General features: G+C 34.5%; 1 protein-coding gene across 2 annotated transcripts; it reads left to right on the top strand.

Annotated features, from left to right (window-relative positions):
- Positions 1 to 56,949: 56,949 nt before the first annotated feature.
- On the top strand, positions 56,950 to 64,536 carry LOC131029298 (transcription factor MYB124). Of its 2 annotated transcripts, none has more exons than XM_057959735.2 (12): positions 56,950 to 57,313; positions 58,188 to 58,234; positions 60,556 to 60,612; positions 60,724 to 60,796; positions 61,080 to 61,135; positions 61,382 to 61,549; positions 61,644 to 61,909; positions 62,063 to 62,202; positions 62,683 to 62,843; positions 62,921 to 63,156; positions 63,275 to 63,411; positions 63,725 to 64,536. In XM_057959735.2, exons 1-12 carry the CDS (start codon positions 57,218 to 57,220, stop codon positions 63,842 to 63,844), a joined length of 1,557 nt encoding a protein of 518 aa, XP_057815718.2. In that variant the 5' UTR covers positions 56,950 to 57,217; the 3' UTR covers positions 63,845 to 64,536. The 2 variants fall into 2 exon arrangements, with proteins under 2 accessions (XP_057815718.2, XP_057815717.2); XM_057959734.2 differs by having other exon boundaries at positions 56,990 to 57,313; positions 62,057 to 62,202.
- Positions 64,537 to 72,089: the final 7,553 nt, after the last annotated feature.

The following is a 72,089-nucleotide window of genomic DNA, read 5'->3' as shown; positions in this document are numbered from 1 at the left end:
CACCTTTTTCTCTTCACTTCTAATGGTAATTTCTCTTTTAACTCATCCTTGCATGAAATCTTAACCATCTGATTGAGTTGATCTTGTTCGTTCAATGTGATTTCAAAGTCTATAAATTGGGCTCTTGTCTCCTCATTTTGGAGATCTTAGGAGTTTACATTTATGCTATCATTCTCTTGAGTTCATATAATTTCAAATATTCAAGTATTCTTGCCTATCACGCTTTTTTCCCTTGCTTCATATGAGTTGCACAATGGATTGAGCCAACATACCAACATAATTAGAGAAGAAAGAAGAATCAACAAGGCCTTCATGAAAGGAGCTTAGATGGTTTGATTGTTTATTTATTTTATTTATGCTTCATTTGATGACCTTGTTGTGAATGTGCCTGACTTTACATGGTTTTGCGTATTTTCTTTCTTACAACAACATTATAATACTCACACCAACACTTTCATTTGGCTTTGCATACTCCATTATCCACCATTTTCTTCACCACAATGATATCTTGAAGTTTCATTATCATCATACAAAGAACACCACTGTCACTTTACGAGACCTTCTCTACTTCTTTATTGCACTTGTAGACTACTCAGCTTCAGTGCTTGACGAGTGGTAACTCTCTAAGGGTTACTAGGCATATTGTCTTCTTATTTTTATAGCATATTATATACTTCATTATATGTCTTTATCTATATCTTTGTCTTGGCTATTTGTGCAGGTGGCAACACCAAAGAAAGGGTTTGAATAAGGAAAACCCCTATACAACTACCCACATATTTCTTTGGTCTTCCACGTGTAGGTGCTATTTGGAGAAGGTTTGTGAGTTCAAGTAGAATTTTTAGCGACCTCTAACATTTTTAAAAAAATTTAGTTTGATTTATAAACTTTCATTGTAGTCATTTTAGTTTATCGTTCAATTATATTTTGCAATTCCTTGAGCGTAGGATGTTGTACAAGTTCCTTTTTTTTTTTTTGGCAAACTTTGTTTTATGTCCATATGGGATACTGACACATTTCACTATTATCCACGCACCATGGAAATGTCTTGGATAGAGAGATAGATGAATTGTCTAGGAGACCTTTGTGATCTATCCCTCTAATTTTTGAAGTTTTGAGAACTCAAATAAATTATATACACATTGAAAAACACATAATTAATAAGAAGATGAAATCAAAGATTTTAGTTATCTTTGGACTTATTTGAGTGGAGGGTTATAATTTGATCTCTTGAAGGATTTGATTATCCTTCGTAGTGGTTCATTTTTCATACTCTACATTTTGGTCAACTCTATGTGAACTCACCTTTAGTTTAAAACTTTGTAATATAGACAACCTTTTTGAATAGAAACAAGTTTGTTTTTTTTTTTTCTCAAATCCTCTTCTCTTTCTCTCTAAGGTTTTCATGACCGTGCATTGTGATATCCTTCCGTAAATTTCATGACCCAGTTTACAAGTTCTGGGAATGTAGTTATAAGAAGCATGAGAAATATAAACTTACCTCAAACTAGATACAATATTGCTAGAACCCTAATGCTATTTTCTAGAGACCCTTACTCTCCCAACTTCCATTTTACTTTCACAAATTATTCAAATTAAAATTCTCAATTGAATTCCTAGATAAATTTTCCTCTTGGGTATCCTCCTCATGTGGACCATGAGGCTACACTTAGGGTACCCTTTGAGTAGGTGAAGCACTTGGAAGAGAACATGAGGTAATTTGAAAACTTCCTTAATCATGATAACTTGTTCACTTAGGTAGCCCCTATTGTCTATAATTTGAGAGACTTGCTTTATCTCAAATCACAAGGGCCTTGAGTTGCTTTTTAGATTAAACAACATAGTTGAGACACATGTGCCTACATACACATTTGTTCTATCTTGACCTTAAGATGCTCATTCAAACCTCACTAGCACCCAATTGATTATTTTGATACCTAAAATATTTGCACACATGGTGGAGTCCAATCTTATTTGGAATCCTGTATCTTTTGTTGATGATACAAACATTGTGTCTATGAATCCTATTATACCTAAATTAATGTCTTAGAATCCTTTAGGGTATTCCATCCCTAGTTCAATTGATCCCAAAAATACCACTTCCACAGTCAATGCTTCCACAACTCAAAATTTTGTTTCAATGGCTAATCCACCTCCACCTCCCCTACCATTTAATCCCATACTAAACACCATATTGCCAACCATGGGTCAAATGTAGTCCTAGCTTACCTTCTTGACCAATGCTACTACATAATCCACATTGACACATTATTACTATTAGAGCCCTCGTTCATTGACTATCCTAAATACACATATGCCCCAAGGGATCAAAATTCTAAAATTCAAATAAATACAATGGTAAGGGATATCATTAGGCACATGCTAATTCTTTCACTTCACTTTTCTATGACTTCTTGCATTAGGATCATCTATTGGAAAACATGTTTCCATGTTCCCTTAAGGAGATCACCTTGGAACAGTTCTACTTGCTGCCTAAAAACTCCATATTCTCTTTTTGAAAAGCTTATGAAATAGTTCTTACACTAATTTCAGGCAAACATTGGATCCAAGGTCACCATTGTTGAGCTTGTCCATTGTAAGAAACAACCTAATAAAAATTTAATTGATTTCATCTCTCATTATAATTCAACACCTTTGCAAATTCCATATGCACTATCTAATAATGACATACAGAGGATGTTCATGGGAAATATGTAGTCAATATTAAGGGAGCAAGTTCTTTTTATGATAAATCCTTTTTTTTACATTTGTGAACAGTTTTGCAAGAGTAATCAGTAAAAATTGACACAATACGAGGCTTCTACCTTGTCCTCATGTCTTAGTAATTATGGAGTTGCTTCTTCTTCAAGGGGTCAAGCTTTAATAAGGAAATGTAGAATGTAGTTATAATTCTTGAAGCAACTGATAAAGGCACAATTGGCTCTCAATAAAATTGGATCTTTACAAAGTTATATGATTCCTACTTGAGTGTGATCTAGAAACTATTGAAGAATAATCCGATCACCATCCCAAAAATTAGACTGCTTCTTGATAACAAGTCATACACTAGTTGGTATGATGCATCTAAACTATGTTAATAATATTGGGTGCCCCAACATTGATATCGAGCACTATGTGCATCTCGGTCATGTGATCCAAGACCACATAGATAGAGGTACCATCAAACTTGGTGAAGGAAACACAATTTAAGTAAATCTAGTGCTAATCCCAACAATCAACTACAGATCTATGTAGATCCTTTTTTGCCACATTCTTCTAACTTCATTGTCACTTCTACTTCTCCACCTAGTGGTTTTGAGTCTGTGAACATGGTGACCATTACACCCATCTCCTCTTTGAGTTAGAAGGTTAAGATGCTTGATATATCTTCACACCTAATGACTTGTTATCCCATGGAGAGCATACTCCTTTGTACATCCCTTCTCAGGTTAATGATAAATGTTGTTACGAACATTATGGTTGACCCCGTTTGTAGATTCAATGTTATAATAGAGGAATCTCTTTTCATCAATGGTCTATGAAAGGAAAGTTATGACGAGTTAAAGGGAAAAAAATGTACTCATGATGACATTTACCTACCTCCTTTGAGATCTATTTATTTGTCAGTCCTTTTGGGACTTAAGGTTGTATCTACAAAATTTGTCAGAATTCTAAAATCCAACTTATTTATAGTGAAACTAGGCATTTCCTAACTAGTTTCCATGGATGCTATTGCTTCTATAGTCCACAAGTGTTTGAAATTTCCCCATGATTGCATTTTTAAAACTATCCAAGATATTATATACAAGCCACTTATGTCACATGGGGCTTTTCTCTTGACCACTTTCACCCTACTATAGTGGGACCCATGCTACATTGTGACAATCCAATTATATAAAGAACATTACAAGTATAAGACAAGGGAATCAACACCTGATTTGGTCCTACCTTCTCTTCCTTCTTCTAGAGCTCCTTCTTGGTTTACTCCTACACAACAACATGCCTATTACTTTGCTCCTTAGAATGGGAGGAAGTGACCATGTAAGATGTGCCCAAGAAAAAGGACATGCATCAACAAAATTTTGATATGGAATATGCCCATTTGAATCTAGAATATTCTCAGTATGTTTGTAGACAATACAAATGTTTGTGTGTTGTGTTCCTGTCTAACCAAGTTAATCCCAAATTGAAGTTAGGGGTGGTTAGCACTACTTCATATTTAAGATTCGTGATGTTATAATGATAAAATATTGATCATGAATTTGTCATAAATGCACTGGGCTCAATGTGAATGTGTCATAAATTCACTAGGTGCAATTTGCAATACTACAAGAATATACAATCACTACCTTAAATTGACTCTAGAAAGATGTAGGAATTGCCATATGATTGTCAACAATGAATTTGTATTTGTAATTATTATAACTATGGAAGGAGACCTTTTAAAGAGGTTGTATCCAAATGCATCTATTTAAATAAAGATAATTCAAAGTTACGCTTCATTCAATTTAAACTTCTTACATACACCAGAGTGGAAGGGTGCACCATATCTCCTAAAAAGTTACCAAAGGATTCTTCAAACATGGTGAAAACACTTGAACTATGTAGATAGGTAGGAGATGCTCATAAATTGATTTTTAATAAGTATAAACATTCTTGTCAGTTCCCAATCAGAGTTGGGGCACATGCATCCCTAGATATGAAGGCCTCTAAAAGTATAGAGCAAAAAAAGCTAGAATATTCAATGGACCTTCTAAAAATGGATGGGGCTAAATTTTATCCTATTGGAAAAATTAGTCCAATCATTGGAGCTTATTCTAGGCATGAGCCACAAGTAGAATACCATTGGGATGAATGTGTAGATGATTATGATGTGATGGTTTGATATTATTGTAGAATGGACTTGAAGCTATCCAATTTGACTCTAGGAATATGGATTACCAAACAGGATAAGGCCCAATATAGTGAGAGTAAGATGGATCCTATGTTCAATTAAATTTTTTTTTATAGTATTCCTATCTTCAATGTAGACCTTTCTATTCAAGAGGTAGATGACATTGATAGTAGGGAAAGTTATGTAGTCAAATGGATGTAGGAATGGATCAACAATCCTTACCCTATGGATATTGTACCACAAGTGGAAGGCCAACCTTTGCAACAACAAGTAATAACTATAGAAGAAGAAGGCATCCACTTTTGTAGAGCTATCTACCACCAATCCAATGGGGCATGCAAGAAAAGTCACTGAAAGGGTCCCTATAAATGTACAAAGGGTAGCATGAGAAAAGGGTGAAGGATCCCAAAGGGTTTCCTCTACAGGTAAGGAGAAACTTGCCACCCTTTCCACTACTACTAGTACTACCAGTATAACCCCCATTGTTCACCAAGGGCCTGGTTCATCCAAAGCTAAGGATAAGGGTAAGAAATTGCCCTTGGAAATACCTATAAAATATTGAAAAAGGACCCTAAACTAATAGTGATTGAATATTCAAAAGGAGAAGAAGATGTTGAAGAGACATGAATCTGCAGGTTGAAGAGGACTAGGTTAGAGATTCTTGTTGAACAAGAAAGGAGTGTTCTTCCTCCAACTACACAAAGTGAACAATCAATTGATCCTCCTGAACCACTAGCTATGAAAAAAGAATATACTTTTGTCCCTTCTTCTATAGAAGTGGAACTAGAGAAGGAGACAATTCAAAAATAAAGTTTGGTAACAACTAATTTGGATGAGGATGTTGATAAAGATACCAATAATGTCGAGGTTGGATCATCTAACGTTGAAGAGGGAAAGGTTGAAGAAAAGAGAAGATAAAAAAAGAAGATCTTCCCCAACATAATTTCAAGAAGAATAAATAGGGGAAGAGGGGAATAAAGAACATGATGCAACCAAAGAGAGTGAATTCATGGAGAAGGTGTTGATGAAGAGAAGAATGAAGAAGGAGATTAGCATTAGAATTAAGAAATTTCAGGCCATCAAGAGTATCAACCTCCAGGAAGTCATCAAGAGGAGGAAATTGACTAAGAACATGAGTATGACAAATAAATAAATATTAAGGAAGGAAATGTACATAATGAATAAAATCAAGAAAAAAGGACATAAGATGTGCCTTAGACTCACATGGAGCATCATATAGCTTGGAGAAGAAGAATATATAGAGAAGAAGAACATAGAGAAGAAGAACATAGAGATGAAGAGCATGGAGAAGAAATGTTCAAGAAACATGATGATATGGTCTTAGGAACATCAAGAACTTCAGTAGGAGTTTCTCATGGACAAACACCTAGTTGATTGACTCAAACAGTCCAAAAGAGAAAAGGGAGATATAAGGTATTGAAAGAAGAGGACTTTTTTATCCTAGAATGAACATTTAAAACTTTTAAGACAAATAAAAAGGTGAGGAAAATATTGGTGATAACGATTGATTCTCATGGCCACCAAAGAGCTTAGATAGTCACACCCCTTATAGTTAAGCCCAAAGATGAGATGCAAGTAAAAGGCTGCCAACTACAAGAAATTGACTTTGGATTTGAAACTTAGGAAGGTGAAAATCACTCATAACGACAAGCAGTGATGACTATATTATGAAGAATATAAAAGAATGAGAATGCCAAAGAGGAACAAAGAGCATAAATTGAAGAGCTAATGAAATGCAACAACCACCTCTTGGGTCATCTAGACTCTGTCACACCTTCTACAAGCCTACAAGATACATTAACCCCAGAGGCCAAGTTCCATGGAAAATATAGTTTTGTAACAACAACACTAGTGTGTAGTAAATATATTGAAACCATGGGTGAAGAGACCATAATTAAAGTCCTTAAGATTTATCATTTAATCATTGACCATTTGAACACCTTGTACCATATGTTGAGTAGAAAAGGTGAAGGAATAGGTATAGAGAAAAATATCCAAATGTGGGAGGATTATCTTCCTATACTAGGTATAATCAAGAATACTAGTATTGATCAACTACTCTAGAAAGCAGTGATGGATGAATCAAACATAAGGATACCCAAGGAATAGTTGAAAGTCATATGAATGGTAATCACAAAACACAAGAAGGTGAAAGAAAGAATCATTGAAAAATATGAGGCCATCAATACATTGTTCTAGAGGGTAGAAGAATTTATGTCCTCACTCTCTTGCACATTTTGGGAGTCCAAGCTAAAAAGGATTGAAACCCATATCATTATAAAACAATTCAAGGATAGCCTACATGGAGAATGTACCAAATAGAGCATCGATAAAATGATGATGATCAAACAAGGAACAAGAAATATGTAGGCAGAGTTGCCCTAGTTCAAAGATATGAGAATAAAATTGAGGAAACTTGGGAAGACTCAAGCTATAAAACTAAAATATACTAAGACTCTAGACTTGGAAGATTTAAATGGAGTAGTTACAACATTCAACCAAGCATTCACAAAAGTTGTAGGTCAGTTGTGATTGCTATTTTCCTTGTTTTTATGGTTTTCAAAAAAGTTTTGCAGATCGATTTAAGCATTTTGGAAGAGTACAAGTGGTCACAACACACTTAGATTTTGTTCATGCAACTAAAATAAGTGGCCATTTGGGGTCAATGAAAAGCTCATCCATGCTAGTTTTGTGTCTCCAGACATCAAAATCCAACCACAAGAAACTTCAGTTGTTGGGTGTGAAATAAGGGTTGAAATATGTCATGTTTTCCCTCCAAACTTCACGCAACAAATACTCACACCTCAATTCCAGTTTAGAATACAAAAATAGGGCCACATTTTGCTCCTTGGTGTGAGTAAACATCAACAACTCTCATGCACATGGTGCGACTTTAGTTAGTTTTAGTAAGACAATGGATGTATTGTAGTCTCTCGTAGTTATCTTTCTAGCTATCTAAGTAGATTTCCAATAATCATGCTAGTAAACCCTAGCCACAAGTTGGCCAATTTGAAATGTAAAATATATTTAAACTTATCATTTTTGCATCATTAAGGGTTTGAAAAACTCATGTGAAATTACTATAGTCAAATTGTATTTTAAGTTTAAGTGAAATTCTCTATTGAACATTTCTTGAATCTTGAACAAAAATAAGATTCAAAATATTTTGTTGTTTGCATTTGTGATTTTCCAAAAAAAATCTTATTGTGGTATTGATGATTTCATATTTATCTTGCTCAAACTGATAACTTAGTTGGTGTAGGCACATATATTTATCCATACCTGACCACACTTGACCATATCCCATTCTAGCCAATTAAATAAATATTTATTATTTATATAATTAATCCTTTATCTTTACCCTTCACTCTTAATTAAATAAATTTAATTTATATTTATTTAATTAAGTTTAACCTTCACCTTCAATTAACTAATTTTTTATTTATTTAATTAAGTCTAACCTTATCCTACAAATCCTCCTACTAAATTAATTTATTAATACCTACTTAATTAATTGATTTAAGCTAATTAACCCTTATTACCATTTTCCCTATTATTAAATTCCACCTCACCCTCAATCCTTGTCCACTCAATCCTAGTCCTTGAATCCATTTACATGGATCAAGATATAATCTTATCATCATGTGACAAGTGTCCCTACCCTCCTCTTGCTCACACATGTGTGAGCGTGAAAGGTCACATCATAGCCACCCTACCTCTTACACATGTCATAGACATGTCACTTTCACTAACCCTCTACCTTTTACACATGTGACTATCACAAGTCAACCTATCTCTTACACATGTCATATAGATGTCCCTTTCATAATTTTCCTTTTGGTGATTGCACTATATATGCAAGATTGTGAATTTCTAATTTATGCATATGTGGTTTATCTAATTCAACCTAATCATCTAATACAATAAGTAAATGTGTCAATTATAAATTTCTAAGTAGTTCAAAGTTCATTTCATTTTACTTCTTGTAACACTCTTCTATTTTTCTATTTCTTTCATGATCAATGCTAGAGTAGGCTATTAGAATATAAGCATTTTACTTTGAGATTTGGCTTTGTAGATATTTAATTGAAAACTCCAAAAAATAACTATTTGTTGGAGAGAAAGACTTGAAATTGAGATTCTAGATTCAACCGAACGTTAAAGAGATACCAACAAATGCCCCTTGCTAAACAATCACATCGTTCCAATTCACTTGTTCCACACAACTAAGACCTACCCTCAAGTAACCTCGGAGGGAGCTTTTACTTTTCAAGAGAGGATATTTGTCTTCAAATCCCCTCTCGTTGTTCATGTTAACACCGTAGTCAACACATAGGGTGGTATCCTTAAATTCAATCCTAGACATGCAACTCTAGACTTTTGGTGCCTAAACTAACAAGTAATGATCATATTCTAGGAAATTTGTCTTGATGAGTTAGAAAATCTAAATTTAAACTAGGGAGAACTAGAGTGCAAGAATAATTATGTCCAAAGAACCAAATCCAAGGAGGTAAAAGTCATACGAAAATGAATCGATATGATCATATGTGACATATTTTCGATTAGAGTGAACATGAGTGCTAATATCATGAATTTACAATATCTACACAAACTAGATTAAAATAAAAGGTTAAAGAAGCATGATATACACTTTTATCGCTTGCAATATGTAAGATAACTTTAGAAGCTTGAATGTTGGTTTCAACATATATTTGAAGAGGATGTAATTTTAGATTAAATAAAATTATGTATTTCTATTTGAGTCTCACTACCACTCTTATGCACAACTGTGATTCTCTAATTTGGACTTAGTATCTATTTTTATAGCACTAAAAGTTTCAATTTTGGTTCTCTTATGATCCTAGAAGTCCTTAGTGATTTAGTTTGAATAATGTATTTTAGATTATCAATTATATCAATTTCAATCGTTTTAGTCAACCTTTTTGGTCATATAAATAGGTTAAAATGGTTCTCATGAAATGACATGAAGCTTATTGTTGCTAATATTAGCCAAATTATACTTATGCAATATATTAAAAAAAAAACTTTTAAGTTGGTGACACTCAAGGCTCAAACATACACATCATGTTTATTATCTCCTACAAGTTGTTGTATTGTTTACTACGGGATCACTTAGAGCTCCCATCACAACTTGACATATCTAACATGAGTTTTGTAGTGGTTGTCGTGCAATTTCTTCGATTAAAAATTTCTCTATATTAAAAATTACGATTAAGGTAGGTGGTTAATCCACTATCAATAATTTTTCTCTTACAAATAACAAATATAATTTTTATTTGTTTGTTTAAGGTTTGCACCCCTGCTTGATCTGTTTAAAATTGATAGTCTTTTGGCTATGTAAAGGATCAGCGCCCTAATTAACGCTACTTTATTAATCAAAAACATTATCACTTTTATATATATTATAAAAGAATTTAACATATCCAAATAAATTTTAATTCAAAATACTCTCTATATGAGATTGCATAATCTAATAGAGTTTTCAAATTAAAAAGAAAAAGAAAAAAAGAGTATCTAAGTAATGATGAACAAAGGGATCATATTATTTAGAGAGAGAAAATTCATAACTAAAATCCATTTATCAAGTGAAGAAGCCCCACCATTTTTAAAGTCAATACGAAAGGAGAATTGCATCCTCTGAATGTAGACATTTTCCTCCATTTTACTTTCATAATATACAACACTTTTGTCTTTATCACTTTTTCATAATTTGAACAATTGGAAAAGAAAAACATTTGAATACTAAGCCCCACAAATCCAATAGAAAATAGTCATATTTCTAAAGCAAAGATTAAACTTTATATAAAGCAAACCTAAACACTTTACTATTTGAAACAAAAATTAAAATAAAGTATTTTCGTATCCAAAGCGAGTAATTTATTCATATTAAATAAGCCTTTAGGGCGATTCTTTAAAAATATTGTAGCTTATGGGAGTTAAATTTGGTCACCCCAAGAGATAATATTTATAAATGAAACATGAGATTTTGTTAAAAATAGAAGAATACTCATGAGAATAATAGTAGGTGCACTATCCAAAAAAATAAAATAAGAGTAATAGTAGGTGCACAAAAAAAAAAAAATTTGTGAATTTTGAAAGAATATTAATTTATATTTTATTTTTTTAAAAATGACATTTTTTCATTAATTGTATTATCATAATGAATCTTTTTTCAAAATTAAATTAGTTTAAATTAATTATAATATCAAATAAATTTTTAATTATGGGTCCACTAATATTGGTATAGTTCGTCAATAAGGTCCTCTCATATATTTTTTTATCTTTTTGAAATGTTGGCATGGAGTGCCAAGGGTAGTAGCCACTAGTAAGGTCAAGAGGGGCATGCCCCACACCACCAAACACAAATCTGCTATCAAGAAGGTGTTGGAGCACACGTAAACTAAACATTTTAAAAATCAATATTAACTAAATTTTTTTTAGGATAGATTACATTAACCTTGCTTTTCTATGTCATTCTCATGAGTTTATATATTCCTTGAAAAGTGTTCTACATGACATTAGAGTCAAAATATTTAATATTATTTTCTATGACAAAATGTAATTGCATTCCATAAAGGTGGACATATGTTGGTGGCGGTTACAAAGCACAATGGAGTAATATTTTTCTCAGACATCCACTTTGGGAGTGCGAGCATCTTGTTTTGCATGCCAATATTATTGATGATGGTGTTAGAATAGACAACTCTAAGTGATACGAAAATCAATATCTCCTCTTGAAAAGCAAGGATATTACTCCAAGTTTCCATTATTACTAGGGCTTGACTGTGTTGAAATAACTCAGTGGTTGACAAGGATGTTTCATCAAGGGCCTTTACTAGTAGACACAGGTGTAGATTGGAAATTAATGAATCCTAAGCTTCTTTCTCCTTTGAATACATCAAAATGTAGGATTTATGAATGAAAATTTCTAATATGCATACATTTTCATAAAGCAGATCTGGAAATCAAAATGCTTATTTGAAACAAATCAATATTACATTAACTAGACATTCCAACTAAACACATATTAGAAATTTTCAATGATTAAGAAAGTGTGAGGTGTACTGGGTTTTTTGAGAGCTTCCAAAGAGATATGTAGGCTAGAGAGCACCTACATAGAAGATAGTATGGAAGTACACAAATGAAATCATATTTATAGTAGACATTGAATTTATTTGTAAACAGATGGTAGAGAAAATGATGTGAGTACCACAACTTCTTTATAAGACAACTATAGAGTTGATTGAAGTGCATTCTAAGGTATTCTAAAAATCAAATTCGTCATAGTTATGGTTAAAATTTAAAGTATTCACATAGAAAATTAATAGTGTAAAACCATGGAACTTAGGATTTTGTTTCTAGTTTTCAAATATGTAATTTATTCTAATAACTAGACGGTAAAATTTGGTTTTATATAAGATATAAAAAAATGACTTTTTAAAAAAGTATGTTGAAGGTCAAAACATGCACATGTATAGCCAAAAAAAAAGTATTAAATGAAAGTATTTTTATTTTATTTTTTGTGCATGATACTAATGCTTGGTCAAAATATTTTTTATAAATTTTTTTTTTTTAATTTATTTTCTAAATCCCTTAGGTATAACAAACATAATTTTACCTAAAATAATAGTAATATGAATTTTTTAATCATATAGAGAAAGATGTCTAGATTGGTCAAACATATTGTGTGTTCTTACTCCCGATGTAACTTGTTACTCCTAGTGTAATGTGTTAGTGTTAGGACCAAGCCAACTACACATTTGATTTAATAATTTTATCCTTGGTGGACTTGCGAACATTGTAATTTTGTTTTAGTTTGATATGAATATGTAAATAATATTGGAATGCATATATAATGTCAACCTATTTCATTCCAATAGTGTAGTTGACTAAGTAATCGAATAAAAGTTGAATTTTATGAAGAGAAGGTGGTGAATATATGTTTCAAAGTGTGTAAACTAAGATGCATATTGTGAGCATGTTCTAAAGAATATTAGATAAAATTGTTGGTGTACAAATTATGTCTCATAATTACACTTTACTTAAGTTAACATAAGATAATGCATTCATTGTAGTTTGCATATGGGTCACTTAGGGACTTGCATATCTAGGGAAGATGGTTGTAGGAGAAAGTCCACCTTTTGTGGTGTTATCTTGTTATCACATTCCACCTTCAATGGGTGATCCACCTTTAGTGGAATTTATGTTGTTTCTCCTACCTACCCCTACCTACCCTTTCATCTCATTGGGCCACATGTTATGATTGTGTGCTCTCATTTACCTATAGCCTTGCCCTTATAAGTAGGCTCGTGTACATTATACTCAGTTGGGCATTTTGTATCTTGAAGAGAATACATTTTGTTCTTTCCTATTTTGTTCCTCTTGCTTTTGTGCTATTCGTTGGCCTCTAGATCTTGGGTTGCTATAGGAAAATTCTTACATGGTATCAAAGCCAATAGGGTGTCATGGATAGTCATTGGAGAGATCTTGGTGTAGTTTGAAGTTGACTAGACATCACCATTGTGTTTGAGAGGTTGTTTCCATGAATTATAACCACAAATTTGCCCATGTTCGAGTAAATTGTTTTTGTAGTAAGAAAATTTTAGTTGGAGGGCCTTTAGGCACCCTCCCCAGCTACATTTTGATGAATTTTTTTTTTGTCATTCATTATTTATACACTTTCTTAATGAAATATAGACAATTATATTTTGTAAGGACTTTAGTGACTCCACAGTCTGTGATTTTAGAGGTGGTCTACATGTTTGGTCGGAGCATTATTATATTGGTAGTGAATTTCATTCCAGATTTGACAAAGTGTTGCTACTTTCCTTGCAATTTTGCTGCGGTTTCACACCCGTCATGACTTTCATAGCATATATACACATGGTGATACGCATTAGCAAATCCATACAAGCCTAGTCATCAAGTCCATGCAAAGGGTATTTTTTTGCTATGATGGCCATTTGACCATCAAATTTAGCACAGTGCTCTAATAAAATCAATAGACTTTCAAAAAATTTGCCCCCCTCACAATTTGCATTTCTAAATTTGTAATTCAACTTCAGATGCCCATATCTTGCTCATTTTGTGTCCTTTTTTCAAGCAATTTTTATTTACTTGGGCTAACTTTTCATGCTCTCCATAATGATGTATTTGGTTTCTGATTTTGGTAAATGGAGTTTTTATAATTTTCAGTTCTTCATGACTATATCTGTCCAATCCCCATTTTTGCAAATTTGGAGGCTTTATTTAGGCTCATATGGACTCCTTTTTAGGTGCCATTTTTTTTAAAAGTCCATGTTTTTTTGTCTAATTCACATATATGCTATCAGTTTGTAGTGATTGTGAGTAGGAATTGTACTTTTAACATATGGTCATTTTTGGCCTATTTTGGTACTTTTAATGCTCGGATCTCATTTTGGTCTTTTGCATCAATCATTTTAGTCTACTATAGCCTAATTTGGATAGTTGTAAACTTTGCAATCAAAAGTCCACCTTGCCTTGTTTTGCAAGTGGTCATTGTAATTGCACAAGTATAAAGTGTCAAATCATCATTTTTATTTTTATTTTATTTTTTGGGGGGGTTCTTTGATTAAGTGAATTTGGGGGGTGTCTTGTGTGATTGTGCCTCTTTCTATATTGTACTCTTTCATTTTGATGTTATGGTTTCTCCTAAGTTTCCTCTTTTAACTCCACATAACTATGCTTCTTGAAAAAATGATGCTTGGAGTAGGTTAATGGAAAAAGGATTAACTCATTACATTGATAGAACTATTATGACACCAACTAATCCTAATGCTCAAATGAAATGGCTCACTAAAAATATTATGGGTCTTGGAACTTTGAGGAAATCTGCATCAAAAGATCTCATCTTTTCACATTGAGAAGTGTAAAATAGTTAAAGATGCTTTAGACATCTTTGGTAAATTGTAAGGCCAAATTGATGAGATTAGGGGCTATCAACTTGACAATGATATCACAATGTTGGATCCCAAGAATTTTGATACAATCCAAGACTGTGTCAGTAAAGAAAATTATTTAAAAGCACAACTTAAGGATTGTGGCATTGATAAGAAGGATGCTCAGTCAGTCTACAATTTGTTGGGAAAGCTTCCATTAGAATATGCAACATTTGTTTCTAGCTTCCAAACCTATTGCTTGACAGTGAGTACTTCTTTCACTATGCCACCATTTTATGCATTCATAGAAATGTTTATGTTAGAGAAAGAAAAGTTGATAAGCATGGGGATTCTCAAGTCTTCAAAGTCCAAAGCTTTGGTGGCCAATCAAGGGAATCAAGAGAATCAAGGAAAGGGTTCCAACAAGATGCAAATGCAATTTAAGCCAAAGCCACAACAAGATAAAGCACAATATTTCTCACCTCAACAAAAGGATTCTACATCCTTAGCTAAGGGGAAATCATATAAGGAGAAGATTTATTGTGCATATTGCAAGAAGATAAGGCATGATGAACAACATTGTTACAAGAAGGATATTGATGAATTGAAACATATTCTTGAGAAGAATATAATCAGTTTGCCTTCTAGAATGTCTACTTCATCTTCTTCTTCCAAAGAAAAGGAATTTGATAAAGGAAAGGGTCACACTTGTGGGACAAGTAAAGGATAAGCTCTTTGTGCTTCTACAAGTCATGATTTAGGGAGATGGTTTCTAGATTCAGGAGCTTCTCATCATATGGCATCTTCATAATCTATGTTCTCTTCATTTGAGCCTTGCAACACACCACTAGTTTTTATGGGGAATCATACATATATGAATATGCTTGGAAAAGGATCTATTTCTATTGGGGATAACAACTTCAATGATGTGTTGTGTGTACCTTACTTGACAAACAATCTTCTTTACATCTATGAAATCACTCATGGGGAAACAAGGAAGACTATGGAGTTCACACCTGATTCAAATATCATCAAAGACTTGGAGACTAGAGCTATTATTTCTACTACGGTGGTGGATCAAGCATCTTAGTTGTACTCCTTTTCAAGTTTTGTTCCTATTGATGTGTTTGATTCTTCAGATGATGATCACACTTATTGTGTTGATTTTGATAGCGAGGAGAACTTTGGTTACTTGAACTTGGGTGTTCTCACATGTGTAGTTCTTGATCCTTGCATTTCATCTCCTCCTATTGATATCACATCTACTATTGCACATGATGATGTAGATATTGTTATAATTTTGGCTTCTTGTGATTCACTGTAGCAAGATATACCTTGTCTTCCAGATACAGTTCCTTGGGATGACTACTTGACAAACATTACAACTTTGTTTGTGGATTCCTACATTGCAAATTTGAGAGACATCATTGATGATATTCATCTTCTCTTTGTTGAAGATGATCCTTCTTCAGTTTTTTGCAAGGAAATGCTCTGACCCTCTTGTTCATTCTCTCGAGTTTGATGTGATTGTGGATCCTTATGTACAACATTTGGAGGAGGCCTCTTTATCTTTAAAGGAGACTTTTAAGTATTTGGATCATGTTTTTCATTCATTTTCATTAGATCCCCGATTGTTTTTTATAGTATTGTGATCTAATACACCTGATTTGGAAGGGGCAACTTTCAACATTGACATGGGCATACTTGAGCAATTTTCAAAGACTCCATACATCTTGAGTTTTCTTCCTACATATTCCTTTTAAGATTAGGGAGACTTCATGGGTATAGATTTGCTTTTGTTTCTTCCTAAGGGGAAAAATATTTTTTGACAATCATGGAGAAAATTCTTCATTTAGTTTTGAGCTTCTACCACTGGTGTACATTCTACATTAAGGGGGGGCTACATGGTCTCTCTTCTTCTCTCTTATGGGGGGGCATTTTCCTCACATCAGATTTTATCCTTCTCGTTCTTCTTTGAGAGTTCTTTTGTATTTTCATCTCTCTTTTGGGGGTATTATTCCCATGTGGTTTTCTCCCTTTCTCCATGTGTGAGAGATTATATTGCATTTGTACATGGGTACTTAACATGGCCTCATAGCTAAGACCCATCTTGCATTGTTAACTTGAGTCTACATTTCCCTATGTTGCACTTAAGAGGGGGTGTTGGTGTAGGTTAAGTCTCATAATTACACTTTACTTAAGTTGACTTGGGATAATGCATTCATTGTAGTTTTCATATGAGACACTTAGGAAATTGCACATCTAGGAAATATGGTTGTAGGATAAATTCCACCTTTTGTGGTGTTATCTTGTTATCATATTCCACTTTAGGTGGGCAATCCATCTTTAGTGAAATTATCTATTATTTCTCCTACCTACCTGTAGCCTTGCCTTTATAAGCAGGCTCATCTACATTGTACTCAATTGGGCATTTTGCATCTTGATGAGAATATAGTTTGTTCTTGTCTATTTTGTTCTCTCTTTATTTTATGCTATTCATTGACCTCCAAATCTTGGGTTACTATAGGAAAAATTTTACACAGATAGATGATGAAGTTTGAGTTTGGAAGGTCCATATGAGATATCTTTTGTATTTCTTATGTATTCTCTATAATGGAGGTCGGTGCGTCATAATCTGAGTTGGCACTTAGTTCTTTGGATCAGGGGATTGATATCTCCTTCTTAGGCTGAAATTCATGTGGGTTGATGCCCACAAAATCATTATAAGTTCTTTATTATTTTATGAGCATAGATTTGGATAGTAGATCCAATCAATTTTTCTCTTTGTGGTTTTTCCCTTCTGGATTTCCATGTAAATTCGATGTTCTCTTGTGGATGTGTGGATATGTTGATCTCTTGCATAATTACTTTTGAATAAATTTATGCAATAATAGTATTAATGGTACAAGTAGGTTTTGGAGTTAAATTTTTTATATATTAATTCACACCCCCCACCCAGTATATTTTTGTATCTAATAAGGCAATCATAAAAAAATGGTGCTAAACTTATTTTATAATAGGTTATTAGATATTTGAGTATAAACACATGTGAAAGCATTTGTATTTTGTCATTTTTAGGTAATTTTCCTTTTTTATTCTTCTTTCTATGGTGACCCTTTTTTTATATTGAATAAAGAAAAAATTGATTGAAAAAATATTTTTTTGTTCATTCGCAACATGCTTTTTATGCTAGGACAAGCTAGAGAATTTTCAAGTTGAAATGTTACATCTATGTGTAGGCATTAGCATGTGATAGGGTTTTTGAAACTAAGTATTCTATCTATTTAGGTGAAACTATGAGTTTGAGTAGGTAGTCAAAATGCAATCATTGTGAGGAATTTTTCATCTACTATGGTGAATTCACAACCATGTTGATCATAATATTTCTTCTTTGTTGGAAGAAAAAAACCACTCTTATTCGTCATGTCCAATGATATTACAATTTCTTAAATTTTCTTCTAAGTCTATTTTCTTAGTTTATTTAGCTTCTAGATGTTTGTAATATTATTTTATAAACCATTGGGAATTTTCTAATCTAATTTATGGCTATGTTATATTAGAGAGATGTAAGTGAAGTATTATAGGGAATTCTCTATTAGTTAAGACGATAATTTTTAGCACTAGCAAGAGAAGGGATACTAAGAGCTATTTTATGTCATTAGGATTTTATCTACTCATTTAGGCATCTATCCTGTTGGTGTAAATTTTGTCTCATAATTACACTTTACTTAAGTTTACTTAGGATAATGAATTAATTGTAGTTTGCATATGAGACACTTAGGGAAGTGTGCATCTAGGGAAGATGGGTGTAGCAGAAATTCCACCTTTTGTGGTGTTATCTTGTTGTCACGTTCCACCTTCAATGGGTGATCCATCTTTAGTATAATATTCTATTATTTATCCTACCAACCCCTACATTGGGCCACATGTCATGATTGTGTGCTCTCATTTCCCTATAGCCTTGCCTTTATAAGCAGACTCATGTACATTGCACTTAGTTGGGAATTTTGCATCTTGATAGGAAAATAGTTTATTCTTGTCACATTTATTATTTCTTATGTGCTATTCATTTGGACTCTAGATCTTGGGTTTTTATAGCCAAATTCTTACACGGTATCGAGGCCTATATGGTTCCATTGATAGTCATTGGAGAGATCTTGATATGTGCAAAGGACGAGATCTTGGAATATTTTTGGTGCAACACATTCCTAGAACTTCCTAGGCCAAATCCAAATCCACCATTGTGTCCAGAAGGTCATTCCCATGAATTTTGACTAAAAATATGCCTATATTCGGATAAAATTGTTTTTGTAGCAAAAAAAAATTTAGTCAAAGGGCCGTTAGGCCTCTCCCTAACAACAGATTACAAAAAAAAAATTCTGTCATTATTTCTGCAAATTTGTCAAATCTGGGTAAAATTCTATTATTTTGGAAAAATATTATTATTCTCAGCAATTTATTGTATCTAGGCAAAAATTTATAATCTCGAATCCTTAAAGTTGATATCATCGATCCGATTGACTGGTTCATTTTCTAGTAAGTCCCTTTTGTCAGATTTGACGTCTTTTGCAGGGTACTTGTATGGTCTAAAGGCCCATGTTTTACTTTAGTGATCAATTTTTTCTTGTCCCTTCAATTTTTTGCCAGATCGACCCACCTGCATGATTCATTTTACTAGCAATCCTTGATTGTCTCGTTGCATTGAACAAGTGGGTTTATTTGGTTGACCAATATCCTCAAGCTAGCACATCTATTATGCTTAGTGTATATATCCAGTCAGTGGCTATGTTTTTATGCTCATACTTGCTTTTGTTGGGAAAGTTATTTGCATTGGCACATATTTCATCGACTGGTTTTTTATCCAGGGTCGTTCGCTTGTCGAGGAAGTCATTTTGCACGATATCATTTATTTCATCGATGGCTCATTCTTTGTTGGCGCTCTGTATTTGGTTGTGGGTTTGTGGATCTCCAATGTGAGTAGACAACTATAATGCGGTCATTCACCATGCACTAATCAAGTGTTCTTGCTGCTGATCGAAGGTCGTTTATAGTTGTGTGAACCATATTCACTGAGTATATTTAAGGGTCCACGTTTTTTTTGTGATTGTGCATTCTTTGTGTATATCGTCCAGATCCAGATGTGTTGAGGGTTCGTGCTTCATTGTGGCTAGTGTTTGCTATGTTTCAAGGACAATCTTACTAGCAACTTGGATAGTGTGATTGGTTGGAGCCCGCATCTTTGTTGGCAGCAACTTGTGAAGCATTTATCGGCCCTTTGCCTCATGAGGTTTCAGATGTGCATTGGCCCGTGCTTCCATTTGGCTTAGCAGAGTTTTTGATTTCATAGTCTGGCTTTGAAAGCTCACAACATGCTTATTTTAAGGTCTTTTTCAAACAATTTTTCTTATTTGGGCTAATTTTTCATGCTCTTCATAGTGGTGTAGTTGGTTTCTTATTTTCGTGGATAGATTTTTCATAATTTTTAGTTCTTCATGACTGTACCTGTCCAATCTTCGTTTTTGCAACTTCAGAGGCTTTGTTCGGGCTCATATGGACTCTTTTTCAGGTGCCATTTTTTTTTAAAGTGTATTATTTTTTGTTTACTTCACATATATGCTATAAGTTTGTAGTGATTGTGAGTAGAAAGATTACTTTCAATATATGGTCTTTTTTGGCCCATTTTGACACTTGTACTGCTTGGATCTCATTTTGGTCTTTTGCATTAGTCATTTGAGTCTGCTATAGCTTGCTTTGCTAGTTGTAAACATTGAAATCAAAAGTCCACCTTGTCTTATTTTGCAAGTGGCCATTGTAATCGCACTAAGTATAAAGTGTCAAATAATCAATTTTTATTTTTTTTGGTGGGGGGGGGCTGAGAGAGGGAATTCAAGAGGGGTGTCTTGTATGATTGCACCTCTCTTTATCTTGTGCTCTTTCATTTTGCTGCTATGGGTTCTGCATAACTATGCTTCTTGGAAAATTGATGTTTGGAGTAATTTAATAGAAAAAAGGATTAACTCACTATATTGATGGAACTATTATGGCACCATCTGATTCTAAAGTTGATCCTAATGATCACATGGATTGGCTCACTAAAAACATTATGGCTCTTGTAACTTTGAGGAGGTATATATCAAAGGATCTCATCTTTCACATTGAAAAGAGTAAAATAGTTAAATATGTATGGGATATCTTGGGTAAATTCTATGACCAAATTGATGAGATTAGGGACTATTAGCTTGATAATGATCTCACTATGATGGATCCCAAGAATTTTGATACAATCCAAGACTATGTCACTAAGGAAAATGAGCTAAGAATGTAGCTTAAGGATTGTGGAATTGACAAGAAGGATGCACATTTGTTCTACAATTTATTGGGAAAGCTTCCATCAGAATATGCAACATTTGTTTCTAGCTTCCAAACCCATTGCTTGACAATGGGTAGTTATTTCACTATTCCCTTATTTGATGCATTCACAAAAATATTGATGCTAGAGCTCAGTCAAAGTTGATGAGCATGGAGATTCTAAATCCTTCAAAGTCCAAGGCTTTTGTGGCCAATCAAAGGAATCAAGGGAATCAATGAAAGGGTTCCAACAAGAAGCAAAATCAATCTAAGTCAAAGACACAACAGGAAAAAGCACAATTATCCTCTCCACAACAAGAAATTTTTTTATCCTCTTCCAAGAAGGGAAATACGCGTAAGAAGGAGTGGCCAACTTGTTCATATTGCAAGAAATTCGGTCATGATGAGCATTATTGCCACTCAAAACAAATAGATGAGCTAACAAACATCATCAAGAAGAACAAAATCGATTTTTCATCTACTTACAAGAAGAAGGACTTCCTCACAGTCAAAAGGAAAGGGACAAGCTCTTTGTGCTACTACAAGTCATGATTCAGGGAGATGGTTTCTAGATTCAAGAGCTTATCATCATATGGCATCTTTGTAGTCTATGTTCTCTTCTTTTGAGACTTGCAACATGCCACCGATTTTGATGGGCAATCACCTATATGAATTTTATTGGGAAAGGATCTATTGCTATTGGAGATAAGACTTTCAATGATATGTTGTGTTTACCTCACTTGACAAAAAATCTTCTTTCCATCTATCAAATCACTCATGGGGCAACAAGGAAGATTGTGGAGTTCACACCTAATTCACCTATCATCAAAGACTTGGAGACTAGAGCTATTATTACTACTGGGGTGGTAGATCATGCATCTCAGTTGTACTCCTTTGCATATTTTGTTCCTACTGATTAGTTTAATTCTTTAGATAATGATCACACTTGTTGTGTAGATTCCAATATCAAGGAGAACTTTGGTTACTTGAACTTGGGTGTTCTCACATGTGATCTAGTTCTTGATCCTTGCATTTCATCTCCTCCTATTGATATCACATCTACTATTGCACCTGGTGATACTTATGTTGCTACAGTTTTGGCTTCTTGTGATTCAGTGTAGCAGGGTATACATTGTCTTCCGGATACAGTTCCTTGGGATGAATACTTGACAAACATTTCATGTTTGTTTGTGGAGTCGTACATTACAAATTTGGGAGACATCATTGATGATATTCATCTTCTCTTTGATGAAGATGATCCGTCTTTAGTTGTAGTGAGGGAGCACTTTGACTCTCTTGTTCATTCACTACATGATCACTATTTAGAGGTTGATTTGATTGTGGATACTTATATACAACCTTTGGAGGATGTCTCTTTATCTTTACAGGAGACACTTGAGTCTTTGGATCATATTTTACATTTTTCTTCACTAGATCTTGGATTGTCTTTTTCAACAATGTGGCCTATTACACCTAATTTGGAAAGGGAAACTTTCAACATCAACATGGGGACACTCGAGCAATTTTTACAGACTCCATACATCTTGAGTTTTCTTCCTACATTTTCCTTTCATGATTGGGGAGACTTCATAGATACACCTTTGGTTTTGTTTCTTCCTAAGGGGAGGAACATTGTTTGATGATCGTGGATCAACTTCTCTGTTCATTTTTGAGCTTCTACCATTGGTGCACATTCTACATTAAGGGGAGGCTACTTGATCTCTCTTCTTCTCTCTTATGAGGGGACATTTTCCTCGCATGGGGTTTTGTCCTTCTCATTCTTCTTTGAGATTTCTTTTGTGTTTTCATCTATCTTATAGGGGGGAGTTTTTTCCCATTGGTTTTTTCTCTCTTTCTCTGTTTGTGAGAGATTGCATTGCATTTGTACATGAGTACCTAACATGGCCTCATAGCTGGGACCCATCTTGCATTGTTAGCTTGAGTCTACATTCCCCTAAGTTGTACTTAAAGGGGTTGTTGGTGTAAATTGTTTCTCATAATTACACTTTACTTGAGTTGACTTAGGATAATGCATTTGTTATAGTTTTCATACGAGACACTTAGGGAAGTGTGCATCTAGAGAAGATGGGTGTAGGAGAAATTCCACCTTTTGGTGTTGTTATCTTGTTATCACATTCCACCTTCAGTGGTTCATCAACATTTAGTGGAAAATTCTATTATTTATCCTACCTACCCCTACCTAGCCTTGTATCTCATTGGGCCACATGTCATGATTGTGTCCCCTCATTTCCCTATAGACTTGCCTTTATAAGCAGGCTCATGTACATTGTACTTAGTTGGCCATTTTGCATCTTGATAGGAAAACAATTTATTCTTGTCACATTTATTCTCTCTTATGTGTTATTCATTTGGCCTCTATATATTGGATTGCTATATGAAAACCCTTACATATCTAATATTCCTAAGGTTTTTATTCCATTTTGATATTGTTTTGATGCACTATGTGTGTGCATTCTTATATTTGTTGTTTTTACTCATGACAAATTCCTCCTAGATAATCATATATAATTAACAATTTGTTTCCATTGTCCTTTCTTAGCATATTTGTTTATTTTATCTTATATCTCTCTTTTGTAAGGAAAATGGTGTCTCAGCCTTGTGCTTATAAAAGGTTACCATGATAAATAAGTGTGGTGGATTACAAGGGAGGTACCCCTTACAAGATTGGTGAGGGATCCCTCCCCCCCCTTCCCCCAACAGGGGGTCTAGAGGCCACATGCCTCAGTGAAGGTTTGAGGGTAATGCCCTTGAAAGCCATATTTTATGTATAAATTTATCATTGTAAATCTTGACTATATGTCGTTAGGTCACAAATTTGATGGTGGATTTTATTTGTGATTTTCTTTCCCTATAAGGCAACTCTATTTTATTAGAGCATTGTATTATGATTGGTTATTATGATGTATTATGAGAATTTGATAGATTTTGAGTTTCCTTTGAAACTTTGATTAGTGATAAAACTATGATAAGCTCTAAGTACAAGTATATTGTAATCTATTGTTTATTTCTAAATAAAATATTAGGTAGATTTTGAAGTGTGAGGATTTTCTCCTAAAATGGTTTTCCCATATAAATAATTGTGTTGTTGTGTGCATGGTATTTATATTTATGTCTACTAAGTTTGTGTAATTGTTGTAAAGATATGAAAAGTTTTTGCATTTCCATCCTCTCAAGATTAGTATGGGAAGTTGTTTTTTTACCTTAACTTCCTTAGAAGTGGTATCAAATCCTAATCACCTTTGGTTTCAATCATATATTGTTGTGCTTTTTCAACTAATCTAGATTTGAGTGAGAGATTATGTAGAAGATACTTTGTGATCTCGTTGCAAGAATTTTCAAATGGCAAGTTCATCAAGGAGAATAGAGGTGGAGAATTTTTTTGGAAATAATTTTGAGATGTAGAACCTAAAGATGGAGGATCTTCTAATAGATTAATATCTATGTGATTATATTGATTAGAATGTTTTTAGGCCCATAGATCCTGCTTTGGTTGCTCAATATTATGTCATGGATCATAAAGCCAACAATCTAATTAGATTGTGCTTGGCAGACTAAGTTTTTAATCAATGTCCATGAAGAGTCCTCTACAAAGAAGTTATGAAGGAAACTAGGTGAGATGTATAAATCTAAATCTTTAGTAAATATTATTTTCTTGAGGAAGAAATTATATGCCTTGAGAATGGAAGAGGGTTGATGAATTGCATACCACTTAAAAGCATTCAATATGTTGGTAGCTGAATTGGCATCAATCAATTTTAAAATGGATGAGGGGAAGAAATGTCATATCTATTGATTTGTTCTTTGCTTGATTTATGTGATTCTCTAGTTATGGATATTAGTAGCACTTATATTCTTTTTTCTTTGCTTAATATTATGTCATATCTCTTATTTTTAAGATTGAAGATGTGGTGGGTTCCTTAGTTTCTAAAGAGATGAGGAGGAAGGTAGCCATTATTTTCAAGGAGGCCCTAAATGTTCATGGAAGACCTAAGGAAAGAGGCAAGAATAATGAGAACGTTATAAATCCAAGTCCAAGGAGAGATCCAAACCTCCTAGAAAGTATAGAGTTATTTTCTAGAATTGCAATAAGCTTAAACACTTCCTTAAGAAGTGCAAACAAGAAAAGAAGAAGAAGAAGAAGAAGAAATTTGATTTGGATTCAAAGTTGAAGAAGGAATATGGTTATGTATAAATTGTATCTTTGGCCACTCATGCAAGTAATGATATATGGTTAATTAACTTAGGTGCATTTCTCATATGACCTCAAATAGAGATTGGTTTTTTAAATATGATTAATTTGTTTGAGGTAAGGTGTACTTGGGTGATGATTCACATTTAAATATTATTGGACATGGTAAATTTATAATTGGGTTTCTTGAAGGTAGAATAAAAAGTACTAGTGGTGTGTAACATATCCTTGGTTTGGCACACAATTTGTTATTTATGAGAAAACTAATAGATGCAATTGTGCAAGAAGTCTTTTTAGATGTAGGTTGCAAAATGATTAGAGGTGTTATGCAAATTTCTAGAGGTATTAGATTTGGCACATTGTATAAGTTGGATGCATACATTGTTGAGCGTAATAGCCTTTTTTTTTAAAGAAAATTTATGGCTACTTAGTTGGAAGAGGTGAAGGTTTCACCTTCACCAAATGGTCATGAATTTTGGGTATCCAAGGGTTCTCTTTATTTTAAATTAAATCTACCTATAGATAAGACTATGTTATGGCACTAGAGACTTAGCCACATTGGAGAAAAGTATCTAAAGACCTTGAAAAATTAAAACCTCATTGAAGTTTTGAGTTATTGTAATCTTGATTTTGATTTTTGTGATAATTATATGTGCGGAAAATAAAACTACATTCAAATTTACTTAAGCTCTCATAAATTTGTGGTGTGTTGGATCATCTTCATTCTAATGTGTTTGGTCCTAGAGATGTTCCTTCCATTGGAAAATACATGTATTATGTTTCATTTGTTGATGATTATAAAATAATGACACATGCATATTTTATAAAGAGTAAATATGATGTTTTTAGTTGATTTAAGGAATTTAAAATAATGGTTTTATTGTAATGAAAATAAAATAAAATGTTTGGGGACTGATAATGGTGGTATTTTTGTCTCTAATGAATTTGATAGATTATGTAAATATTGTGGCATTCATAGACAAAAGACAACCCCATATTCTCCACAACATAATGGAGTTGCAAAAAGAATGAATATGACATTGATGGAGAAGGCTATGAGTATGTTGAGTGGTGCTAGTCTAGAACAAAAGCTTTAGGTTGAATTTATTTCCACTACTTGCTACTTGATTAACAAGTCTCCTACATCAACTCTTGTTGATAAATTGTCTATGAAGGAATGGACGAGTCACAAGCCTTCATTGAGACATCTTAGACTTTTTTTTGTTATGAGCCATATGAACATGTGCTAAAGGAGAAGTGAATTTTTTTTAGAACAAGGATGTGAGATTTATCTTCACTAGGTTCAATTATGGTGTTAAAATATACAATCATTAGGATCCTATTGCATAGAAAGTAATATATAGTATAAGTGTTATATTTTAAGAGAAACTATTCCATATTCTCTTATATTATGGGAAGAACAAACCAAAGAAGGAGATTTTATTCAAATTCCTTCTACACTTAAAAGGGTTGAAGTGAGGCCCTTAGATAGACAAGAATTTGATGACAACTCATCTAGCTCTAAATCTTTAGAAGAGGAGGAAGAACCTCTAACTCATCTCATTTGAAGCTCTATGAGGCATAGACATCCACCTAAAAGGTATTCACTTGATAATTGGAGATGTATTTTCTCATTGAATACTAACATGGATGAACCTAGATTTGTAAAAGAGACATTAGGTATGAATGATGCAAAATATTGAAAAAAAATTATGAATGAAGAAACAATAGCTTTGAAAAAGAATGACACATGGAATCTTCTACTATTTTATTAAGAACAAAAACTTGTTGGTTGCTAATGAGTGTTCAGAAAAGAGATTGGTACAAATGGAGGCATTGAGAAGTATAAAGATAGATTGATTTCAAAAGACTACTTTCAAGTTGAGGGTATCGATTATGGTGAGAAAGTTTTCTCTTGGTGAAAAATGACATCCATTAAATTTTTGCTTTTTACTACTACTACTACTGCTACTTATGATCTAGAAGTTGAACCTGACGTGAACATTGATTTACTTCATGGTGATTTAGAGAAGGATATTTATGTGACACAACCAAAGAACTACATGGTAAAAGGTAAAAGTAATTTAATTTGTAAATTGGAGAAGTCTTTATATAGTCTCAAACAGAGTCCTAGGATGTGGTACTATAATTTTAAAATTATGTGTTAGAGTTTTGGATTTGAGCATTCTAAATCAGATCATTGTGTTTACGATAAATCTAATGCTAATAATTTCATATATATTGCATTACATTTTGATGCTATGTTATTTATTAGTAAAGGGATAGGTATGATTTCAAAAATAAAGTCTCATCTTGCAATTAAAGTTGAAATGAAAGTTATTGGTGCAACTAAACACAATCTTGGGATGGAAATTAGAAGAGATGGAGTGGACGGAAAGTTATGGCTATGCCAAAATAAGTATGTGAATTCATTTTTACAAAGGTTTAACATATTACGATTGTGTGTTGTTTTTGAACTATCTGTACTCTAGAGAGATATGGCATAGATGGTGGGAGGCATGGCAACATACTTTTATTCATGCTTCTTCCTTGGTTGAATTTCGAGAGAGCATGGGTAGACCTCCAATGAAGACCTCATTCCTTTAGGTGGCTTGGGTTATTGGTCTTCCTCTCATTACTTGAAATATTTGGCTAGAAAGAAACCACAAGATCTTTCAGGATTCCAAACCGGTGAGTTTTCGCTTATGGAAGAAGATTGTTAGCAAGCTTCAAGAGACTATTTATGCAAAGTGTGATCTATTTGAGATTGTTGATCGTGATGATTATGCTATCAATTGTAAAGAATTTGAATTTGGGGATCAATAGTTTGGGTGGTACTGTTGGCAAATGATCTTGACAAACCAAACAAAGGATTAAGACAAAAGGGAGGTGGACGACTCCTCTTTTTGGTGTTTTGAAGATTATTATAGATGGTTCTTCTCGTGGGAATCTAGAGAATTTTTGGATTGGTGTTATTGGAAGAAGTAGTGATGTGTATATTGTTTTCTTCTTCTCTATTTATATGGGGCAGCATTCTAATAATTTGATGGAAGTTCTTGCTATTAAGGTTGTTGTTAAGAGAGGATGTTCTCTTGATTGAAAGCAGATAATTTGTGAGTCGGTTTCTCAAATTATGGTTGATATGTTGAATAAGTAAAGATTGGATGATCTCGGTTGGTAATTAGCCTTAGTGGTCAAACATATCTTGAATGTGTAGGTTCAAATGAGTTATATACTTCAAATTGTCCTACATGTCTATCAATGATCGAAGGCATGAGTAGAGAACCTTACTAGAGAGAAATTGAGAGTTTTATGTTTGCTATGCTCTATAGTATACCAAACATTTCTCAAGTAGTGGGATTTCTTTCCAGATATATGTTTGAACCTAGCATATTTCATTAGGATGCAGTTAAAGGAGTCTTCATATATTTGAAGGTAAATCAAAATATTCTTTGTTTATCTTGGTAATTTGATAGGAGATAAGATTTCACTTAATATTATGGTTATGAGGATTCAAAATGGGTAGACGATGTTGACAAAAAAAGATCCACCTACTCTTATGTGTTTACTTTATTTGGTGGTGCTATCAATTGGATGAGTAAGCAACATGCTATGGTTGCTTTATCCAATACTAAAGTTGAGTGTATGTCAACTACTCATGCTTGTAAAGAGTTCATTTGGCTTATGAGATTTTGTTTATATATTAAAAGAAAACAAGGTTTATTGATAGTTTATTATGATAGTAAGAGTGTGATCTACCTAGCTAAGAACCCATCATTTCATGCTTAGACCAAGCACAATGATGTTTAGTATCATTTTTCAAATATATGATAAAAAATGGTAGGGTAAATATGGTTAAGGTAGAGATTTTGATGAGTGTTTCAGATTATTTATTTAAGGTTTTGAGCATAGAGAAGTTCAAATGTTGTTTAGTCTATGAGCCTCTTGACCCATGACAATTAAAACATGATGTTGGTACTGTAGACACCTAAAATTGTCATGTCTAATTAAATAAATATCTTTATTTAATTAATTATTTTAGCCTAATTCTTCTATTAATTAAATAAATCTTTATTTATTTAATTAATTCATTTATCCTCTTCTAGCCTTATCTCTCATTTAAATAAATACATTTATTTATTTAAATTACCCTTTTTCCTAAATTAAATAAATATCTTATTTATTTAATTGATCCCACTTTCTCTATTAATTAAATAAATCTTTATTTATTTAATTAATTCATTAGCCTTTTCTACCCATGACACATGTCATCCATCTCTTAATTCATACACTACCTACCCTCTCATTATTTTATTATTTCTTTTACTTACCCTCTAATCATAGCCGACCTCTTTTTACACCTCTCAATCTTATCCCTCCATTTCTTATAGTGTCTTCTATATAAAGAGATGCTTCCTTCATTATCAAACCCTAACTAACTCACTATGCATTCAACCCCAACTACGCTTTCGAACTTGCATATACAATCAAGCCTACTTGCAACCACATTTCCGTTCTTTGTTGAGATCTTGTGCACATATAAAATCTGAGAGCAAATATATCAAGCAAGATCAATGGAGATAGGAAGAATGGAGATCCAAACCCTATTGGACATGTGATGGTATAATCTTTGTGATTTCGTTTGATTTGCATTGTCTTAGGTAATCTTCATATGTTATGGTGGATCTTTGTTGTTGTTAGGCTAGGGTTTTGTGGTTGAATTCATTTAGTCTTTCATCATTGTTGTTATCCATTTTCACCATATATATTTTGGCACGCCCAGTGGGACTCTTGTCCCTTTTGCATTTTAACATCTTTTGTTGCAGATTTTGTTTTGAAGTTGCAGATCTGACATTTCCGACAATATTTTGATATTTTCGCATCTGCGCACTTTCGGATCACGTTTTTGATTTTTTGCCACGTTTGCGACATCGGGAACCATGTCTGCGTCTTCGACAATATTTTATTTTATTTTGCAGATTTTGAGAAACGCATCTGTGTTTCGTAGTCGCGTCTTTGAAGTCTTCAGGCACATCTGTGTTAGGGAAACGTGTCTGCGTTTGGGAGTCGCATCTATGTCAGATCTAGGCGTGTCTATGTGTTCTCGCAGCGTCTATGTCTGTGACAACTGCGTTTGTGTTCGGTTGTTGCATTTTTGGCTTCATTGATTCAGTTTTTCGTCATTCGGATTTCAGATCTGGTTTATTTTGAGCTAACATTTTCAAATCTAGCTAACGAAATTTGTGCAGCTTGTCTTGAAAACAAAATCGTTTTGTTGAAGGCCCCTATTTCACAAAGTCTTTTGGATTTAAAATTTACCTAACTTGTGTGCTTGTAGGAAGGGGTGATTATTTCAAACAATCCAAACTACTAATAGATCTTTGTTGCAGGACCTTAGCAAGGATTTTTGATATTCATTGTGTGCCTTGTTTTCATAGATTAGCAAACACTTCAATTGGTGCACTAAAATTGAACCATTATCTTTTGTGTCTTGAGCAATAGGCTCTTTTTGTTTAATCTTTAGAGGGCATGTATCCCCGTGTGGTCATTAGGACTACTAGTGAGGAGAGAACGACCCAAGTGGTAGCAAAAGAAAAGCCATCTTCTTCCAAACCACTATAAATAATTGTATTCATGGTGAAAACTATGGATAATGTGTGCTGATTAGTTCATACCGAAACTATGTCTCCCCATAAACTCATTTGATCAAATTTATTTGATCATTTGTAGGGCGTAACCCCTACCGACTGGGAGCCTTCTGTATTTACAGAGCTGAAAGGGTCGCATGCATGGCCACATGAGCGGATGCCCTTACTAGCACCTTTTTATTTTAGAAGCCAAAATCCTTCTAGTTGTTGGGGCAGGAGGTCGGACCTTTGGTAGTGGCCCACACACATACGGTTCTTAGTAGAGATACAAAGTTCGCCACGAGGAGTTTTCATGGGGATTGATGCTTGGCTGCCCCGAGAAGTGAGTGCCGAGGGTGGAGCCAGTGGGGTCAAGCATCTAAGTATCTGCTCTGAATAGCGTAGCCTCGGGGGAAACTCCATGTGGGATCAAAAACTATTGTCTTGGCCAGCTGTAAGAATTGTGCTTGACTTATTTTGAACAATCAAACATTCAAGACCAAACACCAAAACATTGTGTCTTTTGTGTCTTCAAGTGTATGTAAAACAATTTTACATCAAACAACACACTTGTCTTTGAGTCATTTTGGAGTCTAAACACTTGCAAACATTGAGTCCTCATCAACATTGTGTCCTCTTGTCACGAAAAATAGTCAGACATTCAGATTTGGTCACAACAAGCAACCTCACAGATTGGAAAAATTACACAAAGTTTGCAGAAACATGTCTGTGTTTGATAGAATAACGTCTCTGTCATCTAACCGCGTCTGTGAAGGGCAGAAACGCATCTTTGTCTTTTGAGTAACATTGTAGCATCTCAGAAACGCATCTGTGTCTGGTAGAACCACGCTTGTGTCATTTAAGCGCGTCTGTGTCTGACAGAATAGCGTCTGTGTCCTTTAAGCGCGTCTGTGAAGTATACAAGCACGTCTGTGTTCGGGATTGAAAACTTTCATAATTCAGCAAACAAAAACAGTTAGTTTCAGACTTATTGAGCTTCATAGGTTATCTCTCTGGGTTTTCCATCTAGCATTCAACCTGTCTTTGGGTCTCACAAAGTCCATCATTGCTTTACACCTTACATTACATTCACATTTGTCTAAACTTGAGTCAAAAGGTCACTTGCTTGTCCTTATTTTGCTTTGTCAACACACTACATACAACAACATTTTGCTAAGTGGTCCCTCATCAAGGTCTATCACCTTTGGGTCCCATTTGGTTTTACTTAGAGTCAAGGTCAACTTACCTCATCAAGAGAAACTATCATCTCTTTGGAAGCCACACCTACTCTACTACATACATACTTGGTCTTACACTTTGGACATTGCAAATACACCTCAGATTCATTTACATTCCATCCAACTCTTGGTCTTCCATACTCTTTCCATTTTCATCTAGTCTCACACATCTTGGTCAATACCTAGTTCATGGTTGAAACTCATTCCCAAAAATCTAGGAGAGAAGCTAAGGAGGCTCAAGAGTCCGCAAACATGAGTTCCTGTGAGTATGACAATGATATCTTTTTCAATTCTGATCATAGTACATTACCTGGCATGGATGCCTATAGAAACATTCCAAATGTTGAGCACATGGACACTACAAACAACAATGATACACACAATGACAATATGGACAACTTTTCCATACATTCAGCAAAAGTGGAAGACACCATTATGAATCCCCATTTCAATCGATTGGTTGAGGAAATTATGAGGAAAGATAGACAATACTTTCTACAAGTGATGGCACAAAGTGGAGCCAAGATCCCTCATGATTTTGACATATCTCAAATAATGGAAAATCGACCTTTGCAACAAACTCACTCCAACATGGATCAAAGAAGGCCTAATAGTGGAGGCAATAGAGGACCACATATGGTGCCTAAATCACCATCATCTTTGTTTCAAAAACCAAAGGTCCCATACACACATGGTCAATCATATGATACTCACCTTTGCAGACCATTATGGAAGTCTTATGCAGAAAAATATGCTCAATCACATACCAATGCTAAGGATCAACCACCAAAGCAATTGGATATTCAAAGGCATGCTCAAAATTTGGACACAAGGAAACCCCGTGTCAAATTTGGGGGCAACACACTAGAACAAACTCATGACATGCCTATAGAGTATGGTATACATGGACAAAGTAGATATTCCATTCCTCATCATGACTCTTTACCAAGTGGTCCTTATACGTAGCATCATTATAGACCTCCTCCATATGAACATGTGTATGATCAATATCATCCATATATGCAACATGCTCCTCCAATTGGTGCCTCAAGCATGGGGTATGGTCCAAGAAGTCGACCTCCACCTAAGAGCAATTTGGAACAACAAATCAAGGATTTACAAAAGAAAATGGAGGACATAAATACACCGAAGCCAACTTACACAATGAGAGACATATGTCCTTATCCATTTGACAAGAGCATTCCAATGCCTCAATTTCCTACACACTTTGTGAGGCCTAAGTTTGATAAGTATAGAGGCAAAGGAGACCCTAAGGCACACATAAGACAATTTTTCACAGCTTGCATTGAGGTAGCAGCAGAAGAGACATATTTGATGAGATTATTCCCATAGAGCTTAGGTGATCAAGCTATGGAATGGTTCTCCCAACTCCCACCTGGAATTAAGTCATGGGGTGACTTAACTGAGGCATTTATACAACATTTCTCATACAACATAGAGACAGACATACCAGTCACCACTTTGTGCAACACCAAGCAAAGGGAGGGAGAGTCTTTTTCATCATTTTTACAAAGATGGAAGAATTTAGCCAACAGATGCTCTTGTGAAATTCCACAAAAACAAATGGTAGAAATGTTCACCCAAAATGTTAACAAAGACATTGGTTATGACCTAAGAAAAGCTTTTTTGTCCACCTTCAAGGACGTCATTGAAAAAGGCTTAGCAATAGAGAAGGTCCTAATTGAGCAAGGAGTCATTAAGATATTCAAGGAAAACAAAGATGACTTTAAAGGAAAAGATAAGCCAATATTTTGGAACAAAAACAAGAACATAGTCAATGATGATGTTGTTGATGCCAATAAAGTGCGACCCAAAATCATTTTTTCGAGATCAAGCTCTACAAATAATCAAGTGAATACTCAAACAACTTCCAGATCACGAAGGAAGTACACTCCATTAGGAGAACCACTTGAGTCAGTTTTCAAAAAGCTAGTGGCAAACAAAGTAATCACAATTCCAGATTTTCCTCCATATGAGCCAAAGGTCAAACCAAATTGGCGGAATGATGATGAGTATTGCGAATTCCATAAGAGCAAGGGTCATAAGACAGGAAATTGTCATCGACTGAAGAACATCATACAAGATCTTATTGATAGAGGTGACATTGAGATTGAAGGACACTCATCCAATCAAGAACATGAGATATTTAAAGGAACCATTCCCAAAACATGACAAGGGAAAAGCTGCAGCCATAGATGACCAAACCAACTATACAAGAGCATCTTATAACTATGATTCAACTATCAATCACATTTCAATGGACAATTATGTCTCTACCATTATCATCAAGGACAAAACACCTGAAAATTCTACCCAAAGACCCAAAATTATCCTAAAAGGAATTGGATCTTCTTCCGAACCTACCTCTAAATGTCATGTTACAACTCGTCGAGGTAAATTCACTTTGCAAGGTGCTCCAACTAAAAACACCACTTCCTCATCAACCAAGCCTGAGTATGACCTTGTAGAACAATTAGGGAAGACACCCACGCTCATCTCCATCCTTGAGCTCTTACACATATCCCCAGCACATAAAACGATTCTTGATAAAATCTTGAGAGACAGTACTATTCCTACTAATTTGAACATGGACAAGTTTCAAGCCATGGTGGGATACCTTTCCATTCCATACCCCCTTACATTCATAGAAGTTGACGATGCCTCCGTAAGTCAACCACATAATGCACCTTTACACATTTAAGCCTTTATACACAAACATCGAATAAAACGAGTCCTGATAGATGGAGGAGCAGGTCTAAACATTTGTACATTGAGCACTATTAAAAAATTGGGATATTCTGATAAAGCTGTGAATTCTACAAACAAAATTACCATCAAGGCATATGATGATGAAGAACGTTCATCCAAAGGCACAGTCACCTTGCCTCTCAGAGTTGGGCCAGTTACAAAGGATGTGGTTTGTCAAGTCCTAGACCTAGATCTCACATACAATATATTACTAGGACATCCTTGGATTCATGAAATGAGGGCAGTCCCATCTACATACCACCAATGCATTAAGTTTCCTCACAATGGAGTTGAAATAACAATTAATGGAGATCCTAATCCATTCATATACTGTAATAACTTGAGACCGAAAACTGAGATGATTATTCCCAGTAATCGCGAAGCTGTTCCTTCTTTTGCATACATTGATCCCGAGTCATTAAAACCTTTGACATCAAAACAAGGTGAGCTTAAAGGCAAATTCCAGGACAAGGGCATGGGTGAATACACTTTGAATCAAACCATGTACTTACAACAAGTCATGAGTTCACCAAAAGAATATGGAAGACCACATCCTAATAAGCAGGTATCTATCATTATACTCAAATGGGACCCTGCAGTCTTTCAAAGATGGGGTGAATTGGAAGAGGAAGACTTATACAAAATGCTTTACAAAGACCTTGAAAATGATACACAAGATCACATCAGCATACCATGTGAAAAGTATGGCAAAGGGTTCAAGATTCTACAAAAATTTGGGTATGATGGCAAAAGCCCTCTTGGCTTAAGAAAGGAAGGCATCATTGAATCTTTACAACTTGAATTGACATTCAAAAAGGAACGCTCGAAGGGACTTGGTTTCATGACTTCCAAGGTCCACACTCAAAGGACAAAAGAAGCATTGCAAATCAAAGCTACCAAAATTCAACAAGAGAATCGTTATTCCACAGACTCCAACGAATGGGAATGGGGTTCAGACAAATCCGCCAATGACTACGAGCTCACCGAGACATTCAGAGAGCCAAATGAACCCACAGAAGAAGAGAAATTTTATGAAAAATTCAAAATTGGTCAAGAAACAACCTCGAAGGATCCCATACAGTCCTTGCCTCTAGGTCCTAGGTTGAAATCACATAGAATGAGAACACCTGTCCCAGAATGCGCTACTAGTGATGATAATTTAGATTTGTTCATGATCGAGACTGATGAGGAGAGTGCCAACGATGACCTTGATAACTACCTCGACATACCTGAATATAACTGCATCTTCACTCTTAGCCCTGCTAACTTCGATGACATCAAAGGCCTTCCCCTTGTTCACCACCAACTCATTGACTGGGACCATGAACGACCTGCACAGTTCGATACATTCCAAAATGATGAAGCCTTCATTGATTATCTAGGCATATGGGATGATCTTCCCCTTAGGGACCATAAGGCAAGATACACTATAGAACTCAATAGTGTGGCATATTTTGGTGAGGGTGTTGGGCCTTCTAGTTGCAAAAATATAAAAATAAAAACAAACCAAGGGTCTTATGGCAAAAACCACATTGTGGCACTGTATGACCCCAAAAAACTAAAAAGAAAGGACATATCTGAGGGCAAAAACCTCTCTGAGGCACCCAAAGATGGAAGGCTCGACATTCTCCTAGCATCATATGAGGAAAAGTCATCCATGTTGGTAGAGGAGACTATCAAAACAAACATTGGCACAGAAGAAGTTCCACACAACATATTCTTGGCTCAATCTTTGACAGAGTCGGAAAGATCAAAATTCATAAGTTTCTTCACAAAACGACAAATCAACTTTGCATGGTCATACACTGATATGCCTAGATTGGATCCGGATTTGGTCATGCATCATTTGACAGTTAAACCGGGGGCAAAACCAGTGAAACAGAAATTAAGGAAGATGCATCCACAAGTCACATTATTAGTCAAAGCAGAGCTTGAGAAATTATTGGATGTCGGATTCATACGCCCAATTGATTACCCCAAATGGATCTCCAACTTAGTGCCTATCAGTAAACCAGATCGTAGTATCAGACATTGCTCCTCCCCCCTTCAGGATTCCATTTCATCCTTCACTTTGCACACACTCACAACCTATCCATCCACAATAAAACTTACCCATTCCCATCATGGCTTGTTATTGATCTACCCAAGATTGGTTCGCCATTCATAATAAACATTTTTTTTCACAACCCTTTCCATCCATAATAAATTAGCTCCTATCTATGGCTAAGGCTAATCCTACGTCTAGTAATGGGTGTGGAACTAAGAGCATCACATGTTTCGAGGAGTACAATTTCTTCCACTTTTCTTCAGTCTATCCGTGCACAATCCACAATAAAGCAGGATTTGCATCACAATCTGCAATAAAGTTTCATTTTCTCCATAATAAAGTATCAGTTTCATGGATTCAGTTAGTTTCAGATGAGACATAGTAGCAACAATGGAATTTCAACAAATCAAATCTTTCAGCAGACTCAGACAACATATGGTTCAGTGCTATCTATCCTTTTTGTGAAAGTAAACATTGTGCCCACAATCAAATAAGACTTATACAAGTGACAAGAGACACTAAAACTTGAGGACTACAGTGGATGTTGGTGTCGAGTCTTGGTTTTCTTTTGATTTTATCTTTTGGTGACATGTCTTTTAGCTTTTCCAGGATGTCTTTGACTAGAGATTCTATCTCCAGGATGTCTTTGACTAAGAAAGGCGAGGATGGGGTATCATCACCTATTTTTATTTGATGTCTGTGGATTGTTTCTTAGTAATGCTATGACTTGTCCAAGGATATGAGGACACTATGAGTCTAGTATGAACTGGGGCATTCCTTGTTTGCGACTGTCTTATCTCCATGCAAACAGGTACAATGACTTTCTGGGGTCAAACATATGCCTCGATTGTCATAACCTACTTGTCATAATAAAGCTCAATGATGATAACGCACAAGAAGCTCTTTCACTTCCATATCTTCTATCTTTCATCCCCCTTTCTTGATTGACTTCCATTGTCCTTCTTGAGTCTGTGTAGCCTGCTATCACATGACTGAGTATAATGACACGCGAAAAAAACATTTGCATTTCATATAGTTACACCTACATTACCACATATTAAGCATTTCATACATACATATAGATATCACAATTGCATCACATCTTGCACATAACACATGTCAGCACATTCTACATTTTACTCATGCATTTCATCATTTGGATTATCATATTCATCTGCATTTCATACATTCAAATTCACATTGGCATAACATTTAAAAACATAAAAGAACAAAAATATTGCATTTCATTATGTACATATTTGCATCCATATCATAAGCATCATAGAAACATAAGCATCACATAGGTACACATGCATATAGCTGCCGCAAAGATGAATCATCTCATATATATATAATCAAAAGTGTAATGATACAATGATGTCAAAATCATATGGCTACAATCACCCGAAGGTGTTTGCATCATCATACAAAATAGTACAAAACTGATACATAGGGAGCCCTCTATGGCTATGATGAACTCCCTCCCTCGGAGCCGCCTGACCTCGACGGAGTCTGAGCCCTAGAAGGACCCGCCCCAGGATCGTCTCTCCTGCCCCCTCTATCTGGTGGTGGTGGAGGACCCATAACCCCACCGCTGGACACCTGTCTCCTTTGACTCCCTCCCGTAGTCGTCATTGTCCGCGATGGTCTGTGGAAGCTTCTCACTCGCTACTCTGGTGGCACTGCCCTGTAGTATAGGTCTCGCCAATAACCTATCTCCTCCCCTGCCTGTAGAACATAGGCATATCCAGCCCCTGTGTCCTCTGTCCCCTGCCTCCCAGCCCTCAGTGCTATCTCAGCCTCAGTATAACACTGGATAACCTGATCCCACTCCCGCTCAGTATCCCTCAGCTATCTCTTGAGCCTAGTTGTCTCCCTCTCCAGATCCTGGATCTCATCTACCTGTCTCTGGCAGAACTCCCTCAGCTCAAATAGCTCATCCTCCTCCTCCTCGGCCCCCTGTGCCTCTGCCTATGGCTCCCCCTGTACTGATGGTTGTGCCTGTGCCTGTGCCTATGCCTCTACCTGTACCTGCCTCTGTCCCTGCACCTGTCTAGGACCCTATGCTGTTGGCACCTATAGTGGCAATCCACCGCGACCCCTGACCACCCCAGCCTGCCTCTCCTCTCCACCCTCTCTCCGTGGAGCCACTCTCCTCTCTCCAATTGCACCCCACCTCCTCCATTGGCCCCTACCCCCACCATCTCCATCATCATCCTCATCCCCGCCACCATCCCCATCAATCTGCTCACCTGGATCTGTCAGTCATGGAAATGGATGCTCAGCCCAATATGTAGTATACTCTGCATCCATCCCTGCATCCTCTATCTCTGGCCACATATCCCAAGGCATGGGCACCATCTCTACCAGCTACATCACTTCCTGATCATATGATAGCAACGGCCCGAAGTGTGCCTGATCCCTGACTGTCCGAGCATACATCCCAGAACCCCGTGGCATCCGTTGAATCCTACCAAACTGCCTGCATACCTTGTCAACCAACTGCCTCTCCAGTACATAGGGCATCCGCCCAATCAGATATCTGCTCCTAAAAGTATAGGGTAGATCCACTGCATCATCCTCCCACTACTCGCACTCTCGGTACGACCTCCATATCACAGTGTCAATCTCATCTAGGACTCAACGCCAATGCTCCAACCTGCCAATCCGTGGCTGTGATGTAATCATATTGTACAAGTGAACAAAGTTGTGTCCATGACCCCTGCCTCTTAAATGAATCGGTCGGGTCACCGGCAGATACTCATATGCCCAAACCTGCAACAATGTAACTCCACATCCCAATCCTACGGATCCATGATAAACAAACTGATGCAACTCATAGTATAAGTGTGCCAGCATGCACGGTCCCCAGGCATATCTGGTATGCTATGTAACCAGTGTCTCCAAGGTGCTCCCCCAGCCTACAGCCAACCCTTGTGTCGCCCTGTCTGGACACAGGAACCCACTAATCACTCCTCCTAGCACTGTTGGTAGGCCAGTCCTGTCGCTGTCATCGTGTCCCATGCCATGTGTCCAACCCTCATCTCTAGTCCCGGATCCTGGAACACTCGTCTTAGGGCCTTCTTGTCTCCATCTCGATCATAGGGTATCAGCTCCCCGTCGATCGGTATCCTCAATATCCTGTAAACATCCTCCAAGGTGACTGTCATCTCACCCATTGGCAAATGAAAAGTGCACGTCTCTGAGTGCCATCTCTCGGCTAAAGTAGTCAGCAAACCCATGTTCGCTTGAAACTCAGGCACATACAGAATGTATCGCAAACCCATAACCTCAATGGCAGCCCTATCCTTGAAGGTCAGCTCTGGTTGTAACCTCTAAGTTGATGGGAATCTCTCCTGTGACTCCAGCATAGGTAGGTACTCTTGTAGTCAAGCAAATCGATCATGTTAATCAAAGTGACACTCACTGTTCATCACAAAGTGTTGCTTCTATCCTAGTGACACTCACTATTCATCACAAAGTGTTGCTATTTATCCTAGTGGTACTCACTGTTCATCACAAAGTACTACGTGTTCTTGCACTCCCTGTTCATCACAAAGTGTTGTTCATTATTTGCACTCCCTGTTCATCACAAAGTGCTGCTCCTATTGGTACTCCCTGTTCATCACAAAGTGCCTCGATCTATCCTATCATAGGGCCTCTGCTTGAGTGTATCCTCTTGAGTAGTTTCCTAATTGGCAACGTATGTTCTATCACACAATTGTCAATTCTAGCCCTATCTGCTATCCTAGTCTTCCCTAGAGGACCTACTTGAGTGTATCCTCTCAGCAACTTATCCAATCGACAGTGTATGTTCATCACAGAACTGCCGATTTGACCTTGAAGACATAAACATGCCTTCATGACATAAATGCGCTTACATATTGCACAGACGCACCTGGCACAAACACAGACGCGCCTAAGCGTTTTTCGACCTTGTTTGACATATTCTAAAATGCATTTATTGTGCTACCTAAGATGCATTAATGACAACATTTATTACGACAAAGTACAAGGAGGTTTTGTGGTACTTACCGGCTCTCCTGCATCTGCTGGCCTCTAAAATCGGCGAACGTGATTGAATCTGTGAACCAATGCCATCACTGCTGACTGCTGCTGCTCTATTCTCTCTCTGCACTCTGATCTCTTGGATGTGTGGATGACAATGAGGATGTATTCCCCTCGTGGTCTATTTTATAGACTACCCTAGCCCTAGTCTCCCGAGTCAATCTTCTTTATCCGTGACTCTGTCACTCTATCCTATCCAGTCAGTCCATTCTAGCCTTTCTTTCTTATCGAGAGATTGTCTGCGATCTTTCCAGACATTTTCATCCAATCTCTCGAGGGGGCATATTGTAATAACCCACCCTAGATTCATCCAACAAAAATTGAGTATAATTTTTTTTTCTTTATTATGTTTTATTCAATTGCATACTCTGGGCATCCATCCAATAGGATTGGGCATTCATCCATTCGGGAGGAGCTTCTAACCATACGGGTTAGGCAATTGTCCATACGGGACGTAAATTCCATCTATCCAATACGGGATAGGCATCTACCCATACGGGGTAGGCATCCATCCAAACGGGATAGGAGATGCTCTGGCCAGAGACTTAGACTCATCGGGACCATTCGGGTCCTGAGCCACTCACTAAGTACTACATTCCTCTAACAAGAATGCACCGAGGTCGCCGTCCTTAGGAGTAATAAGAAAATAATACAAGCTTGAATTCCGCCTCGGAATTTGGCTTAAAGCCTCGGGAAGTCAAGCGAATCCATACGGGATTCCTTCCGAGTATGCATTGGATTAAATTTGATTAACTTATCTTTCAATTAGGATTCTTACTCAACCAAGCCTAGACCCCACCCACGAACGCCTGAGTACGAGGGACAACTCCATCCCAAGACTGCCTACATACCCGCTTCGGCACGGGATCAAGGCGTAAAGTATGTAGTTCTATTTTCTAATCTATGGTTTGATGTAAACTGATTTTTGTGGGTACGCAACCCTTTCTAGGGTCAGTGTCCCAGACAGTTTCTCTGCGGTTGCTACCCACGAAGGTAGCATTTAAGCGAAGGCTCAAGATGGCCCATTGCTTGTGGCCTAACAAAATACTAGAACCTAATTCTTATCATGAGCGTCACCCAATTGCAAATCACCAATATCCCTTCGAGGTGAATAATTAAATAAAATAAAAAAATAAGTAAATTTCACGAGAGCTCTTAACTTGACCATCCCTAAGAGGGGTTTACTATGGTTTATCTCAACGGATGTGGAATTCAATTAAAAGTTATCTTATTAAATTATCGATCCAAGAGGGATTACCCGCCCCTTGGATTTTTAACTTCCAAATGTCCCTTATTACTCCCCGACGATTTATAGGGACGATGCCACAGACGTCGTTAATGCAGCTTTATTAGGCGTTAAGTGCAGTAGTTCAACACGACGGCATTACCCGTAAGCGTGACCCAGAGGCACCGTATATACCGAACGCTGCTAGTTTTAGTTTTCCAACTCCATTTGTTTAGTCTTCTAAACTAACATCATACTTGAATATAATTATGAAATGGATGTACATAATTTTAAACCTTAAATACTATTTGAACAAAGAATATCATTATTCTACAGTTAATTAGATTAATACATGTATTGGCATGGTAAAGATAATTGTGAACTTACAAGTAATCGCATGAAAATTAAGGAATACGAAATAATCATAATGCAATGCAAAAGTAACGTCATTTATATTCAAAATGCAGAAATGTTTTTCTCTATCGCAAGACTTAATTAGTTATAAGGTTACAAATTTCTCATGAGTGACCAAATTGAATAATAATGAGACTTTACTTATCTCAAAAGTTATGGGTCAAATAATCCATTCATTTCTCTAAGGATTTGAAATAATACATTGAATTCAACTCTTGTTAATTTTAAGGAAATTAAATTTAGCTAAACAAATGTACACAAAAAAAAGAAATTAATTTAATTTTAATTTAAAACGATACACAAAAAAAAAATACTTAAATGTTAAATCGAATGTTAACTTCCATCGAAATTTCCCATGGCAATCTCGTTTTAATTATTGTATATAGAACCGGGGGTGGGGACCACGGGTCCCGCCACTCCCTACGGTCCTGCATGTGCAGGCCCGTAGGGGTTGACGGGGCCACGTGGTCCCCTCCACTCCCCTGCGGCCACTTGCAGTGACCGCAGGGTAGTGGGGGGTACCACTAACCCTGCCGGCTTACGGTAACGCCCTTCTGCGCTCGAATGGTTATTTTCGGGGTCTGTGCGTACGTGCGGTTATTTTGGGGTCTGTGCGTACGCAGTGATTGATAATGTATCATTTAAATTGCAAATTGACAATGGGGTTATATAATCTATATATATATATATATATTTGTATATATATATATATATATTTGTATATATATATATATATAAATATATATATGGTTTCAAATTCTTTACAGGATAATTTTTATTCAAGAAGGTAAGAACAGGTAAAATAACTGAGTAATTCTTAGTTTGTCTCCTTACAGAAACCAGACCTTTAATGTATGTATATATATTTTTTTTTATAAATCAGAATCACAGAAAGAGAGAGAGAAAGATTTATCCAGCCATTACAGGAAGGGAGTTGTTCTCAGACTTCTCAGGAAATTGGTTTGTTTCCAGGGTTATTCTCAGAGTCCAGGAGGATTTATTCAACTGGTAATTTCAGTGAGCTCTTTATTCAATCCACAAAGAGTTTTCAAAAAGAAAATAATAATAAGAATACTCCTTAAATGAGATTTGGATAACAATAACCAGAGAGATGAAAGATGGTTCTTCTTAGCCAGAATCAAAAAGAATAAGAGGAACAATTTAAATCTGGATCTAGATTTAATATTACATTATATTTTTTTTAAAAAAACAGTGAATCTAATTCTTTGTCAAGCAAATTTAATCTACTTCCTTATCAAGAATCTGAAACTATTAATCAACAATTGTTCTATTCTACTCCAAAATTTAAAACTAAATTTTATCAAAGTTTGAAACAATGAATCAACAAATTTATTTTTCTTTCTATCAAACATTTTAATCTACTCCAAATCTGAACTAAATTTTATCAAAATCTGAATAATGAATCAACAATTTATTTTCCAAAATCAAGAATCCAAACAATGAATAAACAATTTAAAACATTTTAATCTAATTCTTATCAAAATCTGAAACTAATTTCACGAATGAATTTCATTTTCATAAAATAATCTGATCTAATCTACAACAAGAACAAGATGCACAAACTAAGCTTGAAGGAACCTGGATGCTTGCAAAAATGATGTAGAGTCTTCCTTGATCCTCCAAATTGAAGTGAAATACTCCCAGCAAAACCTTGGCTGCAAATGAAAAATGGACTACAAAGGAGAAATTGCAGAATTTTCTTATGGAATAGCTAGCTTTTCTTTTGAAACTTGTACCTATTTTATAAAGCAAATTTCAAATTCCCACTACCTAATTTTAAATTGAAAAAAAATGAGATTCTCTCCCAATTTGGCCTCCATGCAAATTAATTGGGCTTAGTGGGAGGAGTTACATGCAAGGAGGTGGAGAAGCCTCTAGAAGCTTCTTATTCCTCCTACAACATGTGCCTTAATGTGAGGGAAATTAAATAACTAAATTAAAAATGCATTTTCCATGTGTGTGGTTTATTAATTTATTCCCTTACAATATTCAATAATTCATCCAAAGAGTATAAATAAAGTTTTGTATTTAAATCAAAAAAAAGAAATGATAAAGGAGGGTTGTGACACATATCATTCCCATCTTGGGGCAACTTGGTATCAGTTCATCTTATCTTCTTTGAAACAACACAACAAGCTGCATTGTCTCAAAGAGGGGCAAAATGTAAACACCTAAAATTGTCATGTCTAATTAAATAAATATCTTTATTTATTTAATTAATTCATTTATCCTCTTCTAGCCTTATCTCTCATTTAAATAAATACATTTATTTATTTAAATTACCCTTTTTCCTAAATTAAATAAATATCTTATTTATTTAATTGATCCCACTTTCTCTATTAATTAAATAAATCTTTATTTATTTAATTAATTCATTAGCCTTTTCTACCCATGACACATGCCATTCATCTCTTAATTCATATACTACGTACCCTCTCATTATTTTATTATTTCTTGTACCTACCCTCTAATCATAGCCGACCTCTTTTTACACCTCTCAATCTTATCCCTCCATTTCTTATAGTGTCTTCTATATAAGGAGATGCTTCCTTCATTATCAAACCCTAACTAACTCACTATGCATTCAACCCCAACTACGCTTTCGAACTTGCATATACAATCAAGCCTACTTGCAACCACATTTCCGTTCTTTGTTGAGCTCTTGTGCACATATAAAATTTGAGAGCAAATATATCAAACAAGATCAATGGAGATGGGAAGAATGGAGATCCAAACCCTATTGGACATGTGATGGTATAATCTTTGTGATTTCGTTTGATTTGCATTGTCTTAGGTAATCTTCATATGTTATGGTGGATCTTTGTTGCTATTAGGCTAGGATTTTGTGGTTGAATTCATTTAGTCTTTCATCATTGTTGTTATCTATTTTCACCATATACATGTACCACTCTTGTTACTCTTGCAACGTGTTTGATAAGTAGGATAATGTTAGAGAAATGGTCTCTCAACCTTGTGATTCTAAAATATTATTATTGATAAATGCTCACAAGAGGGGTTGCAAGGAGGGTTACCCCCATCATTGCAAATCTTGACTATTTATCATTAGGTCATAAATATGACATGGTGGATATTATATGTGATTTTCTTGCCTTATAAGAAACCCTAGTTTATGAGGGATTTGTATTACAATCATGTATTATGAGAGTTTGATAGCTAGATTGAGCTGCCTTTAGATCTTTGGTTGGTGATACTCATGTGAGAACTTTTCTCTATAAGTATATTGCAATCTATTCTTGATTTCTAAATAATACATTGAGTGGCATTTACAGTGTTAGGTTTTTCTTTTGAAGGGGTTTTCCTCACATAAATCATTATGTTGTGGTAAGCATGAGCTATTTATGTTAAGTTTATGTTACTATTGTAAAGTTTTGAAAAGTTTTTGCATTACCCTCCTCTCTAGATTAGTGTAGGAATTTGTTCTGCTACCTTAGCTTCCTTCCATCTTAGACTAATAATTAACATCAATTGTTGAAAAGATAATTAAAGAATATTAAATTCTTCTTTACATATTAAAAATTATTACAACATAATTAAGAGGATTGTTAAATCATACCAAAACCAATCACAAAGAAGTGATTTAATAAGAATTTATAATTAATTATAAAGTAAACCATCACTCAAATTCCTTCATAGTAGTAACACTTGTATCATTGTTGACATGCCTATCCAAATAGTTATCAACTTTTGATTTATTTGTATATCCTTGACCTAAGAGACATTGACATAGTTCAACTAGCCTTACTCATAGGATTATGAATTTGGGTGATATTGTCAACTTTTAAAATAATCTTATCAACTTTTTTAAATATATGTTATTGGTTATTCTCTCACATTTTCAATTAATTCTAAAGCTTGTTTAGCAAAATCAATGCGTATAGACTAGATTGTATCAATGCCATTATGTTTAATGATAAGTACTTTAGTAAGATCATCAATGAAAATGAAGTGGACATATGATCATCTATGCAAACTAAGTGTATAAATATTTTAGTTTATTTATTATTTTTTATATTTTATTTAAGTTTTATTCAAATTTAATGGATGATCAAATTACTCTTCTTCCTCGTTAGAATAAATAATTGATCAATTTGAGAGGTATAGTGATAATATTTTAAGGTTTAGCCTAAAACTAGGCATGTAAAGCTAAACAAAATTATTTAGAAAACGATACATGCATATAATGACAAGTTCACCAAAACATAGGGAAATACATTACATGCTGCAATTTAAGGATCTAGAATCAAAACCTAGAAAAGTAAAACTAGAATCTAATGAGCTGAGATTGAAATAAATAAATATATGAATAAGAAAGATAGAGAACATGAAATAATTGAAAAGGAATATATTCTTATTTGTTTTACAATATAATATCAATTTTGATATATTTGATTGAATGTGATACTACAAAAGAAAACTAGACATTACAAGCTAGTACTAGAAGTGATTGAGGCATATGATAGATATACTTTGGTATCGCTATTATATGAGATACATTAAAAAATATGGATTGTTCCCCTGATTAGGCCACACATGAAACCTAGTTCAACTAATATCATTTACTTATATGTTCCTTTTGACTCTTGAATTTACTTACCTATATCAATGGATGTGTCTAAGAAACTAGTCCATTAATGACATGTTGTATATAGAGAGAATATCACTTTGCTTGATGATAGTTAAGCATGGTTACCAACATAACAATGTATAACGAACTTTCCATTTAACAAACATGTAAGAATGTTGATGGAGTCGATACTATTTGAGATTAATGAAACTAAATGTGGATGCTTTATGACATGATTCAATTATCAAAATGATCTGGGATGATGTCCATAAAAATAAGTCATAGACAAATAAATTGATACCTTTGGTGCTCAATATGTGTGTAATGATCATATTTTGAGAAATTTATCTTGATAAATTACAATTTTGAGTTTAAATTGGGAGAACAAGATTGTAAGCATAATGATGTCCAAATAAAAAAAGTATGGACATGATATAGTCCATGCAAATAAAAACTTTCAAAAATGAAATGTATAAGGTGATGGATTAAGCATATATGAATGATGTCTTTGAGATTTAGTTTAACTAGTGCGTCAAAAAAATGAACCTAAGTGCTTAGACTATACATTGAAAACACCTATATAAATTGTAAAACAAAAGGGTACAGGCGTATGTCATACACTTTTATCCCACATAATACAAGATAATTTTGAGATGGTTTGTATGATGGAAAATGTTTCAAATGGGCATTCTTATGGATTAAAAAATTCATGAATTTTTGTTTGAGTCTCATGCCCCTTTTATGCACAAGTGGTAACCTCTAATTTGTACTTGACATTTGTTTTTATGACACCAAATGGTTTAGTTTTGGTTTTCTCCATGTGATCCTAGAAGTAATTAATGATTTTTGTTTGAATAATTGGTCTTATATTACCAAGTTTGTCCATTTGAACTATTTTTCCTAGCATTTTTCCCAACCTTTTCTAGTCATAAATGGGTTGAAATGATTCTTGTGAAATGCCAAGAAGCTTATTGAGGTTACTATTAGCCAAAATATGCTTATATATTATATCACACTTTTAATTTTTTTTAAATTTTGCGTTGGTGGCACTTGGGCTAGACATATGCACCATGTTTACTATCTCCTCAAAGTCATGGCATTGTTCAGTAGGGGAGCTCCTAGAGCTCACATCACGATTTGACACCTCTAGTATGATTTGTTAATGGTTACATAAAACATAACTAATATGGAGTTATCTAAATTGCAAACTATAATAAATTTGGATGGTCCATCACTATTAGTACATTTTCCTCTTGCAAGTACTAAATATCACAATGTTATTGTGGTACAATGTCAAACTATCACTAGAATTTCCGAACAAAAGGTGTGTCATACCTAAATGATTCTTAGCTCAACTAATCATTGATTTCATGAGGAAAATAAAGATGATTTGATTTTAATTTTGAAGTTATTGATTGTAATTGTTAGATTTCTTTTATTATATTCCAAATACCCTATAATTATAATTTGTATTATTAAAATATAGAATAGTGATTCCATTTTTTAATCTTCCCATCTTTATTAAAAAAAATTGACCGTAATAAATCTTATATACTACATACTCTTTATTTTATATAAAAAGCAAAATTCAATTTATTGTTAAAATTAAATGCTAAAAGAATAAGCATTTGATTTTAATTAAAAAAATTATTAACTAATTTTAATTTTTTTTTGATTAAATATGACCATTTGAATGTTATAACCTATTTCTTCTTATCATAATCTTCAATTTGAAATTTGAGAGTACACCATAAGTATCACCAATTTACTTAAATAAACAAATGCATTATAGGAATACATCTAATATCATAATATTTAATCAAAGAAACTTCACTTGATGTAAAATGGTATCAATTTCATGTGAAAAAAGCCCCGCCATCTTTTAAAGTCAATATGAAAGAAGATTTACATCATATAAATTTAGACATATTCCTCCATAATTATCAACACTTTTGTCTTTATCACTTTTTCATAAAGAAAACCGTTTAAATATGAAGCCCCACAACACCAATAGAAAATAGTACTCCACTTTTTGTGCCATGGAATAGAAGATTAACCTTTATGAAAAGCAAACCTAAGCACTTTGCTATTTTAAATTTAATTTAAAATAAAGTTATTTCGTATCCAAAGCGACTAATTTATTTGAATATATCTAAGTTTCATTAAAGGTCAATTAAGTAAATTTAATAATTGAATGTATATTATTTTATAAATATTTGGTATTATCAACTAGAAAATTATTTAAAAAATTAAGGAAAGTGAGTGCAAAAGAGAAGGGTCAACTTTTGTGACTAAAAAATAATTGTCTTTATTGAAAATTTTGGGAATCGGTTGATATTTATTTGAGAATTGTGATTGTTCCATCAATGATTTTTTTTGAAAATTTCAATGGATATGTGCCTTGTCTAAGATCAAGTTCATAAATATTGGTAGAGTCTATGATTGTGGATTCATTGTCTATCTGGATGGAGCTCTACATAATTTAAAGTTATACTCTATTGCTTGCTCAATTGATCTTTGTTTGCTCTGCTCCTTTCTAAATATATGAATACTAGCAATGTTTAGAAGTATCTCGATAGAGCTATCATTGGGACACTAGGAACATGTTCTTGAATGGTAGTCTTTACAAATGACTATAATTGATTGGAAACAACACTCTTATGGCATACATATGCATCTAGGATGCTATTGCACATATAATCCTTTTAGCATGATAACTCAATTATTACATTGAAAATGATATGTAAGTGAAGGTCAAGGCATGAAAGAGATCCTTAGATATTTTGGAGATATGTAAATGAATGCATTCTATTACTTTAATTACTAGCACATGACACCAAAATCAGTTCATATTCAACTTAGGGTAAGAATAGACAAGGGGGTAATCAACCAAAATTTAAATATGAATTTAAAAAAGGTAAGTGTCATGTCTACAATTGTAGGGTACCTTGTGACTATAGAAATGAGGTAAAGTGGGATTTGTTATGGTATCAAGAAATTGTTGTTTTCCCTCATCATGGAAAAATAAGGGATGATGATGTGACTCTTAATGGTTAGGAATACTCTTGTAAGTGTGTAAGACAATAAAGTGGCATATGCCCTAATGGGGCATCCAAGATCACAAGCACATATTGGCCATGGTAAGGTGACAAGTCCCTTTTGGTGAGGAAGATGTCAATGTATGCCATGCAACTAATAAATTTAAGAAATCAAATATTTTTCAAACAAAACCATTACTTGAGGTCCAACACATTACTACGTTTGGCTATATTTCCTCTTCCCATAAATTTATCTCTTCCTTACCTCGAATCGACTCCATATTCTTATCTACACTCAATTCAAGAGAGAACATATATCCTATCATATCACAAACACACACACAATATGCAAAGAACATTACACACCTTCATGGGTCCTACATTACACACTATAGTTAAAGTGAATCTATAATGCCTCATTAAGGACCCATGGAACATTGGCCATGAAAAGAACACTTTTTTTTTTGAAACAATAAGGCACACTAATGACACTATGGTGTCATTGTGTGCAAGACAACTAAACATGACACTATTGTTACCAAGAAATGTCACACAAGTGGAAGACTTCAACAAAACCAATCACACCCTAACATCTAAGGGATGCAATAGAAATAAAAAGGGTCACAAACATAGTTTTCAACCCTCACAAGACTCCACAATGCAAGGAGAAAGATCTCCATAAGTCAAGGTATGATGATAAACAACTTCTCATGATAAAAGATGGCATAAATTTTCAATGATGGACCACCTGTGAACATGATCTAAAATTTAGGAGACATAAGACCAGAGGGAATAATTTTTTTTCACAAGTCTATAAATAATCATTGTATAATGTATGAAGGGACTATAACACCCTATGAGTACTCTAGAACCTGGATGGAACTCTAGCGCCTAGGTGGGACACTAGTGTCCCAAGTGCATTTTTCTTAGATTAATGCACGTGTCATGGTCTAGTGGTAGAGTCCTAAACTAGCATTGTAGTCTTTCCTAGGTATCGTAATCCAATTCTAACATTGTAGTGTTGAATGCTGAGCAATCTAAGGTAGGGACTGACTCTTATGACATGCCAAACACCATGTGACTACCTAGGAGAGTCTACAATAGAAATTGGACTTTAAAATATCAAAAATGACATAGTAATATTAGAGATAGAAGACACTTGAACACAAGACACCTTGACAAATGAAAGAGAATATTCACAATAACTTGGTAAAATTCCCGAGGATCCAAAATGTGGTTTAAGATAACATTGATGATGAAGAAGTATGCTCCATACCTATCGTCCACTCCAAGAGCCCATAAGGGAACACTAAATGATCCCAAGATGAGTTGTTTTTATAAGAACTATTATTCGAAAACTACTTTACCATTGTTTGAATACAATGTTAATTTTAAAGCATAATTAAATATGCCTAAGTTTATTTTAAATTCATAATATGAAAGCATAGGAAATATACAAGAGATATGCATGCTTGACCCAAAAATTGGGACATGGAAACATGATACAATTTTGGTACAACGTAAGTGGCACATTATAATATGTCCTTAATAGAGGTCCAAATAATTCAATTACTATACACAATGAGGACTCAAATATTCTCCCATGAATTTTACAACAATTTAACAAAAATGAATAAAATATGATGAAATATTTACGCATGTTGATATTCCTATGATCTTAAACAATGGTTTCCATGCCACCAAACCATATAAAACCCTTAGGTCCACTTCACCATGTTGGGAGATGGTCACAAAGGCCCAAATACACTCACACAATACACAAGGGAGTGTAGTCTTACACTTGTGTCAAACACAGAGAATGCATTTGACAAGAAAAGCATACAATATCACTCAATGACATCATGAGAAGTAAGTACAAGATATCAAAGGTACTACACAAGGACTAGATCCTAGAGAATGGATAGGGAGTGTCATCACTATAGCCCAAGGTACTGATTAAGTGGAATTTGAGTACACCTCTCACAAGACATGATGATACTCAATCATACAAGAACTAGTGCTCCTTGAGTGGGAATGTCTTCTACACCCATATTGAGCCTCTATAAGAACTCCAAGCATTTCGTAGGTAGCATTACCTTAGTTTATTTTAATTACATGTGTGTTCCATTAGTTATCACATGCTTGATCTGCGACTTCCCAACAAGATATACATTGGGCCACTTAGGGCTAGGAAAATATTGGATTCCACCTCCTATTACTATCTAACACCTACATCCTAGGCTCATCACATTCTCCAAAACCAAATCTGGCATGAAAAATAATGCACCATTTTAAGTCAATAAAATTTTCAACATGGTCACAATGGGTTTGTCTCAAAAAAACCATAGAGGAGACATTATCTCCCCCATCATAAGACATAAAAATTAAACTTACAAATTCAATTTTTATAACATTTTCTTCAACATAAAAAACTAGAAATTTCAAAAGAACTCCATTCAAATACCTTAAATTTTTATATTTTTTAAAAACTGAAACTTTCAAAAAATGAAAAGTGCCTTTTGGCTCTAAATGTGAACAACACCCATTTTTTATCATCAACTTTGCTTTTTGAGCATTTTTAAAAATCAAGCATTATGAGGGGACATAATGATCGAAATTGAAAATTGCAAACAACAAATAATTTCTACTCAAATTATAAAATTTAAAATGCTTTGGGAATGTCCTATGCTCCACTAACAATAAGCATGTCCTCTAATAGAAAAAATAATGAATAAGGAAGGAGAAATGAACACTTACCTCAATTATGTTTGCACAAACAATTCACACACAACTTGCAAAATACTGAGAGAGACAAACATTCACATAATCCAAGCACTTCCCTTCCCTTTCCTATCCAATCCGAAATTCAAATCCCACTCCTTTCCATTCACATTTGAGTCCACAATTTAAATTTTAAAATTAGTTTGGAGAGGATTTTGTTCTCAACACCTTGATCTTCTTCAATCTTGTCTTTAACAACATATTTAAACTTTTAGAACTTACCAAAGACATCAAATTTTATACTTGAAAAATAGATCCATGTCCTCAATAAATCTCAACAAATGAAACATAATATAAATATTTTACAAGTGAAGAGACATTAAAAGGACTAAGGAAATCATTATGAATAAGTTTAAAATCCCTACAAATCTAGAATTAGTTTGAGTAAAGTTGAACATGAATTTTCTTTCCATATATGTAATATTTATAAAATCCAAAATCTAAAGAGCTATCAAGTAACCACTTAATCATTTTTTACATTTCAAAGCTCAAATATATATATTTTTTATAAATACAACCCATGTGCTCATGCCACAACATTGTCTTCTTTGCTAGTAAATTATGGTTCTTTGATGTAAGAACAAATTACAACACACAATTAGAGAATTCACTCCTTTTACAACAACTTTTAACTATGGAGAAATTTTGACAACATAACCCCTTTGCATATGTAAGTGCATCCTATCTCTATGCCAAACATCATAAGGAAACCTAAAACCATGTGCCAAATTATGAGCCAAATATGATGCCCAAATCTAAGGTATGAATTCCAACATTTAAATCATAGCAAGTCAATAATAGCAATATGGAATGTAACTCCACTTGCCAAAATGGGAGCTCCATATAAAATTTATTTCACCTATAAGAAAGATACTCTTACACATTGAATAAATTGGTCAAAATTCTTCCATAACTTTTCTGGTCCACTTGGTGGCTACCTCTTGCATACTCTGATGAGTCATACATTCTCTTATCCATTTTACAATTTCATAGATTATCTTACACATCTTATATGACATACACACTCTTACAATACACCATATTACATTCTACAAATGGCTAATAGTGCCACTCCAAGTGGGACACCTATGTTTTCCATCGGAAACAAATTAAATTATAAATTAATAAATACATACAAATATTAGGAATTGCAAGGTGCACGACATCTAACCTTAACATAAGGTATCATCTAGTTTAGATATTGAGATTTAATTGCAAATGACATAAAGTTCAAAGCATAAGGACAAACTTTTTCTATATAAAATACTATTGTAACCAAAGACTATAATTGTGATTATACAAACATTACCATTTAAAAAGGGATGAAATCACACATGGTCATGTCTTCAGACACAAAGGTAATGAATATAGAAGACAAAGACAAGATGCATGCTCCTTATTCCAACTCCTAATATTGTACAACTTTACATAGAACTAAAATAGAGTGACACTAGTCACCAAAACAACTAAACTTTTATAACCTTATTCTAGTATTCTTCTTTTTTACAAACATCCTATTCTCCCTCTCTACTTTAGAATATACAAACATGCTTTAATATTTATTGTGCTTTGTACTCGTATATACATTCTAGATTAAAGAACATAATTAGAAAGGATAAATCTATTTAAATTTATTTCACTTAATAGTAATAACTAGTCATGTATTCAATTTTTTTCTTATGAACATCAATGTCTACCTATGAACCATTCCTTCATTTTTCTTTTTCTTTTTCTTTTTTTATCTTGATCACTTAAGCACAAACCATTCTAAACCCAAAAAAATATTATGAAATGTTATTTATTTCACTATAAACATAATCAATATCAAATTTAACTTTAAATTATACAAAAAAAATTCTAAAAAATATTTAAAAAACTTTTAAAATCCTCTTTACTAGAACTTTAAAATTATTTTATAATCATCATGAAAGTAGTAACCTCACTTCTTTATTCCAAAAATAAAACTAAACCTTTATAAAAGCAAATCCACATAAAATATTCTCTCAAATTAAATTTAAATTAAAGCTATTTTTTTTAACTCCAAAGCAAATAATTTAATCATTTTAAAGAGAGAATTGTACATTAGAAAAGAGGTTCACAATCAAATCTACTACGTAAAGTGCTTGTAGTTTGTAGTGGTGAGGTGAACTTTGCTCACTTTAAGAGTGATTATATTCTTTGAATGAATGATTCCATTCTCTCAAAGTTAGGAGATTACTCATGACAGTGAAAAGAGGCCCACTTTATACTTTATACTTTTATTATTTGAAGATATATTTTGTTCTTTTGTCAATAGGTTTGAATCATTTCGCCTTAGTAAGTGGGGCTTGGACTATTTCACATGTACTTTCATCTTTTTTAATCAAATGATATCTTCTATTATTCAAAGCTCATGATCTTGAAATTTTGGTCACACCCTTTAATAAATCAAGATCATTATCATCTCAATGATAATCTATATTTACTTATTATTTCAATGTTCCTTTACAATAATTTGAGAATTAATTATTTCTGATGATTTTTTATATTGAATTAAATTACAATAATATAAATCAAAATAGTTTTGTTTTCAAATATTTAAATTCCGTATTATTTAGGTATTTACAATGTAGATCTTGTCAATAACTCAAGTATCTTTTGACATAGATTGAATATAATTGTTCATGATTATATGTTTACAAATTATTGATATAAGATGAAAATAGTTTTAAAAATAATTTTTTTAAAAAATTGATTAAAAACTATCGTATAATTAATAGAATTGTAATAGTATACACAAACTCAACTCAATGATTATCATAATTATAATTCTTTAAACAATAACTTAATTTTTGTAATTTTGTTAAAATTTAAGATCATTTAACCATAAAATCATTTAACATTCTAATTCACATTCCTTCTCCATAACCTCTAGACAACTTCAACAAACTATTAACAACACATTAACAATGCATCAATCCTTAATATGAGAAAACAATTTAGAATAATAAAACCAATAGTAATAAAGTCTTTTTTTTTAAAACTAAATGATCCAAAAAAACCTCAAAACAACTAACAAGTAGCTAAACAAATAGACCACCCCAATCGTCAGTCAAAAATTTAAATAAATCCTTATAGTTTCCCCCACCACCACCACCACCACCACCACCAGTTCTCTTACATACACTTCTGATAAATATTTGATTAAAAAAAATCTTCCTCTTTCTCCCAATGGGTCACCACATATACAATGTATTCCATTCTATAATCTAGGCCTAGTTACTCCAAAAGTGACCTGGCGTAATGTGCAACAAATTGGTTCCATTTCAAATTGCCTTAATTTTAGGGGAGTCATAATTGACATATAGAAAAGAACAAAAGAGAAAAAACTTTATATGTTCACAAAGCAAATTCCCGTGTTAGATGATGCTCATGTCAGAAGAACGATCAAATTCAAAACCACCTTTAATGGGCCTCTTTCACTTTGAGGCGATGTAACAGTGAAAGTTGATATAGTTACTAAGGATTAAGGATAAAGGAATTGTAGGACCCATACTTTAATCTGCATTCTATTATTAAAATGTGGTTCTGAAAGCCCACCTTTAAGGAGACAAGATTCAAACAAAGGCATAAAGAGCCTTGTAGAAAGTAACAAATCTAATAATAACATAGCAGACTACTGTAAATCGTCACGTGAACGTCATGAGTCCCCAGGAAGATTTATCTGTCCGAATGAAAAGTATGATGGAGCTGAATGCAAGGATTTATTGTTTTTACTATCAAATTGACAGGCATATTAAAGGAACCTACAGTTAGGTCTTTGGTCATTGTAAGTGTATTTTGAACCAATACATTTGGCGCTCTTCACACCCATCTCAACATACATAAATTTGTATATACTCATACATGCATATTTGATATAAGTCTCTAGATTCTGCCAATATTACATGGTCAATAGATTTGGATGAGATTGTTTCTCCAGATATCTAGGATGTTGTAAGATTGTGAATGAATTAGGAAGTGGACGTATGAATGAAGTATGAAATGATGAATTCTTCTATTCACTCAGAGTTCCATGGGAATCCCGACAAGGCCAGAGACAGACATTTTGTTACGTGGTCTGAAGAGGTACTTGTTTCTGCAATTGCAGTGGATATTTGTATTTAAGTGTTCATATTGGGGTTTTTCTCTGTTTCACTGCAATAACTACAGCCATGGGAATTTGTTTGGATTGCGTGTTTGTTTGAATGCAATTGCAATGTTCATTGGAATTTTATGGGTTCATATGATATTGGGTTTTATATTGTTTGAGTGCGAATGTTTATAAGTAATTTTTGCAGTGGGCAAATGGGTTATTGTTGGTTTCAGTTTATGGATTTGTTTTTTTATGGTTGTTAGTTTGAGTTTATGGATTTTGAAGTTATTGGGTTTATCATCTGAAAGGTTGTCAGATTATGCAATTGCAATATCAAAAGAAATTTATGTAATTCTGTTGAGCTTGAATTTTGTTTGAATGCAATTGCAATGCCCATTGAATGAGTGTGAATGTCTGGAACTGATTTCTGCAGTGGATGAATGGGTTATTATTGGTTTGAGTTTATGGATTAGTTTGAAAAGGTGGATTGTTGTTGGTTTCAGTTTACTGATTAGATTTGAAAGGTGGGTTATCATTTGTTTGAGCTTATGGATTACTTTTTGAAGGATTTGGACTTATGGGATTATGCAATTGGAAGATCCATAGAACTTTCTGTGTTCATACTGGGTTTTGTATTTGTTTGAGTGCAATTACAATACCCATTGAAATATAAAGAGTTCTATATGATATCAGTCGTCTATTGATTTGGTGTGAAAATCTAGAATTGATTTCTGTTATGGAGGAATTGGGTTATTGTTGGCTTAAGTTTATTGTCTGGGTTTTAAATGTTTTGGGCTGCAACTACAATATCCATTGAAAAAACTGTATTTACCATTTAATATTTTGGATTTATGGATGCTTGTACAGGAAGATAATATACTTCGGGAGCAGGTCAGGATTCATGGAACTGAGAGGTACATTATCTTACTAGTGGTTGAATTTCGATATGAATTGAATTCAGGAAGATCAGTTATCTTGATCGGAAGATGAAAGATCCGTTTACTTAGTAGTTTGCTAAGATTGGTATGACTAGGCAGCTGTAAGAACTTTTTTTATGATGGTCATAGATGGTTAGTGTGATATCACAACCAGTTTCCAAATCCATGGTTAAAGCAGATAATTATTGTTCCTTATAGATAGTTCCATATTGCTTCTTTGGATGGATGATAGAGATTGTTTTGGCATGTTAGCAATCAATTACTTTTGAAAAATTAGTTTGAGAGTGATCTTTCTCAAAAGGCAAATATGACATTGGTAGGTTGATTCGTTCCAGAGTTCTATTTAACTATCTCTGTAATCCAACTTCCTAAATATGTTGCTCTGTCTATTTAGACTTTGGAGTGGTTGCTATAGTCCGATGATGTCATTAAATACCTTGTATTTGATGTGTGATATTGTACATAAGGTATTTCAGGAGGTTTTTCTGTTTGCCTTATACTGCATTTTTTGTCACACACACAGCTTCCTTTTCTTTCCTGTGGCCAGACGTTCTTTGAAATAGTTCTAATCTTTCTGATGTCAAACTCATTTTTCTCATTGAAAGCTTCTCTCTTCCTTTGGGTTTTTTGGCATGGCTAATTATTGGATTTTCCAGTGGTTTTTATGCTCATCATGCTTTTTTTTGTAAAACAAAAAGCTATTTAATAATATTATAGCTGAATTTATGTACAGAGGAATTATATTAATCTTGAAAGCAACCTTAGTGATGGATCTGGATAAACGGAATCACCATCTCTCAAAGACATGATTCTGTAGCAAATATTATTATAATATGCATGAGAAAACATGTTGCTGCAGAAAGAATCAGGGGAGATACCTTAAGAATCAGACCAGCACGGTTACACAGATCGTAACTCTGAGACTAAAGAGTCAACATGCTATTACTGCCAGTAGGAAAAGGTCAGCATAGTAGAGCAGAATGTAATATCCAAATACAAAAGCCAAATAAAAAGGATATCCATGATACATATAATAGAGCCAACTGTTAGCCAAGAACAGTATATTCATGTTCTGGCCTAGTTGCTGGGGATTGAACTGGCTTTAACCAGCTGCTTCCATTAGGCCCTTCAAATTAGTTCTTCACTTGCTGATGGTTATCATATGTTTCTAGTTAAAAGTCTTGATCAAGAATGTTCAGCCAAATTTAGATTATTTGAATTTTCTCTTATAAAAAAAAACAGTTAGTGGGAAGGTATATATAGCTTATTGGGGAAAAGATATATAATATGAGATTTAAAAGTGTTTAATAAATACATTGTCATTTCACCATATGATGATTTGCTTTCCGTTTCAACTACTGGAGACAATGGACAGATATGCATCAAACCAGGGAATTCAGGTTAAGGAGTTCCATATTCCACAATTAATTGACTGCATTGGTGCTTGAGATACAATTTCTTATGGATGGTAGGATATGAATCAGGATCATAGGAGTTGACCATGCATATAGTATCACCGGTACGCTGACCGATAGATAGCTAGTTACCCAGGGCAGAAGGATCTTGGTTTGGAATAGAAGATTATGTGTGCATTACAAATATACTTACTGCCTAATCCCGAAGTTCACAAATAAGTTGGGGATCCAACTGCACTGTTTACTGAGATTAGAATTTGATCTGCTTTCTTGGTGCTCACTAGCCAAAAAAAAAAAAATCTTATCATTATACTATCTGAAATTTTAGGGATGAAGTTATGAAATTAATTGTTAACATTATTTTCTTTCCAACCGATGAAGTTTGGTGTCTAGAACCTACAGCATTGGGACATTTCCGAAAGTATGTTTTTGCCCTTAATTCTCTATCATTGTCAAGGAACAGGGTCAAATCTGAAAGGTTGTTATCATTTGAAATGTGTTTGATTGATGTCTGCTTATTTATCTGTGTGCTTCTGTATCACATACTTGTTTCAAAGTGTTTTGTCAAAGGTTTTCCTTTTTATCTGACTCAGCTTCTTGTTTGATTTCAAGGCTATTATAGTTTTTCCTAGACATTTAAGTGTTTCCATTTCCTCACTACCAGTCTATTGCAACAGTATTGCCAAATTTGTTTACAATCTATTATGAAGTCCCCCGTTATGATAATGTATGTTTTTACATGAAGTCTGCCATTTCTGATCCACTTAATTATGAAAAATATCTCTTATCTGTCTTTCTACATGTTTATTTCAATCATTGTGGTTTGAAGCACAGTAATGCATGATAAATACTCAAAATATAATGCTTTTTTTGTGAATATAGGTGGTCTGTCATTGCATCTCACTTAGGAAATAAAACAGGCAGACAATGTAGGAGAAGGTAAGGATTGTGAAGTCTAGTCAAATGCCACTTTGAATATCAATCATTTTCAGCCTAGTTAATGAGGAACTTTGATGCAAATGATGATCAGCTGAAGTTGCTTAATTGCAGGTGGAACACATACTTGAGTACACCTTATAAAAAAGGTGGGTGGTCACCAGAAGAGGACAACATCTTGTTTGAGGTAAACTTAAAGTAACCAATAAAGTTTTATTTAGAGTAGCGAGTTGCACATTAGAGTAGCGAGTTGCACATTAGAGTAGCAAGTTGCACACTGTTTACTCATAGCTCTGTGGAAGGAAGAACTCTCTGAATGCCATCAAATGCTCTCAAAGTCAAGCCTTTTAGATCAACCATTAAGCCTGTAAACTTAGTATTCAAGCAAATTTTTAAAATTAATGAATATAATTTGTGTGTGGATCTAATAGTTCAGTCCTCATAGCATTATTATTGTTTTCTCAATGCAGGCACATAAAAAATTTGGCAATCGATGGACAGAGATTGCAAAAGTTGTTCAAGGCAGGTAGGCAGTAAATTTTCTCAAGATCATGATATCTAAATAGGATATACTAGCTTTAGGCAGGAATTACAATATCTAAATGTACATTAATACTTTATTTCACAATTGATATTGTAAAATCTTAACTATTTTTGCAAGAAATTTATTTTGTAATTTCTGTTCTCATCACTCTATGAGACGTGTTTCAAAATTTTAATGCATCAAGGTATTCTGTGCAACCAGAAGTTCATTTTTTTGTGACCTGAGCAGGACTGACAATGCCGTAAAAAACCGATTCAATGCATTGCATAGAAAACTAGAGAAAAGGAAATCATGCAAAGAGAACAATGATGATGTTAGTATCAATGTTAACAAAAGAGTTGCACTTGAAAGCAGTGTCGAAACATTGGACTCAACAATATTCTGCAAAAAGATGAGGTATGATTTCATGAGGTTGATACAGCATCAAAAATTGTGCATGGTCTTCTTTCCACATCTCACTTTCTCAATATCTACATGTGTGATGTTTCAGGAACCAATTTGTCAACTTTTCAGAAAAAATGACTCTTCAAAGAGAGGAGCGTGTAATAAGGACCAAAAATACTTTAGGAACATTTCAAGGAGATGCAGCCATCAAACCAGGAATCCAGGATGGAGAACCAGATTCTATATGCCAATCTAGAGTGCCTCTATCTGTTTTATCTCATGAGAACTTAACCAACTTGAGGCAATCAGCATTTCCAGCCCATTCAAGCCCTTATCATGCCTTTTCTGCAATTAAGAGGCCAATACATCAAGGTTTCTATATGGAATTAATGGCAGTCCCTATTATTCTATTTTACAAAGTATTATTTTTACAGTAGAGAACAAAACTATCAAACTTTGAATACTTTTACAAGCTGAATACCATCTTCTTCTGATCAAACTCATGTATGTTGTGTTTAGCTGCAGTTTCCAAGCTACAAGGCAACTTCCTGGAAAAGGATGACCCAAAACTTTCAGCTTTGACTCAACAAGCAGAACTTTTAGGCTCACTAGCTAAAAGGCGAATTGCAGAAACATCAAATCAAGAAACTGAAAATGCTTGGAAGGTAAAGTCAAGTGCAATTATTACATGTGGTTATACACAATCATTTTTTTAATGGGGGTTGCTGGGGAGATTTCCTGATAGAGGTTCACACTAGGTCATTTTGTTATCACATGTAAGATACCTTGATACATCTATAAAGCATAAACTTGCCTATTTTCTATAAAAGATTTCAAGTTTCAACATATTATAACGGTTGGGTATTGCACTTGCGAAAATTTCATAGTCAACTAAACTGAAACCTATCACAGGAAATAAATTAACAGAGCAACATAACAGAGTTTTGTGTCAAATGAAAATAACTTCATTCAACATTCAAATTTAATTTAAACAAAAACAAATCTTAATTTTTGGGCCTCTGCAAATGGCACAACAACAGAGCAACATGTTTTTATTGTTTTAGTTTGCATGTCTACATGTTCTTGATTTGGTTTAGAGCCTTCGACCAATCTTGGTATGAAATACTCTGCTTTTTATTGTTCAGGCCACAAATGGAATCTTAATTGAAGGAAAAGACAGTCTCTTGATTGCTGAAAATCAAAGGAAAGATCAAAGTCCAAATTTCAACCCAACGGCAAATGGTTCAACACCTTATTTGTCAAGTAAGGAGAAATACCAAAATGCAACCCATTTGCCTTCAAAGAGGTAATGGTAACAAAATTGTATTTTGATTATTTTAACTTTTCATTGCATCTTGGTCTCTAATAGAATGATGCTTTCAGGCTGCACATCCCTTCCTTGCCCAAACTGTGTGAACCATGCGAGAATGTTCCTGAGAAAAGTCCTGAATTTAGTGTTGGCTCAAATTTGGATGATACACCCAAATGCAATATACTTCAGACTGAAAGCTCTGATTTTGTCTGTGAGGATAAAAGTTTACAAACTTGCTCTACCAACACCGAAGGAAAGGAACAAGTCTCATCTAGCAGCGACGATTGCTCAACTGCAGTTCAATATGGTAGCTACGGGCTGAAAATTTCTTTAACATGTTCAGTTTATGCTTTGTGGTTGTCTGCAGAATTTACCCTTTCTGGGATTGATCATTTGATTTATCTAATTTAATTTTCCTGTCTTAGCGCTTTCATCTAAGACAACTGAAGAAAAAGATGAGAGAGTTGTTCCCATCACCTCGGAGTATTGCTCACCGACACAAGTAATTCCATACCTCCGGTCTTTTGTTGATGAGATTCCTAGTCCACATTTTTCAGAGAGTGTAAGTAAAAACATCCAACTCTGGTTAGTTGATATTTCAATTCTGAGAATAAAATTAAGTAAATCAACTAATGCAACACTCGTTGGTTCTTACTAAATACTACAATTTTTGATCTGCAAACTTGTATCACCTTTTAAGTTTAAAAATATAAATAGTAGAAGAGAACAGCATTGCATCAATATATGAAAGTAAATGACATAAAAGCTGAAGATTTATTGCCTTGTATCACCTTCATCTTCTCAGAAGTAAATTCTAATTATACATACATTGTAACTAATACATCTGATGGTTGACATGTTTTATGCATATACAGGAGAGACAGTTCATATTGAGTGTTCTTGATCCAGAATCTGAAATGCCATCCCTTGCTTACCGGTCACTGAGTCCAAGGTGTGCCCCATTATGCCGGATCTCACTATCTAACAGACTATAAATTTTGTTTCTATAATAGAAATGATTTACACCATATCGATATTACTTCCCAATGTATTCACCCATATATACATGTAGGTTTTGGTTTTTTTCTGTTTCACAAGGGATTGGTTGCTGTATTTTCAAAACCAGCATTTGTACAAAAGTGTGAGTGTACATGTTATAGTAGAAAGAAAAGGAAACCAAAGTTGGTCAGAGTTGGTTGCAGCTTGATTTATATTTTTTTGGTGTCACAGTACAATAAGTCAGGTGTGGGTCAAGAAGTATCATTCCTGTCATTCAGTTTATGGCAGTGGTCAGAGTTGGTTGCGGCTTGATTTATATTTTTTTGGTGTCACAGTCCAATAAGTCAGGTATGGGTCAAAAAGTATCATTCCTGTCATTCAGTTTATGGCAGCATTCAGTCTGTAATTATTTAATTTTGATTAATAAATATAGGATTGTCTGTAGTACTTCCTCTTTTGACCGGAAAGTTGGAAGCTTAACTTCTGTAGTTTGTGGACTGACTGTTTTGTGTGTCAGAATTACAGAAGAGAGAGAAACAGAGGTTATGTATTGTCGAATTATACGTGTCTTGAAGTCACAGCTCAATAAAGTAGTGTTTGTTTCAAGGTCTGTGTATGACATATTATTTATGTTGTATTCAATATGTAAGTGCTTGATCAATGAAAAGGAAAGTTGATTTTGTGTGTACTGTATGTCTCATTATTTGTGGATGTTATCCCTGCTTGTTAATTCTGTCAAAAAACAGAGGACTTTAATGGCGTGTATGCACAGACACCCATCCTTGCAATGTGATGTGATTGGAATTAAATGCTAAAATGGCACACAAGGTATATCTCGCCTTGATATCCTGTATTGACTCAAGAACATCTTTAGCAATGTAGTGTATTTCAAAAGGCAAATTTCAGATTTGGCATCACATTGCCATACAAGTTTCTAGTTTCTTAGCAGGAAAAATGGGATTCTTGAAACTTTTTTCTTATTCCAACTTAGTTTAGTATCTATTATTAATTAATTAATTTTCAAAAGAGAGCTGTTTCCTTAACAAGCTTTGAAATTTTGCATTGCCTAACAAGTTTTCCTGAAAATTATGCCAAATAGCACGTACACAATTCAAACACAGTAGAAACTACAAAAGAAAAGTTACTGTGCCCTTGAAGATCACAATGGAATTATCAATGATTATAGATGATATAGAATTTGATGGTTTAAACTGTGTAAGTCGCTATACCAAATTAAAGTTGTAAAATCTCTCATGGTGTTAAAAACAATTAAACACCTTAAGGTAACATTTGTTTTTGTTTACAATAGCATGCCAATCTTGTAGAAAAGATAAGGCTCATTGTTATCACATGAGCTGAATATAAACTTGTATGAATGATGTTTAGAAATCCCATTTTAATGAACACCATGCAATGCACACCTCGTGGGGGCCTTTGAGCCTTGAGGCATGTCATGTTATCATTTGCGAAAGAGGGTATCTACGATTTTCCCACTAGATGACAAAGGACAATATCACCGCATCTTTTGTTTCGACATAAGCATCCACACATCAAATCGAGAAGTATACAGAAGATTCTATATGTGGTCTAGTAATTAAGAACATTTGATTTAGTTGCCGAACTTCAGCAATGCGGCTATTTTAAGAGTGGATTTATTATGAGTAGATGATTTCTGCGTGTCTCTTGAGATATTCTATCTAGCCTCTCGCAATTTTAGGAAACCTGAAAAAATAAGTCAAATAGCAGGAAATTTAAAGTGAATGGATGATTCTGTATAATGCAATGTAGGTAAATACGGATCAATAATAAAAGTACGTTAAACTTCACAAATTAATATGAATTTTGTCCATATCTCACTATTCTGTAGGTTCAAAACAGAATTACTTTCATCACCAAGAGTCATAGCCAATTACCGGTGCCATGGCTTGATGGCAAGTGCAGATCAGTTGAACCAAGTCGTACTCCAAAAGTTTAGTTACAAGTCAATAAATCCCTAAATTTTATGCTCTATTTTTTTGTTCTTTTTGTCTTTAGGATTGAAGTTGTCAAGGCTATGCTTCTTTACATCCAGGGAGACATACACATCAGAAATAATGTAAGAAATTACAGATGTTATCACGGAAATATTTCAGGAGAGATTCATATAAGAGACAGTACTCACATCATACAAATAGTTGGTCAGCATCTAAAACTAAATGGAATCAGCGGCAAGGATTCAAACTGTTCTTTATCCCTATAACATAGATTCGGACAAAGATTCAAGGAACTGCTGTAGGCTTCAGATACATCAATTACTTCTTCCAGGATGATGATGAATCCGAGGTGCCCGAGGATATTTTGAAATCAAATGCCCATTTTTTTTTGAAGGGGATAACCGATAAACACTTCTGACCTGGAGCTTTGAACCAGCGAGGAACTGCTGTAGGCTTCAGATACATCAATTACTTCTTGCAGGATGATGATGAATCTGAAGTGCCCAAGGATATTTTGAAATCAAATGCCCATTTTTTTTTAGGGGATAACCGATAAACACTTCTGACCTGGAGCTTTGAACCAGCGAGGTCACAAACAGGGGACCTCATATTCATTTAAACATTCAACAATAGCATTCCAATAGAGTTTGAACATTTATGACAAGAAGAACAACACCACAATTTAACCATCACACCATGCCAATACTAGCAAAATCAAATGCCCATTGTCAAAGCAATATAGATATCAACTTTTATATACAAGATAATAATGAGTCTGAGGTACCCTAACGTATTTCGAAATCAAATACACATACTCAGCATTGAGCAATGTCTGGACCTAAAGGTGACATTTTGATAATCAACCTTCTGGGTCCTTGTAAAGACTTTCCATTCTAAAATCAACTCATCTGAAAGTCCCTGACTTAGGTCCACCACCATGCAAATATTTCTGGGCACATACAAAGCATCTGCTTTGTTGACTTTCTTACAGATATTTTTCCAACAACGTTACCAATTTGCACTGTAGAACTTATCTGTAAGGAACGGAGGTTTAAACTTTGATAATGTCATCCAGATTGGGACTGAGGTAATATCGTATGGTAGCAGGTCAAAGTCTGCGTATTATTATTTTAAAAATAGTCTCTCTGCAAAACCAGGGATTGAAACTGAGGGGATATTGTATAGTAGCAGGTCAAAACTTGGGTATTAGTATGTAACCCCTTTGCAAAACCAGTGGCCACCCTTATAAATAAACATGCCAAAGTAAGTAATTGCAACAAAAAGTCCTCTCTGAGTAGCAAGGGTGCGTTAAAATTACCTATATACTGATCCTACATCCACCATATACGCTACATGCTAGTTTTCTATCAATCCCTTAATCTTCTAGTTTTATTCTAGGGTGTGATGCAGTGGTCTCAATGATAGAATCTTGACTCAGAAGAGATTAATGGCACCTGAATGATGTGACATTTGAGGACAATTCTAAGGCTAAGCTTTGCTCTATCCCTGTATAAGTAGTTTTCCAACATACTCAACATTTGAAAACTTCCACATTGATAGTTTATCTTAGTTCAATTCTTCAATTTACCAATTCTACTTGATCCAACTGCTTAGGCATGCACCCTTCCATAATTAAGCAAATTATATTAAATTCCAATGTAACTCTGTTACCGTGAAAGTTTTAAGACATTGTAGTCGAGGGTTACAATGGCTCTCGTGAAAAACTTCAGTAGTTAAAACTTAAAACAACAAAGAGCCAGTTCTATCTTTCCCCCTTAAGCGGCTGCGAATTATCCTCTGATTGGATGAGAGATGTTCCAAACATGGAAATATTATAATATAGAATTAAAAAGTAGTAAGACATAAAAGATAGGCATTACAAATATGGAAATATTATACTATAGAATTAAAAAATATTAAGACATAAAAGAGTAGGCATTATAAAACAAGAGACCCAAAGGTCAAGTTTTTGTTACAAGGAAAGTAGAGATGTAGGCGGAGCATCAGTTATTAGAGGGGAAGTAGAGATATGTAGATGGAGATAGAGAACTAGAGGAAGATTTGGAGAGAGAGGGGGCTAAGAAGAGATGTAAGAGATAAATGTATATAGAGGGAGAGATGAGATAGAGAGAATAAGACAGATAGAAATATAAAGATAGAGATAGGAAGTGAAGACAAAGGGCTAGGAAGAGATAAATATATATGAAGGGAGAGGAGACAAAGAGAATAAGAGTGGGCTAGAGAAATATAAAGATAAAGATAGGAAGCAAGGACAAAAGGCTAGGAAGAGATGCAAGATATATATATATATATATATATATATATATATATATATATATATATATATATATATATATATATATATAAGAGAGAGAGAGAATAAGAGTGGGTGAGAAATATAAAGATGGAGATAGGAAGTAATATGGAGAGGAGATGGAGATGCAAGAGTACAAATAAACTATTATATTAAAATTGAGCATAAATATAATTAAATTAATTTAAATAAATTATATTTTTTAAAATTTAAATTGTACTGCAAATAATTTTAATATCAAAATTAAAATTTAATGTTTATATTTAAAAATATAAGTAAAACTATACTTAAAAATAATTTTCATATTTTAATATTTTTTTGGTTATAATAGTTAAAATATTAATATTTTGTTGTGCAAATAAATATCAAATTTAATATTATTGAAAAAAGCACAATAATGTAAGTAAAAAAATGAAAAAACGTATTTGAAAACATAAAAAATTTAAAATATATATTAATATGAAATTATTAATGTCCAAGGGGTTGAGCTTAATTGGTTAAAACACTGGGTTCTCACTATGGAGACCCAAGTTCAATTTCCAATAGGGACATCTAAAATGAATTCTAAGTACTGCGGCTTCGGCCTATTACCTACCTAAATTTAAAAATAAAAAAAAAATGAAATTATTAATAAATGTACAATATTATTTAAAGAAAAGCACAATATTGTAAGTAAAAAATGGAAAAACTATTTGAAAATGTCAAAATTTTAAAAATATATTAAGGTGAAATCATTAATAAATATACAATATTTACTATTTAAAAAAAAACAAAAAAACTACATACATAAATTATATATGATGAAAAAATTCTTAAATAACTTGATTTTTTTAATAAATAAAATAATAAAATCTATTATCTCTCTAAATTTTTTAAATATTAAATAGATCTATTAAATTTTTTTTGTATTAAGTATCATAGAATCACAAAGCTCATTTTTGCTCATTTGAGCATCCACGTTACAAACTTATTACAAATACCAGCTCCTTTCAAGCAAACTTACTACAAATATTAGCTCCTTTTGAGCACCAAACTAGAAACAACAATTGGAAGACCAAGGGTCACAACTTAGAAATCCACTTTAAACAATGAGGCAAATACAACCAATGGAAGACCAAGACTCACAACTTAGAATTCTACACAAAGGTGTCCCTCATGGGAGTTGAACTTGGGTCTCCACATTGAGAACTCAATGCTTTAACCAACTAAGCTCAACCCCTTGGACGATCTATTAAAGTTAAGAAAAATACCTCAAATAAAAACATGAGTAAAAATTAATAATCAAAAGGAACAAACTACAAAAACAAGGTCAAATGATCAACAAAGAACAAGAAGTTACATAACCCTATCAACCAACACAAGCTGGTCCAACAAATTTGAATAATTCTTAGGTGATTGGTCCTTATTCCAAATATTCCAATCTTGCATATAATCAGAGGCCCATTTGGCCAAATAGTTTGCCATTGAATTCCACTCACGAGGAATATGAGAGAATACAACAAAATCTAAGGATCTACTCAATCTAAGGATCAGTTTGATAACCATGGCCAAATGCCAATTCACATCATCCACTCGTTGAGCCTTCAACAAATTCACCACCACTTGAGAATCAAATTCACAAACAATCCTTTGCCAACCCAAAGCACAAGCCCTTCCCAAAGCATACAAAATGGCTAGAGCTTCCATATAATTGTTCGTATGAGATCCTTTATAGATGGAAAAGAAAAACTACACATTCCCAACATTATCCCTACCAATACCTTCAACCCCAACATGGCCAGGATCCTCCCTAGAGGATCCACTAATATTAATTTTTCAAAATTCCATGAGGAGGTGGAAGCCATCAACCAACCATATTAATCTTTCTAGTCAATTGTTTACCTATGTTCCTTCTAGATAACTTACAAGAATCTCCCTGACCCTGGAAATAAAAACGGCTAGAAACAAGAGCATCTGCAAGGTCCACAACAACTAAAAGGTCACCCTTAGCTAAAACCATTTCTTTAATTGCAAGCATAATTTTCCTCCACAAATATTGGACACTCAACTTTGCCTCCTAAAAAATCCGATGATTCCTTTCCAACCAAATATTCCCGAAAATGAAAGAAGGCCCAGTAGCCCAAGCAACCTAAAGAAAAGGGGCCTTGATAGGCGACTTACCCTCTCAAACCCAAAATTCAGCCAATAAGGTAACATGCCAACAAGTTTGACTCCAAAGACCTCACTAGAGATGCCAAATCTCCCTTTAAAAGGAGCACGAAAAGAAAACATGAGAGACACATTCCTTACTATTCCAACACAACAAACAAATAGAAGGGCAGTGGAAACCCCACTTACATAGATTGTCCCAAGTAAGGCATTTATTTTGAACCAACAACCATAAGAAGAAATTGTATTTGAGCCAAGAAATTTTGTTCCACATTTGCTTCCACCATGGAACACCATTGGTCCCATAACTTTGCTTGACAAGCTTCAAGTAACCCCTTGCCACATACTATTAAATTCCCATCCCATTCCAAAGTATCTTGCTCATTAAAAGAATTGCATTCTTGAGTGGCAAGAATACGAGCCAATTATTGTTGAGCTCCTTTCGACCCCCCTAGAGGCCAGTCCTGGGGCTCTTTCCATCTACAAACCTTAACATCTCCCAAATGCAAAACAATCTTAAGCCTACAACATTGCTCTAGCCCACAACATTGAAACAATCATATAGCGGTTGGAGATGAGGATGGCTTGAGAGGATTGGAGGGTTTCCATCCCAAGAGTCCAACCAAAAAAGAGCTTCCAAGCCCTTGTGACATATCCAAAAAAGCCCTTGCATAATAAGCTTAGCCCCAATCTTCAAAGTATGCCAAATGAAGGAGCCAATCCCTTCTAAAGGGTAGATACTTATGTGAAATAATTCTAGCCCAAAGTTGATATTAACAAATACACCATCACAAGCAATAACTTTCCATATTTTTAAAATCGTTGCAATGTCACCTGTTGTTGCCCTAAGGCCGACTGCTAGTACCGTCCAGCCTCCTGTTCAACCAGCTGCCGTTGCCGTCCAGCCTCCTCTTCGCTTGACTGCTGCATCCCCTGGCGTGGCTGCTGTGTGTGTTGCGAATGGGGCCTCTGTAGAGGTTTCTGTCCGTGCCTTGGCGGGGGGTTCTTCGCCTCTCGCCTCGATTGCTCGATTACAATCTTCTGTGCGGGCTTTACCCTCTTCGAGGGTGAGTGTTGGGTCTGCTCTGCCTCCTAGGGGTACCCTTGCTGGTGTGAAGCTGAAGGTTGCTCCTGTGGTTGATCCTTGCAGGCCCAAGATCGATCATGTACCTGTTGATAATATGGAGGACAACGATCCGGTGCATCCGACGCCCTCTAATACAGATCAGGCTGCCCGTGGCTTGGGGCTTGTGGCTATTACCGTGTGCAAACCCTTGGCTTTCAAGGTGTCTGTTGATACTGAAAAGGAGACCATTCACAACTCCTCTGTGTTTGAATCTCATGGTCTGATTTGCAGGTTTCGGGGCTTTTGGCCAAGCCTTCCTCAGTTGCACACTTGGATTTCCCAAAGTTGGGAACCAATCTTAAAAGGTTCAGTTAACATTTTTCCTTCAGCCAAGGGTTTTTTCATTGCTAAATTTGAACATGCAGAGGATAGATCAAAAATTTTATGTATTAATCCTTTCAACTGGGAGGACAAATTTGTTTTGATGGTTAAACCCTAGTTCTCGGGTTTTAACCCATCTACTGATTCATTTAATGAGATTCCTATTTGGGTTAGGCTCCCTAACATTCCCCTTCATCTATGGACGGACTCTCTGCTAGAGGAAGTGGGGGAGGCTTTAGGCGAATTCCTAATGATTGATAAGGATTCTTACCAAATTTATCATTCTACTTATGCTCGGATTTTGGTTAACATTGATGTTTCTAAAGGGCTTCCAACTGAGATAAAGATTGAATCTTCCT

This window comes from Cryptomeria japonica, chromosome 10 (genome assembly GCF_030272615.1).
Source record: "Cryptomeria japonica chromosome 10, Sugi_1.0, whole genome shotgun sequence".
Taxonomy (NCBI): domain Eukaryota; kingdom Viridiplantae; phylum Streptophyta; class Pinopsida; order Cupressales; family Cupressaceae; genus Cryptomeria; species Cryptomeria japonica.
Note: the sequence above shows the minus strand (reverse complement) of the source record. Positions and strands in the feature narration are given on the sequence as shown.

Coding starts and splice junctions, on each gene's coding strand:
- LOC131029298 (XM_057959734.2), top strand. CDS start 57,218: ATGAAGTATGAAATGATGAATTCTTCTATTCACTCAGAGTTCCATGGG. Junction 61,136..61,381: donor GCAAAAGTTGTTCAAGGCAG/GTAGGCAGTAAA, acceptor TGACCTGAGCAG/GACTGACAATGCCGTAAAAA. Junction 61,550..61,643: donor ATATTCTGCAAAAAGATGAG/GTATGATTTCAT, acceptor GTGATGTTTCAG/GAACCAATTTGTCAACTTTT.